The 72,089-nt window shown below is 44.0% G+C and overlaps 1 protein-coding gene and 1 long non-coding RNA gene across 2 annotated transcripts; both read right to left on the minus strand.

Moving 5' to 3' along the window:
* Positions 1 to 15,596: 15,596 nt before the first annotated feature.
* Positions 15,597 to 58,131, minus strand: LOC141991405 (uncharacterized). The gene is made up of 3 exons (XR_012640361.1): positions 58,071 to 58,131; positions 37,228 to 37,277; positions 15,597 to 15,636 (listed from the first exon to the last, which is right to left on the minus strand). It is a non-coding gene; the product is annotated as an uncharacterized LOC141991405 (long non-coding RNA).
* Positions 58,132 to 68,034: 9,903 nt separating this feature from the next.
* On the minus strand, positions 68,035 to 68,727 carry DNAJB8 (DnaJ heat shock protein family (Hsp40) member B8). Its single transcript, XM_074959697.1, has one exon. The coding sequence runs from the start codon at positions 68,725 to 68,727 to the stop codon at positions 68,035 to 68,037; it is 693 nt and encodes a 230-aa protein (XP_074815798.1).
* Between the last annotated feature and the right edge of the window lie 3,362 nt (positions 68,728 to 72,089).

Below are 72,089 nucleotides of genomic sequence, written 5' to 3' on the forward strand. Positions count from 1 at the left end.
AGAGACAGGGCAAATTAAAGACGAAGTGTAAAATGGTATTAATTAAGCTTTGGCTGGTCTGGGGTTTTAGTCACCAGTGTAACTACAGTGGTGCAAAGCCCGACTGCCGATCTAGTGTTCCAGTATAAACTGTGACTCGCATGCTCTGAGGTCAGCAAGTCAGGGTTTACGCTAGTGCACGGCCTCTACACTAGTTGGCATTAGATCAGGGTTGCTACAATGCTGTAACTATACTGGGAGCTTAAACCCAGTATAAGGGGCAAAATCCCATTGACTTCAGAGGAGCGACAATTTCACCCAAGGTCTTAGACTCCCTTCAGTCTGGTTGATACACAAAGTTGTGCTGTTCAACTAAAGGTGGGTTTTTTAAACTGATCTAGCTAAATTGATGCAAGTTTATGTATGAACGTTTTAAAACTGATATATCCATTTATTTTGTAACTGTAAATTTCCAGACTAAACCAATAGTACCGGTTTTAAGCTGATATAAGTGTGTCCATACAGGGGCTTTACATAAATCAGTTTTTAAACCAGTTTAAGTTAACCAGTACAGCTCCTGCTTGTAGAAAAGCCTTTACTCTCAGGTTCCTTTAGATCTGCTTATACACACTCAGTGAAGTATAGGGGAATCGATGGTGTAATTTACACACTCAGGAGTCAGACAAAGATGTAAATTACAACGGAGGGTGGCTTAATTTAATTTATATTTTCTTACAAGCCCTGTCGGCCACTTTTCTGGCGATGCTCCTCTCTTGTGGCCCTTTGGTGTGTGAGTGAGTTATGCCATCTTAAACTCCTTTACACATCAACAGAGCAGGTTTAAGGGAATCAGCAGTTCTAAATTTACACCTCCTTACGCATCACTTCAGATTTTGGGCTAGCAGGTCAAATGTGAAGTGGAAAGGGAGGGGCTAGGTTCCACATTGATACTGTTAGCGGGTATAAGTCTAAGGAGGTAAGTCTAAGCCGGTGTAACATACATGTTGAGAACACTGGACAAAAGTGTAAATAGTGCAGAGTCCCTCTGAATTTGGGCCATAGTCTTGGGGTCACTGCTGCAAACAGCATAGTCCTGGTCTGGTTTGTCTCTTCAATAGCCCATTGCCAAAATTTACTGTCTATAGCATAGGAGATTTTGTTTCCCATTTATAACATTTAATCCTATGTCTTTTCTTTCCTATTCTGACAAAATAGATGAGGGAATACAAACATGTCCATCCATTTAGCTGTTGTCAGAAGTCCCCCCTCACCAGTTGTATCTTGTTTTGCCGGCTGACCGTCTTGCTGCAATATTCCAGGTTGGTTGATTTATGAGGGTTTGAAAATAGTGATTAGTGTCAAATGCTAGCTTCTAATGTTGGGGATTTCCTGCTGGATATCATTATACAGTGTGTGTGGAAACATGATGAACTCCCCAGGATGGAGACTGTGGTTTCACTGGGCAAAAGATCTTACATCACAAACGGAATATCCAACGTGATAAATACAATTATTTTTTTCAATTATTATTTTGGCACAAAGCATGTAAAGAGCACTAAAGTTTGCTGAGCAGCATGTGGGTGTTGCCATTGCACAGGTAAATTCAATGGTATGGTTAAGCAAAGGTAGTAGTTATATAGAAGACAAATACAGTCCTGTAGTATATATTGTGTATATACCCACCAAAATAAGGGCTAGTTTGTGCCTCTACCCAGAACTACCCCTAGAGGAGTGAAGTTTACTTGCTTCATTTGGTTTCCTCCAGATTCTTCAGTGAAGGGGCTCCGATATGCCCTCTCCCTTGCAAAAGAAGCAGCGGATGTTTGTCCCTCACATCCCATGCATCCCTTGGGATCCACATGGACCTTGGGAGTTCTGCTTGGGATCAGAGCCGTAGGTGCACAGACCCTTGGCCTTCACTCTGTCTCTGGGGGTATGTCAGAAACAGAAGCAGAAACCTGCGGCAGTGAGTCTCAGAGCCCAGATCTACGTGACTGGGATCGCAGGCTCATGCTAGGGTGCTAAAAGTAGCTGTGTAGACATTTGGGCGCAGGCAGGAGCTTGGGCTCTGAAGCCCACCCCCATTTCCTAGACTTCACAGCCTTGTCCAGCCCGAGCCCAAATGTCAACACAGCTATTTTTAGTGCCGTAGTGTGAGCCTGAGTCTGCAGACCCAGACTCGCTGCCGTGGGCTGCTGCTTGCCATGTGGCCGTACCCTAAGTGGCGCTGCCATCTCCCTCTGGCTCATGGCTTTGCAGCAGCATTTGGACTCCATTGCCACTGACTCTTCTCTTGGCCACTGGCCACAGTGGTGCGGTTGTACAGCACAAGTGGATCAGGAGGAATGTTAAACCAGCTTTAGGCTTCCCATGGAGGGATTTTAAATGAAGGGGCACAGTCCTGCTCCCCTCTCTCATACAAGCAGGCCATACTAAAGCTATGCACCCACATTAATTTGACTAAAACCAGTGAGTTCACCTGGGGACTCATGACCCTTTCGATTTGCTTCCTGTGATCATTCGTCCCAGTGAGTTTTCATGTGTAAGAATATTGGTGGAAATGAAAGTCTCAAGTGTAGGTCCTTATGCAAATGTCCCACCATATGAAGTTGGAACTGGACGCAGTTTGCTCAAGTCCTTCTCCTGCACTGTGAACAGTTCAATCACCCAGGCAAGGAACAGGAACAACACCATGGGCCTGATATTCAGAGCAACCAACACATCAATTGACTTCTTTGGAAGCTAAGAGTGCTCAGTACCTCTGAAAATCAGGCCAGCCACCTGTGGCTAAAGTAACAATCTCACAGCAAGAGTAACAAGTAGTTGAATGAATCACCTCAGCAAACAATTTGTGAGCCATATAAAAGTCAAAGTTCACATAAAACATTCATTAATTTCGCCCCAATGACTTCACTGCAGTAAAGAATATTGGTGTATCTATGGACTGCAGGATCAAACCCGTGGAAGGCAAGTTTCCACTGGATCAACGAGGGAATTGGTGGAGTTGTGTGAAGAAGCAAGGGAGCTATGGGGGTCATACTTTGTATATGTGAGGGAATGGGCCTTCTGGGTGTGCTGGCATGAGGAGAGGGGGAACTTGGGGAATTACCATAGAGAAGAGAACTGCAATAGTAGGGACTAGAAGCAGAATGGCAGAAGCAACCTCTGAAGCACTCAGTGCCCTGGAACTCTGCAACTTTTTAATTGAGTTGAAGAAAAAGGCCGGCTGAGCTCCCACCATGGAGGTTAAAGTTTGTTTTAGCCGCCTTATCTAATCTCTCTCCTAACTTTTGCTGGGGGAAAGCGTTTATTGCTCGTATCATGTTACTTCATGAGCACTTGTTGGCTGTGGTTGTTTGCGTGTGTATGTAGATGTGAAGTTAGATAACTACAGGCCTTGCATTTTTATGGATCATTCAATCCAAACTTCTCCCACTGGCAGATGTGGTGATGTGCTGTGTTCGTTACCTGTGGGCCTTCTGTTATCAGGGTATAAATCAGCAGAGCAGGACTCTGTTTATATACATAAATTGCCCCAATCTGACAGCTTAATACCCTCTTGACTTTTTACCCTCTGCGGGGGAGAGCCTGAAATGTCTTACAGTGCTAGTCACCCAAGCAATGACTGCGATGCTGGGTGACTATAAAAGGACCAAGCATTCTTTTGTCCTGTACTTATGAAGCGATCTGACTCTTCTTCAGGGTTGGCCGCCTACCCACTTGCACCCTGGAGGAGAAAGACCGTTGAAATATACCAGTCAAACAGGAAATTATCTGCTCTCCCCTTGCTAAATTACTACCTGGAGAGTCAGTGACTAGGCTCCAAACAAGAGAATTCCATCTGTTCCCCTACAGACATGATTCCTAAGCACGCAAGACACTGCACTGATGATTTGGTCAAGACAAGGGCAAATCCACCAGCTGCTTCTCCACTGCAGGGAATTGTGCAATTTTGTATTTCATCATTTTCAGGGAGTGTCTAAACTTTGCCTGGCTGAAGGCAAAGGCTGGTGACTTTTCCTGAACAGCCACAGTGTAAAATTCTCCAGGCCTCCCTTTGGCCTCCTTTGAGGTATTTCGCCACTAGTGCTTCTGCAGGAAATATGAGAAAAATGAACACTCTAAGCGGATAAACCCAACAGACTAGAGGTGTTTCCCCATGAGATGGGCATGGGGTCACCAAGAAGGGTCACTGCTGGCAGCAGGGAATGATCATAGGGCCTGTGACCTTCACAGAGATGGGGATGGGACGCCCTTGTGGAGCCTGAGTTTTTGTGAACCTCACAAACTACGATGTGTGTTATGCACACACTTGGGTTTTTGTGGGAGATGGGGGAGGTGAGAGAGAGAGAGATTCCTGGGTTTATGGGAGACTCGTTTGAAAATGTCCTAAACCCTTCCTAGCCTTCCCCCTCTATTGCTGGCCCCGTCATCAACCTCAGCCTTGACCAATCCACACAAGCGGTCCATTTCCTGGACACTACTGTGCTAATAAGAGATGGTCACATAAACACCACCCTATACCGGAAACACCATATGATCCTTAGTCTACAGCCAAGCTCTAAGATACAACCGCATTTGCTCCAATCCCTCAGACAGAGACAAACACCTACAAGATCTCTATCAAGCATTCTTAAAACTACAATACCCACCTGCTGAAGTGAAAAAACAGATTGACAGAGCCAGAAGAGTCCCCAGAAGTCACCTACCACAGGACAGGCCCAACAAAGAAAATAACAGAACACCACTAGCCGTCACCTTCAGCCCCCAACTAAATAAAACCTCTCCAGCGCATCATCAAAGATCTACAACCTATCCTGAAAAATGATTCCTCACTCTCACAGATCTTGGGAGACAGACCAGTCCTCACTTACAGACAGCCCCCCAACCTGAAGCAAATACTCTCCATCAACCACACAACAAAAACACTAACTCAGGAACCTACCCTTGCACAAAGCCCGATGCCAACTCTGTCCACATATGTATTCAAGTGACACCATCATAGGACCTAATCACATTAGCCACGCCATCAGGGGCTCATTCACCTGCACATATAGCAATGTGATATATGCCATCATGTGCCGGCAATGCCCCTCTGCCATGTACATTGGCCAAACCGGACAGTCTCTACGCAAAAGAATAAATGGACGCAAATCTGACATCAGGAATCATAGCATTCAAAAACGAGTAGGAGAACACTTCAACCTCTCTGGCCACTCAGTAAAAGACTTAAGGGTGGCGATTTTGCAACAGAAAAGCTTCAAAAACAGATTCCAACGAGAAACTGCTGAGCTTGAATTAATATGCAAACTAGATACCATTAACTTGGGTTTGAATAGAGACTGGGAGTGGCTGGGTCATTACACATATTGAATCTATTTCCCCATGTTAAGTATCCTCACACCTTCTTGTCAACTGTCTAAATGGGCCATCTCGATTATCACTACAAAAGATTTTTTCTCCTGCTGATAATAGCTCATCTTAATTAATTAGCCTCTTACAGTTTGAATGGCAACTTCCACCTTCTCTGTATGTGTATATATCTATATATATATATAGACATCTTCTTACTATATGGTCCATTCTATGCATCCGATGAAGATGGCTGTAGCCCATGAAAGCTTATGCTCTAATAAATTTGTTCGTCTCTAAGGTGCCACAAGTACTCCTGTTCTTTTTGCGGATACAGACTAACATGGCTGCTACTCTGAAATCTCGCCAATGGCGAGAGAACTCGTCGCTTTTTCATTCCCAAGCCCCTTTTCTTTTTTTATTTATACTAGAGGAATCACATACCTCCTCACACATCCCTCTATAGTTTGTCAGAAAGAGAGATTCAGCTGAAGACAGAGCTCTACCAGGAAGTTCTCCTCACACTGGGTACGCTCATGAGGTGACAACTTACCCACCACCACCGAACCACTGCCCTCTTAGCCCTGAGTGTGTGCTCTTCAACTGAGGCTTGTGGTAATGTGGGGAAAGCTAGCCTTGGGGCTTTGATCTCTGATAGGAGCCAGCTTCTCTACCTTCTTGCTCTGAAGGTAGCTTTAACCTGGGAGTGTCTGCGTTGCCACCATCCCCAGTTGCAGAGCACGCAATTTTTACTACAACATGCCTTTCAGGTTTGTTTTTAAAGTGCAATTCTAGGCTGAAAATTGACTCTGTAAGAAATTGACCTTGTGGAATACTTCTGTCTCGCTGATCCCAGGTCAAATGTTCTCAGTTTACACGTCAAAAGATGCTGGTGCCACAGACTTCCCCTGCAGCTGGGTTCTTTCTGTCTCTGATATCATCACCCTCTTGGTAATAAAGATTCTGCAGTTGGAACTTTGCTGTGGATTCTGTTGATGCCCAAGAGAGCAGAATCTAGCTCACCCTCCTGCTGTTGTCTGCTCCTCTAGGGTCAATATTTGCAAGGCAGCAGAGTTTAGTGGGGAGTAGGGCACCACATTGGGAAGCAGGAGGCTAGTTACAGAGAAAGTGATTAAGCTGCATAAAGGTGCCATGAAAGTGCTAGAAAACCTTCCACCTGCTATGGTTAGACACACACAAGGTTAACGAGCCCCATTTTAGGGTTCACAAACTAGCACAGAGGAGCTCTCCACAAAAATATTGCTGCAGTGTTTTTCAGTAATGGTCCAAAGCATTCGAGCTTCCACTCATAACCGAGCAGCAATGATGGCCAATACTGTAGAATTATAGGGTATATTTTATAAGGTGATGGAGTGGGGCCCAATTTAGGCCTGTTGCTGTGTTCTTTTTCTCTGCTCCTAAGAGATGATCATGCTTGGTTTTTTAGAATGAATTTCACCCAACCCTTGCTTTGTGTGAAGAACTAGGCTGGAGAGTTGGGTGGAGGGAGAAGTGGAATTCACACTACTTCTTCCCAATAAAACCATATGTAGACAGGCTGCAGGGTTTTGACACAGCCTGTCCATGTCTGCTTTTCCAATCAAGGGCTAGAATAACAGCCACTGCCTCTGTGCGAGGGTGTTTAAGACACTCATTCCATATAAGAGTGGATCCTATGCTGTCTTCTCTGGCCAGCTCCCAACAGCCCCTTCTGTGCCACTGTTGAGCATAGAGATGCAGAAGACCCCCTTGTGGCTACCCTGCCTCTCTCCTCCACACTCCTGCAGAGACCTACCATGGGATATAAGTGGTGCAGGGGTCACTGCATAGACCCCTCCCTCACTGTGGGTTGAATTTCACCTGGAACCTTGAAACATTTGCTTTTTAAACTCTCAAGGGAGACAGGCTCCTTAGCCCCTTTTGTTTTGGTTACATTTTAATCTTATTAATGTTGATATTAAAACCAAAGCCCACATAACACCATGCAGGCCACAGGAGCAGATTCCCCCATATAATAGTACAGGAGTAGCCTGATGAGAAAACGGCCCGGGCTGCCCTCCTGCTGTAGCAACAGGGCCAAAGCTGATCCATTGTGGGGTTTCTGTAAATTGCCAGAATCTTCAAGTAACTGGAAATTTATCTTCATCTAGATGACCTACTGCAACACACAGCTGAGGGGATACCGTTGTGGGCTGTCACAAAGTTTGGGCATCTCCTCCTAGGAGCAAAGGAAACACAACCACCCGCTGACTTTGATGGGACTGGTGGGTGCCCACCACCCCTCAGAATTGGGGCCTTTAAAAATATTTCTCTGGTTTAGATCAGAGGTGCCTCATGCACAGACAGAAGCCTGGGGACCAAATTCAGCCCATGGTATAAATGGGCAGAGCCCCTACTGAAGGCACCTGCTTACATCAAGGCTGAATTTGGCCCCTCATTTCTACTTGTTTGTACTGATTTCACATACGAGTACACAATGGATGCATTGGTGGCTGGGAGTGGAGGCCTTTTTATTTGGAATAATAGAAATCTAAACTTACTTGGCCCATTTTCCACTGTTGTGTGTCTGTGTGGCACATGTGTGTGGTGTGTACATGTGTGTGTCTCCATTTCACATATTCCTCACTCCAGGAAATCAGGCCAGTTTAAATAAAACCCACATCAGAACACAAAGTGGGTAGATGGAAAATGTGTTTCTTAAAAAATATTAAAGATCATTCTAATTAGAATTGAAAAATCTGCAGCAGGGTTGACAGGGCTGCTGACAGGGCTCCCTTTCCTGAAATGCTCTGCCTGGGCTTTTTCGTCTTGTGAGCAGAATATTTTGACGTTTGTGCTTGCTTGGCTCTGTTTTTGGAGCCCAGTGGAACTTGCAGCCTAATTAAATGTAACAATTCCTGAAAATGAGGGTTATTTTTTTTCCTAAGGACAATAATAGAGTTTAAAAAAGCAAAAGACAGAATTAATCTATTTACTCCAGGCTGCCTGCTTCCTGACCTGGCCTCAGCACCTGAGGGGACAGGAGCAGAACAAATTAGACTGAGATTTAGTCACTGGAAAACATGAGGGGGTCGGAGTGGGGGCGCGCACACACCCGCGCTCTCCACTTGAAGAACCTAATGATGCAAGGTTAGGTGGCCATAATTTTCCCTTGCAATTGACTTTTTTGTAGCTCAGAGTTGGGTTTTAAGCTGGTGTCACACACAGCTGGTTTTAAAGAGGCCTGAAAGCAATGCTGCAGGGCTACATGGTCCATTCTCTGGCTTTCCCACCTCAATTCACCAGCCCTGCTGTTAGAGCATGGCTTTGTGAATCCCGGGGCTTGCAAGCTGGTCAGTAATTATAAGACCATTGTAACAGGAGTTATATCAAACAAGGAAGCAGAGGAGAAATAAAATGCAGGTCAGAATTACTGAGTATTAGATAAGCCCAACTGTTCATTAATAATCCTGAACACTTACTGCATAGAATTCTTTTCCTTCCAGAGCTTTTACTAGGAGTATTTTATTTTCACACTGATGCAGTACATGGTCCCCAAGATGAGCTCCTTCCTTCCCGTAACATGTGAAGAAACACAGCTAAAATTTACTGGAGAATATACTCACCTGTATGTGTAACACCGACAGACCCCTGTCATTCGGATCAACCCAGGGACCTCTGGAGCTTAGTGCCCAAGTCTTTACTGCATGAGCTAAAAGCCAACTGGCTGTTAGCTAAGGCTGTAGAGCAGACTTTTTCTTTCCCCCACTCCACTAGATGGGACAGAACACCACACCCAGAAAGTGTGTGGGTTACATATGGAGTCTGTATTTCCTGCACCTGCCTTTCACAGCCAGGTCACTGATTCCAGTGCCGCTCAGGTCAGAGGGCTAGATAACCAAGGAGACTTGGGATAGACTAGAGACCTTTCACATCGAGTTCACCAGCTCCAATCTGGCATGGATCAACACCAGTGACTGGAAATTGTGTCTGTTGGATAGCCCATTTGAGATTGATGGCCAGAATCTACTTTGGGTAGGTGTATACATTAAAAAACCCACCATCCATCACAACTGGCAGCAGAGAAGCCAGCTATTGCTTGGAACACGGAGACTGAGCTCCTCTCTCACCCTTCCAGGAACGTTGTCTCCTTGGGTCTGGGCTGATGCATGTTGCCTCTCTCTCTCTCTCTCTGTGTGTGAGAGAGAGAGACTTGCACAGCTGCTGCCTGTGATATATCCAGTCCATGGGCAGAAGATGATGTCCCTGGGGCTATCAGCTCTGGTATGACTGATCAAAATCCTCTCAAAACCTCCAGCCAGCTGGTATTGCCCATTACTCAACTGAAGTAACTGTGGGACTGATCTGAAGAAGGCCTTCTGGGTGTGCAAAACTTCTGCTGACTTCAATTTGGTCACAGACTCTCTCTCCCTGCCTTATTTCTCCTGTCAGTTTCCCATTTTTGTGGCCCCATTCTCCACATGACTTCAGTGGGCGTTATGCGTATCCTGCAGTGGGAGAATTGGGCTTTACATGCCCGGACCCCCTGCAAGTAACATAACTCCTCATGAGAGCCCAAAAGTTTAGGTCCCCTTTTGGCATGCTGGTCTTGTTTGCCCTCATCCGGCCATGACTGTGCCTGCAAATGGGTGCCTGATGTCTTTTCAAAACGGCAGCCTGATGGCAGCAATGAACCAGCAGCCAGTGGACTTGTCAAAGGCATTCCTTCACTTTAATCCTATTGACAGGGGCTGCTGCCTGGAACAGGAACTGCGGGGTGAGCCATGTCAACAGCAGATTCTTATTACAGATAATATTGATGGGGCCTTTACTTGAATAATGAAGGGAAGAGCCCTCTGCTTTGACGTTTGTCTCCAAAACCTAGAATTACTAAGAGTTTAAACATCGGAGGGGAGCTTAAGATAGTTACATCTTAAAGGATCTGCTTTCTTGTCGCCTTCAAGGCTAGGGAAAGGAGTTTAGCCCATATGCCGGGAGCTCCGCACTGACCTTTTCACTCCTCTTAATAAATGTTACAGTTAAATAAAGTCGGATGGATTTTTCTATCTACTGTAATATGTTATCCAAAAAAAAGGGGGAAAAAAGCTCAAATCCCTGTTTAATATCAGTGTTACTCATTATCTTTGCTAGCTGCAGGGCGAAAGGCAAGCAAGAAGGGCAGGGACAGGACAATTCAGTCTGTATTATCAGGGTAATTCCTATCACGGCACATGATTATGTGTGTGTCTCTGTATATACTAGCAAAGGGAGAACCAGGTCTGCATGAATTAAGTCCAATTCATTGTGAACTTCTGGCTAAAACACAGATCAGGACCCAAACCTTTGAAAATGTTTGGTTGCTTTTCCACCCATTCTTTTTCATTTTTCTATGTGTCTGTATTGCCTGGTTCTGGCTGGGAACAGAGATGCCAAAATTCCAGGGGAGAGGCTGTTCTGTTTGCTGTTTGGGATCCAGATGAAGGCAGTAAGTGTCAGAACTGTCACTAAAGAGCCTGCCCTTGCAAGGTTTGCAAGCCCATTGTGTTTGGGCTTAGATATCACAGTTACAGGTAACACACTCAAAATATCGTTGAAACAGAGCTGGCTACTACGGGGGGGGGGGGTGTCTAAATGCAATTGGGAGTTCAAAAATATCACGAAGGGCTGTTCTCTCTGATAGTTCTGGAGCAATATGTAAAAAGGTTTGGATTTTCTTGCTCATGCCCAGTGCAGCTGAGAAGGGCAGGAGGCAAAATTAGTCCTAAGCTGTCTTTCTGCATTCCTGGTCTTGAGGCTGGCTATGGCCCAAACTAGCACCCAGGGTATGTTACAACAGCCAGAGGGCTGCTCTGACTTAAGCCAGCTAGGGACTGTTCTGACAATCAAGGATTGCTGGAGTATAGCATGACCCCATAGTGCCTCCAGCCCATGCTAGAAGAACCCAAAGACAGACGGCAAAGGAACAGATGACATAAAGTGTTGGGGGAGTTCCTAGTTGTCCCTTTAGGGCAGCTTTAAATCTCCTTTACTGTGCTGGAGTGAATTTGACCAGAACTTAGGATCTGGCCCAAGAAGTCTGTGATGTCTTGCAAGGGAATCTGTTCTCATGAAGTTCCCAGTCAGATTTTGCAGTATCAAGAGTTTTAGATTGTTCCCAAGCATCTGAGTTTTGGGCTATTTTTCTGCGCTGAACTGTTAGATATTTTCCATACACAAAGAGCAGCCAGAGACTGCTAGTATGAATTACTTCTGTTCTAGATGAAGGTAAATGACAAAACAAGACAGAACAAAAGTAAAATCTCCAAATGTGCTCTTGCATTCTGTTTGTATCTTCCCTCTGCAACAGGCTACTGCCACATGGAGAACAAAATGGCTGCTTTCTCTATAAACAGGCAGAGTTCTTAACGTAAAGGTGTGATACACAGAAAACAAAGGGCCCAATCCAGTACCCATTGCAGTTAATGGAAAAACTCCCATTGACTTCAGTTGGTATTGGATCAGGCCCAAAGGGCATCAGAGTTTTGTTAGCGGAGTACCCCCTGTGAACCTCTGAATCTTTTGGACTTGGTTCAATGTCAGCATCTGCCTACTGGGGTTTAGTCCCCACAAATCCCTGTCCATTGAATACATCAAACTATGTGGCTCAACTGGGCACCAATTTTTATGTGCTAAATAAGTGAAAGCTCTTCAGGGCTGTCTCCTATAGCAGTTTTACAAACCTATTGAACTACAAACTGCTTTCCCTTCCAGTGGAGATTTATGCAGTCTAACTTCCTGTAAGCTGAGGTGTGGCATATAAACTCAGCCCTTCTCATAATAACTGGGGACAATTGAACTGGGCCTCCTCTGACGTCACCAAGTCTAGCTACACGAGGAGACTTTCCCAGGAGGAACAGACATGTGGAGCACGCAGCTAAGGAGTGTTCTTGAAAACACCAGACTGCTCTGTGCCAGCCAGTGCCAGGCAGGAAGCAAACCAGACGTCTCTCTGCTGCTATGGCTCTTTTTTGAGGGGGAAAGTAGTTGGCATCCAAAGAGCAGCATGGTAGGGAGGGGATGCTGGCCACAAAAAAAGCCAGCTGATGAATACACAAGGAGCCAAAAATGAAGGCAAAAATATCACTGTATATGTGACACACTTGAGTCTGCAGTGTGGGGGGTCCTGTGTTAATACAGTGACAATACAGGCCCTGTGCTGAAAACGGCAGGTATAGGATTGGAGCAGGAAAGGGCCAAAGTGGAATGAATCCCAAAAGGTGGATCTGGGTTCCCCACCCCCCAGCATTGCATTGTATAGGCACTAGTATAGCGAGGCTTGAAATTTAGCTGTTTAAGATAGTTCCAGTCTTTGGTGGGCTCTTCTCTCTGTAGGTTTGTTCCAAACTATTACAACCTTTGAGGAGGTGGGATTTCACCCAGGAATTGCTCCATTGCACAGATCTATCCCAGTACTTTTACGAGAATGTAAATGCCATTGAAAAGAACAGTCAGTCAAAAGAAATACGACATAAAATCCCACATGCCTAAAATGAATTCTGCCTCCCTCAGTCTTGACTGCACTCCAGCCTCAGTTCTGGATTAAGACACCTTCCCTTTGGGCAGTTCTTCCATGCGCTGCAGGCTCTAACTTAGGCAGCTCTGTGGGCCTGTACCCCAGCCTTGTGCTCAGGTTCCATTTGGGCCTGTTGTGTCCCTTCAGTCTGCCCAGTTCCTTCTCCAACAGGAGCCCTATCCCCCAGAGGAGAGCTAGCAGTAGAGGCAGGATCTCATGATAGCTCTCTAGCCAGCCAGGGCTTGGGGAAGGCGGTGAAAAGTAGGGCTGGCCTGGCTGGGAACTAAAAGCGGAATTTCCAGCCCATGGGAAATTCCAAAGTTTCTAAATTTGTTTTTGTCTTAAACTGGGAGGGGAAAAAAAGTCAAAATCTCAAATTTTTTCACGGAACTGAAAGATTTGAACATTTTTTATTTGGAAATGTTGAACCAAAATGTTTTCATTTAGATCAACCTGGCTTAAAAAGAAATATTCCATTTAGATTTTTCCAATGGGGAAAAAAATCAGCAAAATTCAAATTTTCCCATAGAAAATTCAGATTTTGTGACGAGTGCATTTTCCATTTGAAAAAAACATTTTGATGGAAAATTTATGACTAGTGCTACTTTTTAGAGTTATACAAGTGCGGAGGCAAAACCCACTCTTCCCATATGTATTCTGTAAAACATTTGTTTTTACAAGCTCCAAGTACAGCTAAGACTAGACTCTTCATTGCTGAGGACAGAAAAACAATTCAGTTTTAAAGGAAATTGCTTTGGCAGTTTTAAAGCTGTGCAAGTTTAAAATGGGTATCTTTGCACACGTTATGTTACGTTCTCAACTTTTCTTTTTCCCCCGCTTATTTCTAAGGATGCCATATTTAAGGGCGTATTTGTTATGCATAGTTCAGTTGAAGCCAAATGGCTAAGGATGTCTCTGGTAAGGAGGTAATTGTTGCAAATAGCTAAGTCAAGGATGGCTGGAATAAGGAGGAATCTGTTTAGGACTGATGAGGTAAAAGGTACCTGATGGAATTTAGAGTAGCAGCCCTGTTAGTCTGAATCCACAAAAAGAAAAGGAGGACTTGTGGCACCTTTGTTAGTCTCTAAGGTGCCACAAGTCCTCCTTTTCTTTTTTTAATGGAATTTAGGGTTCCTCAATTAAAGATGCCTCAATTAAAGTGATTTCAGTTTAGAATGTATCATTTGCATTGGTATACTGTGGTTTAATGACATTTTCCCCTTTTGTTTTTAAACTTTATTTTTTTATTTACTTACATCTCATTTTTTATTAAGAAAACTAAGGAAATTAAATGCAAAATCTAGTGTTGGTGCAATATCAAGGCTAAATAATCAAGTGTTGAAAAGTGAAGAAATTCCAGAAGCTAAGATTCCTACCACAACGTCATTGCACACATGTAGTATTTTCTCCTTTTGTTTTCTTTGCTAAGTCCCCAATTCTGCAAATAACTCTTATGGACAAATCATTGTTTTAATAAGATGTTTGCAAATATTTTAAGTGACGCTGTCCCCCAACTGTAAGCATTGTAAACTCCAATTCAGTCCTTCCCACGCGCGCGCGCTCTCTTTCTCTCTCTCTTTCTCACACACACACACACACACACACACACACACACACACACACACAAATAATGCCGTAGTCCATGTGCCAAACATGTACCGAATAAAGTTCATTGAAAGTACAGTGTATTCAGAATTTCTCATTTGCATAATGCCCAGAATGCAATGCAGCAGAGGACTTGATTTGAAACATTAAAATAGATAAGAAAGTCATGCTATAGAATCATTTTATATATATTTCAAACAACCATCACTTTTTTTAAAAAAAGCTTTAATTAGCACAACAGATAAGAGCAACCATGACACTCTCCATAAATGAGATGTTTGATTTTGAAGTATGGTGTAAGAGTGTGTGGATGTGTTCAAAGGAGCATGTGGTAAGTGTTTAAAATGGGGAAATACTATAGATCATCTTTAATAAAAAAAAAAAAAGTCAAAACCCCCACAGAACTACCCCACTCCTAATTGACTTTCAAAATAGAATCTTGTAGCAAATGGGACATATAATAATTAAAAGAATGCTGACAAAAGGGAATCCTGATAGGAAAGTTTTATCTAGAACATGTTAACTGTATGTGTGTGATTCCATACTAATAATAATACAGGGGGGATGTGTCCTAAGACAAAGTAACTACAAAAACTCGCTGAAGTAATGTTGTCTCCTTACAATTTTAGAAATAGGGTGTGAGGATATAGAAGACACTGGAATTAAATGTAATGAATGCAAACATTATTTAGACTGTTGGACAAAAAAAGAGACCCAGTGACCTGTCCAATTCTAAGACTTAGTTTCCTGGTTTATGATGTGTAATTCCAGGTCCTCGTTTAGACTAAGCTGTCATGGAGTGGGAAATGCTACAAATCTTGACCAGTGACGTAGAGTTTTAATGAATGAAAAATTAGGACCAAATAATAAAACTTGGCCAACTCCTGAGGTGCTTTGTTATGTCCTCGTTGTTTTTCAGGCAAAACTCTCATTAATTCAGTAGGTGTTTGCCTAAGTAAGGACTGCTAGATTTTTGGCCTCTTATATTTCTGATTTCTTTCTTCCCAGAAGATTCCAAAGTATTTCACAGAGAGCAAATATAAAAATGACTCACCTACCGCTGAAGAGCATCAGCCTCTGGAGTGGAATGTAGCCGCTGTTTAACAATGCACAGGAACACACCACAACAAGTTTGGACAGGAGGTGAAGAATCCCATATCCAGCTGAAACTGCAAGAGAAATATATGTTGGCAGAATGTAATAAACCAGGGTATGATTTGGATAGGACACTCTTAGGCATTGGTACAGAACTAACTCAGAGCACCGCCTATTGAAATATGGCACCACTTCCTACAGCACATTGGGATTTTCCTTGGAGTTCTCCCATCTGACCCAGTTCTGCTCGTGAGGTCTGACAAGATAAAAGCCTGAAGTAGCTGGATAATCACTATAAAATGTTTCATATAAACGAATGGAAAAAGTCTTCTTTGTAAATGCCTAAGACGCTCAACGAGTCATTTCTTGGTAACCAAAGAGTATAAACGTGACACTGTCTTAGAATATTATTGACCATATTCATTCCCTCATGCATATAGGGTGAACATAAACAAATTCAAGCAACTATCACTTATTTCCTCCCTAGCCTCTGGGTGATCCCCCTCCTCTGATTGCAGTTGGGTAAAAAATTCTATCATGGTGCAAATATCTATAATGTGTCTTTTGTGTGAGTGTATATATATGTATTTTCAAGCCTCAAACTTTCCAGGAAGATAAAAGGCAGGTGGAAGTTTTTCTTTATAAAGTTTTGCAAAATAATAAGAGTAATAATATTCAAGGACAACACGGTAAAAACGTGCCTGTCCATGCCACAACCTCCACCACTGCTACCACCTGTGGAGCAGCCCCAGAGTTGGATTTTGGCTACAGAGTTGGCTAGTGTAGAAAAAGCTCCTCTGGCTGTCAGTCTCCCGCCCCTTCTGCTAGATGCTTCCTTTTGCACTTATTCTCCCTTGGCCCTGCTGCCTTCTCATGTTGACTTTGCTCACCTGATCTGCAGCAAAGAATGGAGATGGGTTCGTCGGGTCATTTTTTTGCTGGAAGGTTTTTTTGTCTCATTTATTCACTAAAGCTCAGCTCAGATCTAATATCTCATTTCCTTTTTCTTTATTACATTTTCAGGGTGGTGTTGGGGATTGGCATGCTCTGTCCTGAGTCAGCACTGAAGCAATCCATTGGCTTGTGCCAAGAAAGGCACTGTGATTCAGGTGATACTCTCTTCAGGGCCTGACCGCTTGTAGACATTGAAGACCTCATGGCATTAATTTTTTTGCATCGTTAGAGCAGTTAATCCCAGCATTCTGTTAAGATACAGTGAGGGTGTTTGCATTCTGTTGTCCTATGTGCAGTTTCAATGCAGCATCCTTGTTCACTTTTTGTTCTAAATTGTTGCTCTGCGTTGTTAAACATGCTGCTACCTACTACCCCAGCAACATTGCATTTCAGTGGTGGGTGAAGTGATTCCTGGACATAGTTGACAGTGCATTGGGATCCTTGGGGATGAAAGGAGCTGCAGAAATATAATATCAAGATGGTGAAAAGTGCTGGCCGAACAGAGCTAGACTAAAATTTTCTATTTATCTCCAGGACAGTTACCCTATATTCCCCTGCATGCCACTCCCCAAAATCTCTGCTAATGCTTGAGTTTTTAGTGGTGTTTCTGCTTTCGATCCAATTTTCCAGATGGGCTGAATGGCAAACTGTGAGGAGCAGGTTACATTCCATTGACTCAGCTGGGATGAAGGACCCAAGAAGCTGTTGGCTCCTGGCCCTTTTGTTCCAACTTCTCCATCCTGTCCCCCACCCCTGTGTGCCCTCTCTACTCCTGGTCAGATCTGGTGGCTTGTTCCTCATTCCCAGGCCTGATAAGTGGGTTCCAGTTGTAAAGTGCTCTGTCTGCAATTTTTCCTGTGGTAAATCAGAGCCCCTTGGGATCTGTTATTGTGCTTTCTTTTTTTCCAGGTATTTTTGTCTGTGAACCACAGAAAACTGAATAGCAGGAAATGAAGTGCAGATTGAGAGCATGGTTCAGTGCACTTGCTAAAATAAAACATGGGGGAAAGGGATTCTTTTATAAATAGAAAATGAAGAGTGTTTATTTTTTTATTGATGAAGTATTTAATTGCACTGAGAACTTGAGAGATGTTGGTAGAGGCAATTCAGGCGGTGCAATCACTAGAAATGCCAATAGGTCTCTTATGCAAATGTCTTGCTAGCTCTAAATCAACAGACTCAGCAGCTGTCTGTCTGTTGTATGACTGAGGAGTGTGACAGGATTTTTATGGTGGTCCATGACATTCCAGGCCCTCACCAACTAGGGGAAGAGAAATCTACTGGCATCATTTAAAACTGGATGAGAAAAAGTTGATGAAGAACACACTGCTGGGAATAAGCCTTGTCCTGGCTCAGGGAGGAATGGATTCGATGAGACCTCAGATGTGTCTTCCAGCTCTAAAGATGTGTCTACATTGCTCCTGGGAGGTGTGATTTCCAGTGCCGGGAGACAGACTCACACTGGCTCAGCATGAGCGAGCGCACTAAAGATAGTGCTGGCTGTTGCTCAGGCTAGTTGCCTAAAGGCCACGCCTGCCTGATACTCTGGGTCTGAGCTCGGGAGGCTAGCCTGAGCCACCCCCGTCCACACGGCTATATTTAGTGTGCTAGCTCGAGCAAGTCTGTCTACCTGGGCTGGGAATCACATCTCCCAGCTTCCATGTTAATTTCCTTGTGCGTATGCGTAAGAATTCAATGCTGGTGAGAGGTGCAAGACTGACAGCCCTGGAGACCGCAGTTCTGTTGATCCACTTGCATTTGGCTATAGAGGTGCATACCTCCGTATGTTGCCCCTGGCCAATGTGCTTGAGCCTGGCCGGGATTGATCACTGTTGGGATGTTAAGAGATGACTTTGGTCTCAATGGCCCATTCAGTTTTTGGCATCTCTGCTGAGACTGCCACCAGAGCAAGCCAAGGATTGCAGACTCTTTGGGTATGTCTACGCTGCGATAAATAACTTGTGGCACACAGTCTCAGAGCCTGGGTCAGCTGACTTGGGCTCATGGGGCTCTGCTTCAGGGCTATAAATAGTAGTGTAGAGGCTTGGGCTCAGACTGGAGCCCCCTCATGGGGTTTCAGAACCCTGGGTCTGAGACCCACCCTCCTCATGGAGTCAGAGTCCAGGCTCCAGACCCAGCATGAACATCTACACTGCAATTTTACAGCTTCACAGCCTGAGCTCGGGTCAGCTGACCTGGGCCCACTGCAGCTGAGCCCCGGTTCTTTTATTGCAGCGTATACGTAGCCTTTGGGTAGGCAGCCTCCTCGCCCTGGTAGACGGAGTAGTGCTAGCTCAGCTCTAGCTAGCCTGCTAAAAATAAGTGTGGATGTTACGGCTCAGGCAGCAACTTGGGTTCTCAGGCCCACCTGGGCCTGAGCTTGGGTGGCTAGCCCGAGTCTTTGGCACAGCCACAATGCCCACCTGGCTATTTTTAGTGTGTTAGCTCAAGCCAAGCAGGTGTCCATCTGTGTTCACAGGCTGGCTCGGATGCTTGCTTACAGCCGCAGTGTAGACGTCCCCTTTGAGCGCAGTTCTGCTCTGTTACACCTACGTAACTCTATTAAAGTTGAGTTTGTATGGAGACGCCTTTTAGGTCGTCCAGCCCATCTCCATACAAAGGCAGGATTGTTCCAGTTGGGGTGGTGGTTTTTAGGAAGTAGACACGTGTCCGCTGGGGACTGGAGCGACTCATATCACACAGCCATTGAATGGGGGTAGCTCCCAGTCACTGCCATCCTGGGCTGCCTGGTGACCTACAAGTGAGTGTCTACTCCCCATGTTCAGACTCCTGAGCCATTCTTTCCCCATCCCCACCACCTCCACCCATGCTTTGGGTAGGCATAGAATTTGCCCCACCACATGTAGCCCCTTTGGCCCGACTAGAGCTCTCCCTCCCCTCCCCCCGCCCAAATATAGAAATCAAACTATGCCTATGCTCCCACCCCACACATGCACACACATTGCTGTCTGTCTTGGAGAGTCCTCTCATCTCTCCCAAACTGGAAGACAGCTTTACTTAATCCAATGACTGTGAGGCTGCCCTGTACACAGGGCAGGGAGACCCAGGCTGTGTTAGAGACCCTGTGGCTCTGGCCAATTGTCCCCTGCAGGAAACAGTGCGTGGAACAGAGATGTATATAGTAAATAATCATATTTACTTCTTTCATTATATAAAATGTCCCTGATTCAGGAAAGCACTTAAGCATGTGGTCAGTTAAAAGCACATGCTTAAGTCCTATTGAAGTCAATGGTAATTAACCACATGCTTAAGTTATTTCCTGAATTTGATCCTAAATGCACATACAGTAATACAGCACATGAATTACATCACAAAAGGACAAATCCTGATCAACCCAGACAGTGTCAATCAAAGGTCCCAAGCAAAATGATAATTAAGGAACTTTGTACAAATCTCCCCTTCTCAAAAGGACTCCCCCTTTCCACTCGCTCTCTAGGTAAAATATTAGTCCCTCCGTTCATGTAGGAATCCCTAGACCCTGGCTGCAGGGCCATGCTTTTCAGCTGCTGCCATTTTATGTCTTCCCGGAGCGCTGCTGCAGACTATGGTTGTAAAAGCTACAGAGAACGACTTCCCAGTCAGATGGAAGCTACAGAGAAAATGTTCAGGGAGACCTTTGTCGAAAAGGTAAAGACTGAATTTGGGGCAAAGGTGCAGGTTGGTCTTTATTTGATCTGAACTAGTCCTGTCCCAATCCCTTACTCCTGGTCCTGAAGACTGGTGGTTGAGTGATACAGTATGTCTGTGAGTCTGGACCTGTCTGTATCATCTATCTCATCTAAACTATTATTTCTAGTGTGTGTGTCACCGTACTGTTTAGATGGGGTATTATCTATAACTGTTAGTGTCTGAATTTTCGGCTAATATAGTAAGCAGGCCGCCACACAGACAATCTTAATACCCCACCTATTAACCATTCCTCCCATTCTTGGGGGCTGTGGGGGTGGGTATAGAACCCTGGAGTAGAACTGCATTTTGTGCTGAGCTCCCAAGTGAGATGCTGAATGCTGTACAATGGGAGAGGTGGCTGGCACATCTGCATGTACCCCAGCAGCCGGTAACAAGTTTAAGCGGGGAGCTCGGACAGAGGAGAAACAGAAGAAAAAATGGTTGATGCAAGAAATTCCCTGGAATGTTTCAGAAATCAAACTCTCCCCTCTTCTCCTCCCCAGCCAACCAACCTAAACAATGCCCTTTGTGGGCTATTTTGGAAAGGAGTCCATGCCTGGGGAATTTTTGGCTGATGCTTATGACTTCTGGAGGTTTCTGGGAGATCAGACAAATGGAAACAGGAACCAGATGGGAGTCCTAGTGGCTGGAAAGTAAGAAAGAAAGAAAGAAAGAAAGAAAATCCATCCCTTGTTGAAAATATGAAGGACACTTGTTCACTGGGGGGATTTTTCCCCTTTGGTTTGTCACTTTTAAGCCTTTTGCCCCCCTTTGAAAGAAAAAAACTTTCCTGGCAAAGCCGCACATGAACAAGAAATGCCTATGCAGTTCCACCAAAGTCAGAGACTGGGTTTATTTTAGATTTTTGTTTTTTATTGTTTGCATTACAACCCCCCTCACCCCCAAAAAACCCAACCCCTGATGACAGTGATTGGCTCTGTTGTTCTGCAGCAGCCTCTGCCTATGCTGGCTGCTCAGACACTGTGTTTATCTGACCACCTGCCCTCTGGAGATACAATGGGGGAAAGAACATGGGGATGGGTGAGTGTAGGGAAAAATCAGGGATGGTTTTGCAAAACCAAGAGTGGTTTGAGTCTGGATCCCATTTTATCCAAACTCCCAAAATCTGGGAGTGGGGGAGAGCTATGGATAATTGGTTTCAGTATTGGCCCATCTCTTTTTTAAGCATGCACTGATGGAACTGGGCACAGAGTTGGATTTGTGACATCTTGCTAGTCGAGTTTTTGCTTTGTAGATCCCCAAAATGGGTGGTTTAAATCCAAGTGCCATTTTATCTGACTCCTGCCCCCCCCCCAAAAGTTTTGGGGAGGGGATGCAGATAAATACTTTTGGATCTGGCCCATCTCTGGGAAAGATCTCATGGAAGGAGTCTCATTCCTCTCCTGCAAGTAAGAAGGCAGAGCAGACACCACCAGAGAGGTGAAGGTAACTGAGTATTAACATATATCCACGTTGTGGCATCACTTTCCCCCTATGGAGTTCCACCATTGCACCTTTATGTTGGCAAGCTGTGACTGTGATTCCCCTTACGCATGTTTGCATTTCTCTCTTCCTAGATATAAGCCAAACCCTCTGATCTTCTAATAATTTTCACTGCTTCTCTCTGAACCCCCCTTCAATCTTTCTGGTAACATGATGCTCAGATCTGAATGCAGTAGTATGATTGCCCTAGAGCAGTGGCTCTCAACCTTTCCAGACTACTGTACACATTTCAGGAGTCTGATTTGTCTTGCGTGCCCCCAAGTTACATCTCACTTAAAACCTGTTTGCTTACAAAACCCCTGGAAGACCTCTGCATAGCTCAGAGGTATGGGTACCCCTGGTTGAGAACCACTACCCTAGAGGTATACAGAGAAGGATTATTCCCCTCCCTGCCTCCTGACATGATGCCTTAATGCATGCAAAATTTTGCTGGCATTTTTTCCCAGCCATATCCTACTGCAAACTCATACCCTGTCTAGTACACTATTTGCTGTCCCTCTTAGCTCCCTTCAGCCATGACTACTTCCAGATTGCTCCTTCTCACTGGGTTTTTTTTTTCTGGATTATTTTTTCTCCAGAAACATTAGCTGTACTTTTTCCACGTCAAACCTCATTTTGTTGTTTTATGCCATGCCCCGTGTTTCTTACATGATGAGGTTGCTTTGTATTATTTCGCTCTGGTATTTACAACTCTTCCCAATTTAGTATCATCTGGGCCAACTAGTGATCCTTGACTAACTTCATGCCCAGTTTCAGTATAGTCACTACAGTGGAGATCTATTGGTGAGATCCATTAGGCTGTGAAACAGTCTATGAAGTATAGGTGTAGCTGTGTAGCAGGATATTAGAGAGACAAGGTGGGTGAGGTCAGAGTCATCCCTTTGGGGAGCCCCGTGCTTCGATAAAATTGGGACTGTCCCAATATTTAGCCCTTTGTCCCGCGTCCTGACTAATGTATGATTGGGACGCCATTTGTCCAGATATTCAGGTGAGGAGGTGAGCAGGGAGGTGAGGTGGGAGGGCAAGCATGGTGAGGAGGAGAACAGGGAGGCAAGCGGCAGGCAGGAGGGGGATGAGGAGGGAGGCGAGCGGGCGACCGGCCAGCGAAGAGGAGAGCGGCGGACGGGAGGGCACACTGGACGGACGGAAAGGAGACTACCAGGGAGGCGGGTGAGGAGGCAAGCGGCAGGCCAGGAAGGGGGTGAGGAGGCAGGCGAGAGGGCAGACGGCAAGGAGGAGAGCAGCGGACGGGGGTAGGAGGGCCACCGAACGGACAGCGAAGAGACGAGTGGGGAGGCGAGTGGCAGGCAGGCAGATGGGCGGTGAGGAGGAGAGTGGCGGGCGGGCGGGCATGCCTGGCGGAAGGCGAGGAGACTAGTGGGGAGGCTGATTTTTCCCGGGCCCCACACACCACTAGGGATGGCCCTGGGTGAGGTAATATCTTTTATTGGACCAAGCTTAAATTCATTACTCTGCGAGACACTAAAAATCATGGACTGACCAGAGACACTGGATTTCTGGCTTTTTGTCCTAGGCCTGCAGAGACATTAACGGGCCACTCTACCTTGAATGGTCCCTTACAATGTGTGCTAACTACTTATGCTAAACAATCTGTTGCACCTTGCATTTTGTTGGGAGGCTGGGAGCTCCTTTCTCAGACCTGAAGAAGAGCTCTATGTGGCTGGAAAGCTTGTCTCTCCCACCAATCGAAGTTGGTCCAATAAAAGATATATCCTCACCCACATTGTCTCTGTGAAACAGTTTGTCAAATGAAGTGATTGGATTTGGAAGCATCATTTTGAGGTAATGTAAGACTGGAGAAAGCACTGTGGAATATATAGGCTTCAATACTGTATTGGGCTGTGGGTGGGGGGGAGGGAGAGAAATTGATGAACAACATTATTTAATTAGAGATGTTTTTGAGATGCAATATTTGGATCAGGATCTGAATTTCAAACCCTCCAAGTTCCTGATTGTTTGGACCAGGGTACTGGCTACAGCACATGGCCATTGGCTACAACACGTGGCCTTATGCCAGCTCCTGGAAACCTGAATTATATTGACTAGCTGATTAGATTAGGTGCAGATTTTGAATTCCCTAAAATGCAGGTTTATTTGAAACCAGGATTTTGGTTTGAACTCCTAATTCCCACTCTGATTTTTATGGTTTTGTGCTCCAGTACAATGTACTATAGTAGACTGGGTGCTAATAAATATTTTTTGATCTGTACCCGGAGCACAGTATGGGTGACAATAGGTGTATTTTAGAACTATGAAGAAAGAAAAAAGCAATTCAGTGGGTTTGGCTCACAGTGTTTGCACAAGTGTTTTTAGTTTTGTTTTTGTTTGTTTTTGGGTTTGCTGCTTTTTTTTTTTTTTTTTTTTTAACTGTAATGTGGGTCTGATACACACAATTCTGGCAAGAGTAACAAACTTTATTTCCTGGCCGCAGTAACATGACCTGGCTAAGGCTCCAAAGCCAAGTACCCTGTCATGTGACCCCATTGGGTACTGTAATGATGAGGTTTGTGTCATCCTTAGAGTTTCACTCGAATTAGGTTCAGACAAAAGTTAGACAAACAAGGCAAGTTTCATCTGATTTTGCTTTGGCTTCCCACGTCACTTTGAATCAACCCAAGTTTGCTCCAAAAAGCTCCAGTTCTCCAGAAATTTGGTTCCCAGTTTGCTGAAAAATTCCCTAGCCCTATTTACAGATGCTGGATTTTTTTATTACAGATTTTTTAAACAGCTCTAGTACAGACTGAAGCAGAGGCACTGACTTTGAGTCCCAGAGGTGCTTGACCCCCGCTCCACCCCGGGCCCTGTCTCCACTCCACCCCTTCCCCCAAAGCCCTATACCTGCCCTGCCTCTTCCCAACCCCACCCCGCCTCTTCCCATCCCATTTCGCCCCTTCCCCCGCCTCTTCCTGCTCCCACTTCTCCGTCTCCCCCTCAGCATCTCCTACATGCTGCTGAATAGCTGATCGGGGGATGGGAAGAAGCTGATTGGTGGGGCCTGTCAGTGGGCGGGAGGTGCTGATTGGGGGGGGCCGTCAGTTGGTGGGAGGCGCTGGGAGGGAGGGGTAGGTGCTGATAAGTGGGGCCTGTCGGTGGGCAGGAGGTGCTGGAGGGGACGGGTAGGTGCTGATTGGCAGGGGCCGTCAGTTGGTGGGAGGTGCTGGGAGGGAGGGGGAGAAGCTGATAGGTGGGGCCCATCGGTGGGCGGAAGGCGCTCAGGGGAGGGGGAGAAGCTGATCAACGGGGCTGCTGGTGAGTGCTCAGCACCCACTATTTTTTCCTGTTGGTGCTCCAGCCCTGGAGCATTCATAGAGTTGGCGCCTATGGACTGAAGGGCCCGTTTATGTGGGAGAAGCAAATGCATTAGTTGCTGCCCTTGCGTTACAGGTTATAAGTTATTGCATCTGCAGTGAGTTACACCTAGCAAGGGACATTAAAGGCAATAAGAAGAGGTTCTATAACTGTGTTAGGAGAAAGAGAAAGACAAAGGAATGTGTAGGTCCAGGACTTAGTGGGGAAGGAGAGCTAAAAACAGATGACATCAAGAAAGCTGAGGGGTTCAATGCCTGTTTTGCTTCAGTCTTCATTAAACAGGTTAATTGTGACCAGATACTTAACACAATTAATATTAACAACAAGGAGAAGGAACAGAAGCCAGAACAGAGAAACAACAGATTAAAGAATATTTAGATAAATTAGATGTATTCTAATTGTCAGTGACTGATTAAATTCATTCAAGGGTACCGAAGGAACTAGCTGAAGCAATCTCAGAACTGTTAGCTACACTACTACTTTTAGCATGCTAACTTGAGCAGAGCTAGCACAGGTACACCTATGAAAGTTGGGAAACTCCCCTCCAGCTCCAAGTGTAGATGTACCCAAGCGTGATTGTAAATGGTTTGTGATCCCACTGGGAGGACGTATGTAATGAGATTCCACAGGAGTCTGTCCTGGGGCAGTACTATTCAATATTTTCAATAATGACTTGAATAATGCAGTGGAGAGTATGCTTATAAAATTTACAGATGACACCAAGATGGAAGGGGTTGCTAGAACTTTGGAGGACAGGATTAGAATTCAAAATAACCTTAACAAATTGGAGAATCGGTTTGAAATCAACATGATTTCAAATTAAATAAAATAAATTAAATAAAAACAAGTGCAGAGTACTTCACTTAGAAAGGAAGAATCAAGTGCACCACTATAAAATGGGCAATAATTGCCTAGGCAGTCGTACTTCTGAAAAGGATCAGGAGTTATAGTGGATCACAAACTGAATATGAGCCAACAATATGATTCAGTTGCGAAAAAGGCTAATATGTTGAGGTGTATTAAAAAGAGCGTCATACATAAAACGTGAGATAATTATCCCACTCTAGTCAGCACGAGTGAGGCCACACCTGGAGTACTGTGTCCAGTTCTGGGTGTCACATTTTGGGAAGGATATGGACAAATTGGGGACAGTCCAGAAGAGAGTTACAAAAATGATAAAAGCTTTAGAAAGCTGACCTATGAGGAAAGGTTAAGAAAACTGGGCATGTTTAGTCTTGAGAAAAGAAGACTGAGTGGGCACCTGATAACAGTCTCCAAATATGTTAAGGGCTGTTATAAAGAGGACTGTGATCAATTTTTCTCCGTATCCACGAAAGGCAGGACAAGAAATAATCAGATTAATCTGCAGCAAGGGAGATTTAGGTGAGGTATTAGGGAACGTTTTCTAACTGTAAGCATAGCTAAGCATTGGAATAGGCTTCCAACGGAAGTTGTGGAATCCCCATATTGGAAGTTTTTAAGGACAGGTTAGACAACCACTTGTTGGATAGTCTAGTCATACTTGATTCTGCTCAGCAGAGGAGGCTGGAGGAGATGACCTGTGGAGGTCCCTTCCAGTCTTATATTTCTATGATTTTATGCTCAGATGTGTGATGTGCAAATCTATTAGTTAATATCTGTGTTTGTTTATAATGAGAATCTTCAAACAGTGCTCTATATTAGGCTAATTTTTGTTTACTTAATTCTGTTCCCAAAAAATACAATGATGAGTGCCATATCTAGACAGATAGACTTATTATTCTATACTTGACCATGCACTAGTACTTGTTCTTTAGGGAATAATTCTACATTGGTAAGGATAAATCTGATGACCTACAGACGAGATAAACAAAAGATCTTTTCCACGTCTACCTTCAAGGATGGGAGCTAATTTTCAGAAATGGTGGGCAGCCACAACTCCAGCTGAATTTAATGGAGCTTCAGGTTCTCAGCATGTCTGACAACCAGGCTCTAGATTTAAAGAGGGAAGTTTGAGTTGTGCATTCTCTCAGCCTTTAGGGCATGTCTACACTTACCGTGAATTGACGCTGCTGCGATTGATCCACGGGGGGGGGGGGGGGGGAGGAGGGGAGGCAATTTAGCAGGTATAGTGAAGACCCGCTAAATAGATTGCCAATTGCTCTCCCGTTGACCCCGGTACTCCACCAGAACGAGAAGCATAAGGTAAGGAGCCAGTGCTGTGTAGATACTACAGTAAGTTGACCTAAGCTACGTCGACTCCACCTGCGTTATTCACGTAGCTGGAGTTGCGTAATTTAGGTCGACTTGACCCTGTAGAGTAGATCTGCCCTTAGACACACAAATGCTCCTTCCCTGGAGGTCATTAACATATGTAAGAATTTTTGTATACAGTTATAGTTTCTTCACTGTAATATGGGGCTTTATAAGGTAAATAACCCCAGTCATAATTTTTTAAAACTTACAGGTCTGCCTTACACATCTTAAAGAATCGGAAAAGGGAACATGCCCAATTAAAAACAAAAAGTTCTTTGAAGGTCACCTTTAATAGCGCCACTATATTGCATGTCACATAAATATTTACAATAATTCATTTTTTTTGTGGATGATGGACAGGGGGCTTAATGCTCATACACCCAAAGCCGCATATCCAAAAGCGCATCATCTTGTTGTCCTGAAAGGGACATGGTTGGCTTAAAAATGAGACATTTTTAAAAAGTCTTTATTACTGTTATTCCCTTAGATTAATAAAACAGAGAGAATGTTTCAGTCTGGTTCACTTTTGACTCATTATGCTGTTTGTTTACTTTTTGGTATTTTACTCTGCCTTGATAGTGGAACCAGACAGGTCAGTTTCACTTCCCATTTAGTTTTCTAGTTCTAGTGTTCTGACACTTCCATAGTATATGAACATGAGTTCACATAATGGTAGGAGAAAGTTTAAATTTAGGGGTGAAAAAAGTCACTACTTTTTTAAAATAAAGCATGAAAACCATTTTAACCTTGTAAGACCTTTCTCTTTAAAATACATAAATAAAATCTACAGTTGAGGCCTAAATTACTGGCAGTGTCCCTCTATTCAAGCCTGACATCATTGTGAGGCTGAGCTTGTTGGTTCAATTCAATGATATTTCATTGGTATGACAAGTGTTGTCAAAGTTTGAGAGGCAGTACCCTCTGGGTATGTGTCAGAGATAGGTACATTCTGCCTAGAATCAGGCTTCCCACTATGTTAGCGATTTTATCTATTGTGCCATATTGTCATTGTTGTCCATTTCTTATTCGGGGCAAGCTATACATGGTGTGGTAACTGCTGTATCTTTTCCTTCCTCTAAGTGTCTGTCTGTCCTTTGCATGAGTTTGCTCTATGGTTTATAGAACTGATAGAATATTATTCAGTTGTCTGAAATGTATGCAGGGCTTTCTGTTATAGCTGTCTGTTGAATGGACAGCAAAACCCGTGACAGAATCTCCCTGAAATAGTGTTCAAATTTACGCTGCATTCAATATACAGCTTGCCTCAAAGGTTCCCCGGAGCCGGAAATGAGGACATTCTGGTGGGTGGGTCTAGGTGATCTCTAAAAATCAGGGTCAGGAGCACTTGAGTGAGGGTGTCATAATTCCCAAGGAAACAGAGAGGGGATAGATTCTAGGCCTACTGTACACGTACAGGGAGGTTGGGGGCAGGGGAGGGAAGGAGAGAGAGATAGAGGAATAATGCTATGAAAAGGCCAAGTTTCAGCTCTGCTCTGGCAAGTTCACAAGGGCCCTGATTCAGCAAAACACGTAGGCACATGCTTCGCTCTAAGCAGAAGAGTTGTCCTGCTGACTTCACTGGAACTATGCTGAAAGCGGTGTCTGTGCTTATGTTTGGCTGAATTAGGGCTGAGGCCCTGAGCCCCGCTACACGGACATGCCCCCTTTGACTAGCTCTTTCTAGCACCGCACTGTACAATTGGCCCTCCTCTCCACACCGGAGGACGTTACGAAATCCTGACCCTGACAGAGTGCAGATGCATTATTGGGATGCCCTCAGGTCAGGGGAGGGCTAATAGTCACATTCCTGGCTGCGATGGCGAAAGATTTACGCTGGGTGCTCGCTCGCCTCGCCCTGCACCAGGCTGGCTCCCTGTCTCACTGGCCCCCTCGGCTTTAATTGTTGTGTTAATGGCCCTTTTATTTGAAGCAGATCCCCTGGCTTACAGAGGAGAATGTCATTATGTCGTATTTTAGATGTATTTACATTCTCCTTGCCACAGGGATAACATTCTAATTATTTTCTATAGCTGACAGCACTAGCGTCTGCTGGTATTATAGACCCCCTTAGACCTGATTACATGGTCTGTTTTTCTTCAAATCACCCACAAATGACACTGTGGAGCAGGTTTATTATCAATTGGCGTACCTTTGCTTAGCGCAACCCGCTCCTGAAACAAATGTACTGAAAAGATAATACATGTTTAGAGCTTGCGTCTTTGCCTGCATGAAGGCAGATGGGCTTAGAAAGGTTAAGCCAACAGTTAACCTCCTCTGACTCTTAAACCTTCACCACACACCCCTACAGCGGCAGGCGCACATAGGCAGTAGAGTGCCATTCTGCCTAACGTTTCTCATGCAAACAGTATCCCAGTTGATGGAGCTGCTGTAAATCAGATGGGTACAGAGTTAAAGAATAAATAACAGTGGAGGGATGAAACAAGTTAAGATGTTTAAGGGAAGGGGGAAAGAGGATGATTTCAGTCCTGTTTTGCAGTGAGATGGAGGGATGTATGGAGCATGTCCTAGATAGCAGGAGCTTCAAGGTGGGAAGGATCTTCCATCTAATGGGCAGGCCATGTGGAAGGGCAGAAGGAAGTGGGAATGGAGTACTGAGAAGAGATAGAATAAGTCCCTGGACAGTTAGAAGTGTAATTTTGTATCAAATTCTGTAATGAATGGGGAGCTAGTGTAGTTATTTGAGGGCAAACATGAGAGTTTCACTTCTGTGTCCATGGGAGAAGGTGAATAGTGGCATTGTGCATCGTTGGTGGCTGTAAAGCAGGGACTCCACAGAGAAAAGAGTTACAACTATTGAAGTGATGGGAGAGGGGGGGCCTGGCTACGGAGATCAACAGAGGGGGTGGTGCTGAGACTGTGGAAGGGTGTGGGAGTAGGTAGATTTCTGAACATCAGGGGAGAATATGGGTTCAGAGTCAAGGACAATGCCAAAGTTATGGTCAGGGGGGACAAATGGACAATCTGGCTGAGGAGGGTAATAGAAAAGAATGATTTATTCAGCAAATTTCACCTTTTGCTGTTTATGGAATGTTCCTGGCCAGATTGACGCAGGCTCAGAATTGGTCACCAAAATGTTTGTTGCTGCTGCTGCTGCTTTCGTTTTCACTCTGTGACCTGGTTTACCAAATTGGAGTTTGGTTGCTGAGTTGTGATGGGTCAAGTAAGTCAGTGCTTCTGTTCTGTGACTGGATTATCATCATTCTTAGGCTACGTACACATAACAGTTTACATTGGCAGAATTTATGTCGCTCGGGGGGGGAGGGGGGAAGTGTGAATAAGCCACCCCCGTAAGTGACATAAGTTATACCGACCTAAGCACCAGTGTGGACAGTGCTATGTTGGCAGGAGAGCTGCTTCTGCCACTCGTGGGGGCTGGAGTAGTTAAAACGTCAGGAGAGTTCTCTCCCATCAGCTTAGTGTGGCTACATTCGAGAGCTTATAGCAGCACAGCTGCACCGCTGTGAACTCTCTACTGTAGCCGTGTCCTTACAAACAGGTTTCTGATGTGAATGCTTCCCCATGGTCAGGGTTAAATTTGTTTTCCATGTGTATTCAAAGTGCAAATGGGAAATGCACATTCCATAAGCATTCATGCTAGTGAAACCCAATCACGTAAATTCTTGTGCACGCTGAACACTTGGGGCCCAAACATTGCTGAGGCAAATTCATTCAAGAATTCAGCTATATATTCATGAGAATTTTTTCTCACAGCTCTTAGAGATTATGAATATTCTATATTTATGGCATAATAGGCATGCATGGTATTTTACAGTCAATTAAAAAGGCAAGGTCAGTGGCCCAAGGAAAATCTAAATTAGACCAAAGCATAATGAAAGTGATGGCAGACCAATGGGCGTGAGGAGAGAAGAAATAATCTTAAACAACAGGAGGGTTGCTACACTCTTTGAGAAGCCTGGTTTCCTAGGGGGTTGGATCAGATAAATTACTTTTTCACATGTTTTTTGTGTCAATTGTTCATGTATAATTTAACTGTATGTCTTTGGGAGCCTTGGGTTTGGGGGTGCTGCTCTTGCCCCAAAGAGCCATGGGTAGGTACACAGACACATAGCATCTCCCAGCTTGTGCAGGTAATGGGCTTTTTTGTGGGGAGGCAGGCATCAGACCGCTCAGGCTGTTGATGTGATGAACAGAGGAGCAAGGCAATATTTCAGTGGGAGAGGAAGAGAAAGGGTGTAGAATCACCTTAATAGCAACTCTTTGTATTTAGACTGGGTAGAAGCTCAGGGTAGGAATGTCTGCTACCCAAACTAGCCTTTATTAAGTCAGACATGCTGGGTGAGGTAATATCTTTTATTGGACTAAGCTTTCAAGCGACACAGGGGCGCACACCCATGGTCTCTCGAGGCTGAAGGATGCCTACTACTAGTACTACTTTCAAGCTACACCGGGCCTGACGAAAAGCTCTGCGTACCTTGAAAACTTTTTCTCTTTCACCCACAGCTGGCCCAGTGAAAGATATTACCTCACCCACTTGCCTCTCTAATATCCTGGGACCGATGTTGCAAACAACAATTGATTCAATCAGTCAGTCCCAATGTTGCAAACGGTGCTGAGTTGAGTGAAAACAATTTTCCACCAATTTTCATTTGCATCTGAAAATGTCATTCCATTTTACCACACGCATGACCTTTCCCCATTCACTGTCTGTGAATGCTTGAGCCCTCGAGTTTTATTAGGGTGTACTCTAGGGAAAAGCGAATATTTGACTCCAGCACTTGAATGTTGGCCTAAAGTGAATTTCAAATTGTATATTCAGTGGGAAATTGAAAATTCATTCTACCGTTGCTAGTTACAGAAGTCATGTGATTTTGTTTCTGTTCCCTTACAGTGACTTACAGTGTCTAACCAACAGAGAACATATTGCAAATAATTGCAAGGCACTGTTCACAAACCCTCTGCAAAGTTCAAGTTATTCAGAGAAGAAATTTGTGAATAGTTTTGAATAATGAATAAACTCCAGGATGTTGTGATCTGTTCGTGGACAATCAGCAAACAGATGATTTAAAAAAGAAAAATCCATTCACTTGTTTGCTAAAAATTATTTGATCACCTCTAATTGCAAATTGTGTTTGACAGACAGCGTTACTGCCAGTGATAAGAGAATCTCAAAAAATTTCTAGGGTTGGTTCATTTTAAAAACCCAGACATTTAAATGCCGATCAGATCAGCAGATAGATTGATAATAAGAATAACTATACATTTCTGTTGTGCTTTTCATTGAGGAGTGACTCTCAAGCAATGAATACACAGCACCATTAAGGTGCAGCCAGCTCTGGAATGGCCAATGTAACAGTGTGGGGAAGGAAATTTTTGCCAAAGAGAATGGCAGCAAATAGCTCCATGGGATCCTTAACGTGTGCACAGAGCAGTCAGTCTCATCTGAAAGACGCCCCATCCAATAAGGTTTTGTCTACTCTAGGAAAATTAGGATCCACAAATCACCACCAGTGCAGCTCCACTAGTAACATAGCAGAAAGTGTAGTGTAGACAGAGCTCAAGGGGACTTTACCAGCATGTCACCTAGCTGAATTCAGTCTCTACTATAGTGTCCACCATTGCTACATCCAAGGGGTGAAGGGGTGCACTGTTGGAGAACTACATGTCCCTGTTTTCCTAATGTAGCTGCAGCTTAAATTGCATTGAGCTCACTTTATCTATGTTGAAAGGCTGAGTCAACCCTGCTGGGATTTGAACCTGTGGTTCCAGGGAGTCTGGGTATTTCAAACCTAAGGCTGAGTCCACTAATCATCCCCTTATCTAAACTACCTAACAGCTGAGTCTGCCAAAGTGGGCTGGAAAACTCACACAAACATGCTTCCCCCACCCCGGCATTTGTACTCCTGGTGCCAAGAGAGCCCAGAAGTGCAGAGGGGCTCAAAGAGGAAACAATCATAGTTTTAAAAAGTTGTTATAATGGTTTGGAACCAATTCGAATTTTGGTTGAAAGTTCAGTCATTTCTTTTTTGATCCAAACTGGTTCACCCAGTCCTAATTGACATCTTTTAGAAGTGTGCGTGGTGGCGCTGTGATACTGAGCTATCACACTAAGATGCAAACATTATTATCTTGTGTCACTGGCCTAGAAAAGCCCAGTCCCCAAAAGTCCATTGCTGGACCACTTGGGGCAGGAAGGGGCTGCTTGGATCCCTGCAACTTATCAAAAAATTCTTTCTCATTCCAAAAGCCCATCTCCTGAGTATAGGCAGAAGAACTTCAGGTTCAAGGCTGCCAAACACTATGATCAATCACAGAAGACAAAGACAAACCACTCCAGATTCCCCCTCCCATACGGTCATTGAAAGCCTCTTATGAAAGTCTCAAATGCACCCAGAATGTGTACAGACAATTCTGAGTTTTTTTATCACGTTTCATTGGCTTCGCTTATCTGTATGAAAGTTGCTGTTTCAAAGTCGAAAACAACCAACCAACAAACCCCGCCACAACTTTGGGATATTCCCTGGCTTAGTGCCGCAGTCAGATATTGTGGTACAACACGGAGGATGCAGTTTCAAATTCTCCATCCTTGTATGGAAAGTAGATTGGCATACATAATTCATAAGAAATAATATAACCTCTCTGATTTCTTTTAGAATATCCATGAGCAGATGCATTATAAATTCCTTACTTGAAATAATTCAGCAAATCCCTGTCGGAACCCCTTTGATCATCCAAGGCAAACTCTTCAATGATTCCTTCCCATAGTGCTCCCCCAGCTTTACTGGCAGATAGGAGCCCCAGGAGATCCTTGTCACCGGGACCATCTTCTTTGAGTCTAAAGACATCAGATTAAGCGTGACCTCAGAAAAATAAGTTGGCATCAGGCGCCTCGAAGACAAGAATGTGGCATTCCTACACAGAAGGTTGTTCCAATACTGGCAGAAGAGTGCATCCTGTCCTTCAGCTGTCTGCTCCCCAGTACTGGCTCAGACTGATAGATCTGAGTCATTAACTCCAGCACCCTCCCAGGAGCCACTGAAACTGGTTACTTCAGCAACTGTGACTGATCAGACATCTCTGATCACAGCAGGGCAACCAACAATATATCAGTGCCCAGAGGCCTACGCAGAAGCGCAAGACTTCTTATGCCTGTCAATACCACCACTGCCATTAATTCAGGGCAAAGACCCTCATGCAGCACCAGGGTCCAAGAACTTCAGCTCTGGCACCACTCTGTGGTGGACTCATTGACTATTACTTCAACCTTGTCCAGTCTGGTACCAGCTCCTCCCTGCCACAGGGCACCAGCAGCTAGGAAGCCTTCTATGCTTCTTCTGGTGCCACATTCCCAGCATAGATCTCAGTTACAGTCACCAAGGACCCTTCTTGGTACTTGTACCTCCTTGGCTTTCCAAATACTCCAATTCTTCATCAGACTCCAAGGTGGGCTCTCAAGTCTCACAATACCAGGAGTCAAAGTCTCATTCACACATTTATGGATGTAAATCTGACAGAAGTAGAGTCAGGGTTTGGGAATCTTGGGTCAGATACAAATAGGACCAAGTATCATACGAATCTCCTCAATGGTAGTATTGGATATCCTGGGGAATGCTCCCAGCATCCAGACCAACATTGCCTCTACCTCATAGGAGCAGATCCCCTAGGAGACAGCCTTCTCCAGTCAATACCAAGAGGTTTGTCACAGTTGGTACCAAGCAACCTATGGACTTACAATTACAGAACTTACCTCAACCTGCTTGGGAGCTGCAGCCTACGCTGACACCGCAGGACCATCCCTGGGAGCGTTCTCTCTTGCCTTCCCTTCATGGATCTTCCTCATCGCATGATGAGGCCCTGGGCCAGAGGCATCCTCCTGAGTTCCAGATGATTTTTAGAACTCCTACCAACTACCAAGAGTTCCTCGGGAGAATGGATGCTTCTCTTGGTATACAGGTGGAGCTAGAGGAGAAGAATACCCACAAACTGATGGTTGTATGCAGTGTTGTTGCAGCTATGTTGGTCCCAACATATTAGAGAGACAAAGTGTGTGAGGTAATCTCTCTTACTGGACCAACTTCTGTTGGTGAGAGAGACAAGCTTTCAAGCTGCTCAGAGCTGAAGAAGAGCTTGTCTCTCTCACAAACAGAAGTTGGTCCAGTAAAAGATATTATCTCACCCACCTTGTTTCACAAACTGATTGACATTTTACATCTTGCAACGGCAGGCAAGGTAGCCCTGCCTATAAATGATGCCATTGTGCAACCTATTAAAACAGTGAGTGTAAGCCTCTTTCTCAATTCCACCAGTGGCCAAATGAATGGAACACAAATGCCAGGCTCTATCCCAGGGATGTGAGCAGTTTTATTTACATCCTATGTGAGGCTCGCTAGTAGTGGCCATGGTGACAAAATGAGTTGTCAGGGCTGGGCTAAAGTTACCCTCAAACAAAAAGATGCCAAGAAGCTTGATCTCTCTAGGAGAAATATTTCAGTCTATGGCACGTTTACAGCTCCTCCTTGCTAATCGCCAGGCCCTATTGTCCTGTTACAATTATTCAAACTGGGAGGCAATTTCGCAGTTTGCAAATAAACTCTAGAGAAAAGTTTCAGTCCCTTGTTGCAGAAGGTCGCCTGGTCTCTCAATCTGCAGGGTTCCTTGGAAACTGTGGATTCTGCTGCCAGGGCCATGGCTACAGCAGCGACTATGCGCAGTCCCTCCTGGGTGCCCTCCTCAGGGATTCTTGCTGCGGTGTAACATGTAATTGGAGACTTTCACTTTGAAGGCTGTGCTTCATTCTCATACAAAATGGATGTGGTATTACACACACTAAAGGTATGTCTACCCGGCAGCTGGAGTCAGTCTCCCAGGCTAGGTGGGCAGACTAGCACTAGCTTGCTTCAAGCTAACATACTAAAAATAACAGTCCGGATGTTGTGGCTCTGGTGGAGACTCGGGCTAGCCATGCAAGCTCAGACCTGGGTCACGTGGGTCTGAGTGTGGGTGGCTACCCCAAGCATCTGCTGGTGTTGCAACATTCCCATAGCTATTTTTAGCATATTAGCTCAAGTCCCTCTAGCGCAAGTCTGTCTATCCCATCTGGAAGGCTTGTTCCTGGCTGCAGTGTAGACATACCCTAAAAGACTCTACAGCAGTTCAAAGTTCTCAGGCCTCTACACACCAGCTACCAAGAGGACTAGCCTAGGCAGCAATATTTCCCCTTCTGTCAAGCTGACCAATCCAGGAGAAAGCATAGGTCTGAGAGAAGCAGGCCTCTTTCTACTTTCTCAGTCTCCTCCTATAGACATCCTCAGGCCTTGAAGCCATCAGTCTTGAGTCTCATGTTAAGGACAGCATAGTATGCAGCCTTCAACATACTGGCCCTTCTCCTCCTTTCCAAAACAGGTTACCACATTTCCTACATGCGTGGCAGTCCACCTCCTCCAACAACTGGGTGCTAAGAGCACGGTGGAATTTGGGGTATGCCCTGCATTTTCTTTCTATCCCCCTGCACTGCCACCTTCCCTATGCCACTTCAGCAACCCCTTTCACAAGCCTGTACTAGGACAAGAAGTGCAAACTTCTACATTCTTTGGGAGCTAGAAAAGAAGTTTTACCTCTTTGAGAGAGCAGGGGGTTTTATTCCTGATACTTCCTAATACCCAAAGCTAGAGGAGACCTCAGACCCATGCCAGACCTTCAGAACCTGAAAAAGAAGATAAAGTCCTGTAGGGTGTCCCTGGCTATGATTATCCTTTTCCTAGTTCTGGTATGCTGCCCTCAACTTCCAGGATGCCTACTTTCATGTGGCAATTCACCATAGCCACAGGATGTTCCTGAAGTTTATCATAGAAGATTATCATTACCAAGTCACCTTTCTGCCCTTTGGCCTTTCATTGGCACCAAGGGCTTTTATCAAATATGTGGAGGTATCAGCGGCCTACTTCTGCCAGAGAGAAGTCCACATCTATCCTTACCTGGATGACTGGCTGGTTCAGGGTCTTTCCAAACCCCAGGCATCCTGGGCCTGAAAATAAACAAAGAAAAGTCTATGTTATCACCTGCACAAAGAATAGAGTTCATTGGAGTCATCCTATACTCAACTGCTGCCAGGATTGTTTTGCCTCTTTCCAGATTTCAGACAATACGGAATCTCTGTGTGTCCCTTGAGGACCAACCATGCAGTTCCAGTGAGAAATTGCCTCAGGCTCCTCGGTCACATGACTGGATGTACATAAGTGACGCGTCATGCCAGGCTTCACCTCAGAGCGTTCCAGGCATGGCTCAAGTCAGTCTATCACCCACCCATTCACCACTTGGACAAACGAGTATATCTGGGATGTTGTCCTCTCTGGGCTGGTGGGTGAGCCAAAACAACATGTGTGGGAGAATCCCCTTCTCTTCACCTCTAACCTCTATGACTTTGGTAAGGAACACTTTAGCCAGGGTTAGGGACTGTATCTGGGCAAGATTCAGGTTGAGGGTTTGTGGACTGCTCCTGAGGCCAAGTTACACATAAACATTTTCAAGTTGTGTGCAATGTTCCAACTGTGTCAGCAGTTTCTGCCTCATATTCAGGGCAAGTCTGTCCAAGTTCTCACTGACACCAGTGGTGTTTTATGTGAACAAACTCAGGGTGCAAGTCAGTCAACCTCTGGAATTTCTGCATTTGGAATTCAGCCACCCTCAGGGTATTTCACTTTCCGGGTATTCAAAATGGCCTAGTGGATCACTTTAGCAGATCCTTCAACTTAGGCCACAAATGGTTTCTCAACACACCAGTTCTAGCTAGGTGTTTTGCACAAACATTTTTCCAACAATGGATTTGTTTGGTTGTTACTTGCCAGAACAGGAAGTGTCCCTGGTTCTGTTCCAGGGAGGGTCACAGCCCTGAGTCAATCTCAGACTCTTTCCTGTTTCCATCGGACAAGGATCTGCTATATGCATGTCCACCTCTACCCCTGATTCCCAAGGTCACTCTGAAACCGAAACAAAACTGAGGCAGAATATTTATAGTGCCATTGTGGCCGAGGCATCTGTGGTATTTTGCAATATGCAGGTTATTCACTCAAGAACCCCTGCTCTTGCTGCTAAACAGAGATCTCATTATTCATAACCAGGGGTGGGAGCTGCATCAGAACCCTTGAGTGCTGTACCTCACAGCATGGTTCATCAGTAGCTAATTGCAGAAGAGGTGCACTGTTCACTGGTAGTCCAGAAAGTCTTTCTTAATAGCGGAAAATCTACAAGAGCTGCTCACATGAGTAAGAGGAGGCATTTCTCCATCTGAGCAACCTCCTGTAATGTGTCCCTGACTCTAAGATCCAAACAATTATGGACTATTTCTTACATCTTAAAGAATCGGATGCAGCCTTCATCTCCATTAGGGTGCATCTGGCTGCTATTTCAGTGTTTCGTCCTCAAATTGATGTTAGAACTGTATTTACAAACCTTATCGTGACCACGTTCCTGAAAGGGCTGGATAGATTGTTCTCACCTATCCAAGATCCAGCACGAATTTGGGATTTGAATTTAGTGGTTGTCTGGTTGTCTGCTGTTAGAGACCCTCAGGCTTCTTGCTTCGTTCTACACCTTTTGGGAAAGATAGCCGGCTTAGGGCATGGCTACACTGGAAACTTCAAAGCGCTGTCACGGGAGTGCTCCCACAGCAGCGCTTTGAAGTGCGAATGTGGTCGCGCACGAGCGCTGGGAGAGAGCCCTCCAAGCGCTCCTGGTAATCCACCTCCATGAGGGGATTAGCTCCGAGCGCTGGAAGCGCGACTCCCAGCGCTCGGAGCCTGTTTACACTAGCGCTTTAAAGCGCTCTGACTTGCTGCGCTCAGGGGGGTGGTTTTTCACACCCCTGAGCCAGCAAGTTAGAGCGTCATAAAATGTAAATGTAACCAAGCCCTTAAGTGCCTATCACTTTCACTAGGAGAGCTAAATGCACTTGTCACTGATCATCCATACACCATCTTCCACGAAGACAAGGTCCAGCTTAGGCTGCACTCTGAGTTTTTCTCAAAGGTGGCATCTGATTTCTACCTGAATCAGCCCATACACTTACCAGTTTTCTTTCCAAAGCCCCGTGCTCACAAAGATGAACAAAATCCGCATACTTTGGATGTGAGTCATTGAGCTTTGGCTTACCTAGATAGGACAAAGCCCTTTCAGGTTTCTTCCCAGCTCTTTATTTCATATGCAGAGTTTATGAGAGGTTAATCGAGTACAGCACAGCGACTCTCAAAATGGATCACCCGCTGCATCACTATGTTGTATGCTGCCAAGGGTGTAACAGCACCGTCTGAGAAGCTGACAGCACACTCAACCAGAGCACATTCAGCCTCTGAAGCATTTGTGGACATCTGCCGGGCAGCAATGTGATCTGTACACACGTGCACCAGACATTATGTACTGGCTGCTGCATCAAGGGAAGATGCAAATGTAGGAAGAGCAGTCCCTCTTCCCATGAGATGCCAAGCCCCATCGCTTTGGATAACAACTGGCGAGCCACCTACAGTGTAATGGACATACGCAAGCACTGACAAAGAAAAAATGGTTACTTGCTGTCTCCTGCCTGTTGTTGTTCAAGATATGTTGCATATGTCCATTAACCAGTCTACCCTCCTTCCTAAACACATTGGAATCTACTGGCTTTCCAGCGTGAGGGGCAGGGCAGCTATACCCTTTAAGCCCTCCACTCAGAGCACGAGGGGCTGGGGTGTGGGTGGGGTGGGGTGGGGTGGGGTCACCCCTTCAGATACCCCTAGAGAAAACTCTGTAGCACTGGTGCACAGGACATGCATGCATCTACATTGTAATGGACATATGCAACAGTTACGAGAAGGTGAGTAAATGTGTTTTTGGTCAGATAGGCTGCATAGCCCATATCAGGATGACGCTTGCAAATGTAAACTTCGGTTTCAACAAATTCTTGGGCATGCAGCTCTGAAATTCACTTTCCATAAACTTTAATCCTTGGAAAGGCCCAGCCACTGGGATGCTTGTGAAAGATAAATATGCAAAGGACACAAACTAGGCAAAACTGAATCCATGTGAAAAAGTGGAGTGAATATTTGGGGACATTTTTTCCCCACCATTCTCCCAGCTCTTCTGGAAACTCCAGAAGCATCTTGCATTGCAAATGACCATCCTCTCTTCTAACTGCCCTCTCTCCTCAGTACTTTTCCTTCTGAAGAAGGTGTGTTGCCCTGGGCATGTTGTCTTCCAATCAGACACAAACGACTGGTTTTACAGCATCTGCCTGCATTATATGAACTTCTGCACCATAGTTATTGGCCTGCTGTAAAACACTTTTCCTTTCCTTGATAAATTAAATTCTAAAATGACATTGTCTGTTTCATCATCCCTTCTTTAGGCATACTACTTCTGTGAGGCCTTCCAACAAAAGTTCCAGTGCAGAAGTTAAAATCATAAATATAATTAATTAATTTCAAACATTAATTAAAAGTCTGAGCAACCAGCAAGAAACATGTGAATCTAATCAACTCAAAGATCTTCTCTCTGTGGGGAATAAATCCCCTTCCCCAAGAGCAGTTCTTTCTTCCTTTTGTTTATTGATGTGTTTCCTCCCACCCTTCCCTACCCCTATCCACCATGGTCTGTTGTAGTTTTTGTGTTGTGTTCTTGATCTAATTTAGATTGTAAGCTCCAAGGGGCAGGGATCTTGTCTTCACATTTGCCTGTGAAATGCAACGCACACCTATTGTGCTATAGAAATCGTAATCATTTATAGAGGTGATTGCATGGCATGCTCTAGATGTGGACTTCCCCAGAGTTTTAGGGGTAGTGGGTGGTTGGGTCTGAAGTTTAGGTTTGTTTCCATTTTTAGTTATTTATATAATGCCTATTGCTAACCTCATCTACCTGCAAAATTCAGAGTGCTCGCAACTCCTATTAACTTCCGTGGGAGACAAGACACTCAGCACCTTGCAGAATCGACTCTCTCAGAATGTGGAAATGTGCCAGTGTCCTCCAGCAATGGAGCTTTCCAGCTGAAAATGGGTAACACTGCAAATGTAGGATCCAGATTATGCATTTAATAGAATTTTAACAAGTCAATTATCAATTTCAAATAAATACCAAATAACGTTTTAGAAATACATTTATGGTGCAGGGGGGGCGCTAGCTCTATAGGATAGTTTACTACATGGTATATAGATCATATATATTAAATATATATTTTAAATATATAGCTGCTGATTAACACCCAATAACTCTCTGACGTGGAAAGGGAGAACGGAAGCCCTGGGCTGATTTCTTGATCCACTGCGCCCTTAGGAATAAGTACATTTTACCACTGCTCTTGGCCAGATGTGGCACTATTCGCAAATGGTCTGCTCTTGGGGCTGCTGCCGTGATCCACACGCCGCGGTCGTTTAGGCAGCAAAGGCAGTGGGGTGATTTACCCAGTGGTGGCGTCTGTCGCCATACTCTGCTCTCAGGCCTCTCCCGTCCTTTGAAGATTCCCCGTTGTTTGGGCTATTAACATACTTTCTGGGTGGATGTTTATCTTCTTTGAAACTTTTACAGCAGGCACACTGTGAAAGAAAACCCTGAGAAGCTCTTTCTAACCAAGCAGCGGCAGAATCCTTCAGTGAGCGTAATGCAACCCAGCCAGTGCTCTCTCCTTTATTTCATCAGCCTCTAATACCTAACAGTTCTGTAAGTAAACATTTATAGATCAAATCAAAAGCCTGCAAAAGGAAGCACTCTGGATAGATTAGAAGCTAAACTGATCTAAATTAGAAGAGATGCAGAGATAACCTTGCCAGTCTAAAAAGCATATACTATCGGTTGCACGCAGATAATTAAATGAATGAGCCCTTTTCTATTGAACAACTGATGTGCGATTGATAAACTTAATTAATAATTAACTTTTTAATTAAATATCAATTTAAAACTAGTGTGGTAATATGCCACTTGCATTTAATGTTGCTGCTTTTTCTTTGTTAAAGGGCCATCATTAGGGTTACAGGTATCTGTTTAAGATGCTGCTGTGTGCCACAGAGGGAATAAATGTGTCCGCTAGGTGCTTGCCAGTGACGACAGGGCGATAAACAAGAGCAACCAAAGACAAAGCCAGCATCCAACTTCAGAGATGCAATGGAAGCTGCGATTAAAGAGAATGTTCCAGGCCACTACCTTTTCTCCCGGTGAAGGTCTCAACGCACATGTGTGTGACTTCATTTGGTATTAAAGGGGGGTTGCAATGCACACAGAAGGGCTGACACCCTGAAGCTTTCACTCTTGGTAGACATTCTAATCACAGCTTCATGAATGAAGAATGAGTCAGCCTGACTCTGTTCAGATTCTAGCTGCAGAGCTTGGCCTAGGTGAGGAGTGAAAGAGCTGGGAGTTATTGTCTTGTTTGAGCATAAGATTTACTAAGAAAATAAGGGAAAGTGTCTTTATATTTGAGGTTGTCTTTTCCCCACAATGCATCAGTGTTACTCCTGTTAATGCTAATAGTAGTAGTTGACCTCCCTCAATTGGAGCTCCCATTAATAGGGGCTCCTCTCAATGCATCCATAACTTGCTTTGTGAATGTAAATTGCATTAGTCTTAACAGGGATCTTTTCTGCCCTCCATTTACATATACAAGTCCTATGAACAGAAATGGTGGCTCTCATCTCCTTTTCAAAATCACAGATAGAGTCAACTGACTTCTTTAAAATGGTGTTTGCAGACATTAATTCATGTTGCACTGCCATTCTATTGACCATGTTCGTGTCCTCTAGCTAGACAGGATCTTCACAAAAACAGTGTACTTCTTATTCACTATTTTCCTGTTTAAAAAGTTACTTGGGGAGCTGTACCATGTGACTTAAGAGACCAGTCATACACCACAAGTAATGAAAAATGACTAGAAAAAGTCTGACGTGAACAGCTCATGAACAACCCACAAGTTGAAAGTTGTTTCTTCAAATAGTCCAGCCAGCATTTACAAAAAATAAATATGGCTGAAGAAATCAGGGGAAATGTGTGAATGACTTGCAAACAAGGAAAAGAGAAAAGTTGCAACAAATAATTCAACCAGCTCTACATATAATGTCTGTTAAACTTCCCCACCCTGATGCTCCACTGTAAGTCTTTTTAGCACTAGTGGGGAATTTGAGTGAAGATTCAGGGTAGTATATTTTTGTCCCCACTCACATCCACCTGGAGTAAGTAGTGCGTATAGTTTGTGGTATACTCTCCAATCTCCTTCTGCCACATGGCATTTACTGTCAGATGGAAAATATGGCTCCTGAGATGGCGCCATCTTGGACTGAGCACCAGACTCAACTATCCGGTGGGAATTACTCTACTGGTGAGCGGATTATTTCTTTTCCCGATATGTCTCATTAGAGAACATTCTCACATCTCTGCATGTGAAGGGAAGATGAGTTCCTCCCATAGGGAATGTTAGCCCTGGCCATGGCTTCCTTTCTGAAAACCTCATTTGAAAAAGAGGAAATTGTTGGTGGAGGAAGTTCCTGAAAAGGAATCTTTTCAGATCCTTATTTTCGTCGGTTTTTTGGGGACACCCAAAGGATGGAAATAAGTGGCATGGCTGCCTTGAGTTATGGAAAAATTACAGTAAACTGTAAAGGGTGTGATAGCAAGAAAACCAGCTTATTCTCCATTTATTGTACAATATTTATCATCAACCCATTTTGTATATTTTGCTTTCTTTTGTGTAATCTTATCACTGGGGCTAAAAACGATGTGATTTTTTGCTCCTTTGAGTAGCTGCCAAAAAAGCACTTACGTCGGAGTTATGTGTATCATTTGGCTAGCACATCACATAATGGTTTTTTTACAGCGAGTATTTAACCATGTTTTCATCCTGTGGGAAAGAGTGATGAGTCTGTTTTGTAAAAATAAGACCTTGTGGCAATGTGGACATGCAAGAGATAGAAACATAATGCAACAAATTGGTTTCAACACAGAAATGAAGTAGTCCAGAGCACATACATGCTGCAATATTGGGTTTTGGTGCATGCTCTCTCTCTCTTTCTCCCTCCTGTCTTTCTCTTATTTTGAATTGTTCTAATTTATGGGCAAAAGTATGCAGGAACAATTAATCTGGGGCACAAATGATTTAATTTAGCCAGCTACCTACCTAATTTTTGGGTGCAAAAATTGTATGTATATGTTAATGTGTTTGTGTGAAGGTATAGTACCAGGTATATGGGATCAAATTCATCCATGATATAACACTGCAAGCCCATGCAACAATGCAACAATGCAACATGCAACAATGCAAGCCCATGGAGTTACATCAAGAACGAAGCTAACGCTACAGTGGGTAGGTCTGGAAAATTTACATTGGACTCTAGTCACGGAAATGATAAGATATAGAAGAATAAATCTGATCATTCCAATTTCATCATGGAAAATGGAGCCATTGTAAAATCTGGTTTTATTTCCAGGTACCCACAAATACTCTAGCAATTAAGTGATTACAATTTGAAGTGGTCTTAAGCCCCTTTTCTCATCAAACCTGTTCCAAATGGTAGCTAGTAGGTGCTCTATTTTACTCCCATGCCAAGCACCATTAACTTGAAATACATTAATACTCTAATCCCCACCCCCTCTAACCTGCTCATTTTATAATTTACAAACTATAATTGGCAGTCTCTCCTTCCTCCCTCAGGGAGATGTAATAGGAGATGCTATAGTGAGGTCTTTTGTTACTAAAACTGCAGTATTTTGACCTCTGCCTTCTGTTTATTTTTATCTCAAACTTTATAGTACTGTATGCTAGCCTTCGCTGAGTAACCAAATAATCTTGTTGCTGTCCCTCACCCTTCTTTCCACACACCCTTGCCCTGCTGCTCTGTTAAGCACACATTCCTGTTGCACCATGTCTGAATTTAGGTCCTGATCTGAAACTGCTTAAGTATGTGCTTAACTTTATTCACAGGAGCTATGAGTAGTCCACAGAGGTGAGTAAAGTTAGGCACATGCCCAAGTGTTAGTTTGTAAGCTCACTGGGGCAAAGATCAAGTCACCTTAACTTTATTGTAAGGCACTTAGTATGCTCCTGAGCACTATAAAATAAAATTAAACCCCCACAATCAGGAACTTATAAATGTGCACTGTACACCTTGTGATGCATTATCCTTGCTCTTTTGTGTGTGCTGCTTCACCATATTTAGTAATGCTAGCTCTCCCGGGGCTTTGATCTTGAGAGGTGTTGGGCGTCCGTACCACCCACTGACTTTAAAGGTAGACTAAGGTGCTCAAACCTGTTGGTCTCCAATCCCTAAATCATTAGTGTGAATTAGCAAGGTTTTATTGTACTACAGCAGAGTTAGACAGGGTTGTCTTATACTGTGTGAGCTCCTTGGGGCAGGGATTGTCACTTCTTGAAAGTCTGGAAAGCACCCACCACATAATGGGTATTGCCATAAACAAAGAATAATAATAATAATAATTAGGTGATGGGAAAAACTCCTAAATTCTGTCTACCACTTTCTCCATTGCTACCACAGGTAGAGCTGCACTAGTGATGGTTTATGGCTTTAAAGTTGCTAATATAGACAAAGCTTGTTGGAAATCAAACTTTTCCCCACCAACTTGCTTAACTGGTTGGGTGAGCAGAGATCATCCACTTCCAAGCATGAATAGAGCTTCACCCACATATGTATCGCAAGAAGAGATTAAAGGAGCAAGCAATGTGAGAGAAGGCCAGTCAGAGTTGGAAGACCAGTCGCTAGAGAGAGAGACCGACTTCATTTTGGCTGACAAATGCTGTTTCTTCCAAAAGACACCATCTCCATGTTACATCATTTAATCTTTCTATCATACAGCAGGAGAGAAGAGGAAAGAGACCACACATAATGGGATCATAATGGGATAGGGTCCAGGAATTTGGTAGGTCTTCTTCATGTCTGCCCCTTGAGCATTGACAGTCATGATAATAACAAGCCATGTTAGAGAAAAGACTCTCTGCTTTCAGCAGAGATACATATTTGATGGGGAAGCTGATATACTGTAGTAGCAATGCCAAGAATTGGGCAATGCAAGTGATACCCATGAAAAAGTTATAACGGGAAAAAGTGCTAGAGACAGGACCCTGCCTTCAGGATGTAACCAGGCAATGAGAGCTGGCAATGCCTCTGGCTTTTTTAAAAACGGATTATGTCACGCTTGATGGATATCCTGTTGGAAATTTGGACGTGGTGGCTCTGTGGGATGGTACAAAGGTTTTTCTCTACCATGTGCACACATCTAGTTCAAGTTAGCTTTTGCTAAACTCTTTCATTATTTTTGTATCAAGCTTCCAAACTGTTAGTTGTTATTGCTCGAAACACAACACTTTCTGAGACTTTTTTTTTCCTAAGCAAAATTTACTCCACCTACATCAAGCCTGGTCATTCATGGTCTATATAAATGAAGTGCAGGGAGATTGGATAGGTGAAACTCATCCCTTCCAACCAGGGCTGAAAGTAACTTAAAGGACTTACCAGTACGCCGGAGTCCTGAGCAGGGGGCGTGGCCTCAACCCGAAGCGGCGGGGCTTTTAAATACCTGAGCCCTTTAAATCAAGATTTAAAGGCCCCAGGGCTCCGGCTGCAGTAGTGGTGGCTGGGAGCCCCGGGTCCTTTAAATCACCGCTGGAGCTACCAGCTGCAGAGGTGGCTGGGAGCCCTGGGGGTCAGGCGCGATTTAAAGGGCCTGGGGCTCCGGCCGCCGCTACTGCAGCGGAGCCCCAGAACCTTTAAATCACCAATGGAGCCGTGCCACCGCTACCCCAGGGCTCCAGCAGCAGGGCTTGGGCAGAGATTTAAAGGGCCCGTGGCTCCCTGCAGTGGCCAGAGCCCCGGGCCCTTTAAATCACCACCGGAGCCTTGCCGCCACTACCCCAGGGACCGGACCGGCTTACTTCACCTCTGCCTCCAACCCAAAGCCAGGGCATGGGACTGCCACACAGACTCTGTGGCTGCTACTCTAGCCTAGAGGCAGAAATATCAACCCCAGTCCTCTTGCACAGAGGTGATTCTCAAAACATGTGGATCCGTGGTTAATCTTCTGGCCTGATCCCAACCAGAATGGGTGTGGGGAGGAGAAGGAAGTACGCAGGCACCTCTGCACGTGCATTCAATTGTCTGACCCCCTACATGAGGCTTAAGTGGTGTGGAGGGCTTTACACTGATCCTCTGCACTAGAGGTGAAATTTACCCTTTGATTGTGTACATACTTCTAACACTACATACAGTAATCATTTAAATAGGTGTCCGTGCATGGAGAAATTTACGCTTTAAAAATCAGGTATTTTTCAATCATCTCACTTTTTTTTTTTAAGTCAAGAAAAATGCCCAGTAAATTAAAACTAATTTTCAAGAAATATTTTTTTTTCAGGAATTTCAAGATAACTAGACTATTGGGGATATGTAATGCCCCATCACAAATTCAGAACGCCCATAGGTGGATTAATAAACCCTCAGAGGTGGCTGAGTTTTCTTGTTTAATTTGATTATTTAAACAGCTAACCCATTTCTCTCATAGACATTTTTCTAGATATTATATTTTGTCTCCCTATGCTGGAACTATTTTTCTAACTCGGCTTTTTTACTTCATAATGTTTTGGATAAATTGTTATTTCTGATTTTCATCTATAATTCCATCAGTGGAAAGAAAATATGTAATTTTTAATAAAATAATCTTAAATGCAATTATGTTAAAAACAAAAAAGTTTGCTTTGCCTGAACTTACACTCCTTTTGTGTTGACTTTTCATAAATATTCCACTGGAATACCAGGTTACTGTTAGAGAATACAAATGAGTCAATTTTGAACTCTTGTAAATCTGAGTATTTGCCAAGGAAATCTTGTCCTAAAAGTTTTAGTCATCCAGGAAGGAGACAGAAAAGGTGTCCAATCAAAGTTAGCCAAAACAATTAAAATTTTGATTTTCACATATCAGATATTCCAATGAACAATGTACATATGAAGAATTAGCTGAAGAAATAACAAATTCAAGAGAATTTCAGACTGCACCCTGAAAATTGCAGCTAGATAAAGGCAAAATTAATTGACTAACTTATTTGTTACAAATGTTTTGAACAGTAGTAAATGAAGTCAATAGAGCCTGAGGGTGTGTGCAGCTCAGGGAAATTTATACATGTGCAAATGTCCCTAAACCAGATAAGCCTTCAATGGAATTAGATCAGCAATGAATTTGGCCCACGGTCTGATAACCACTAGGGCCTCATTTGTTCAGTTGGAGATATGGTTGCAAGGAGCACAATGTAGCAAGATTTTCTACAAGGCTGATTTTTGCTCAGCTGAAATCAGGAAGTACTAGAAATCTCATTTGACATCATTCTGTTCTCTTGAGATTTCCAATCCAATGCTGCAGAAACTTTTAGGGGATATCTTCAAGTTGGCAGAGTTAACTTGGGTGATGGGCACCTAGGTCAGACCACCTGGGTTAGCTCAAGTTTGAGCAGCCACGCTGTAAAGCCATTCCTGAGTTACTGTGTGCTCACTGGTACTGTGCTCCCCCACGTGTGTCTCTAGCCCTTGTGGGGGCCTATCCCCTGGTTCTTTGTGCTGCAGTAAGCTGAGACACTCTATTATTCTTTCCCAGTGAATTCTGGGACAACCTGCCTGATCTTCTGGCACTGTGGGAAGGCATTGGAGAACTATCCGCACTTGAGTGATTTAGCCTGCATCATCACTGCAAAGTGGGTGGGCTATCAGCCCAAGTTGAAGCAAAGCCCAAGCTCTAGATTCTGCTCCAGCCAGGCCAGTTAGCCTAGACTGACAGCATCACTAAACTGTAGTGAGAGGGGTTTGTGTATGGTTGGGAGAGGTATTAGCAGCAATACATGAGTAAGAGCCAAAGATAACTGTGCAGCGAAGACACACCCTTAGATTCTTATCTGAATCTGAACCTCTTCTGAACATTTTTTGGTGAAACCATCATTGTCCTTGTGTCCATGGTAATCAGTGTATTCTAGATTTAACCTCCAGCAATAGCAACAAATAGCTCTTGAACCATTAAAATATGCAGCTGTTGTTTGGAGTCTGCTTATAGCAGCATATGGGATGTGTGATTTGACATTGATCTAAAGGGCACCAGTAACTTCTGCTATAGTGAATGCTGTCTTGTTCTGCAGTTCTATATTAAGCTCACCCTCCTCTCAGATGGGTGAACCAATCTGGTTTGTAAGGTTAGGGACAGGCCCACCCCTGACCTTGCTCAGGTACATTATAGGCATTTGACACTGTGAATTAACCAGAGACAAATAACTCCCAGCCCATTATGCTCTTTTAACTGCTCTGCCACTGTTCTGTATCAAGCTACTTAAACCCATTTGTTTGGCAACAAGCGAAACTTGACACCGATGGAGATGAGCAAAGTGAGGGGAGGGACCTGTAATTTCCAAGGAGGAATCTTAATTGGAAGGATTAATGCTCACCATTGAACCCTTTGGGAAAACTTTGCTGGATGTCTTGGGACGTTACAGTTGGGAATGGGCCCAAGCTTCAAAATTCATATCTGGATCAGAATTTTCCCTGGTTGTTGAAGATATTCAGATCTGGGTGTTTGGTTTGGCCCTTTATAGATTTGAGGGCCAGTTTCAAAAGCTAGTGCTCCCATCTCCCCCCACATGCATGATCATGACAAAGCAGAGTCTTCTCTTACCTCTCCCTTGATGTGGTCACTGAGAACTAGCAGAATAGACTTCTTGATAGAGAGTATATTCCTTCATCTTCACCCTGATAGCTCTGTCTGGGGCTAGACAGATGGGTCAAGGACATCATGTTTTGGTTTTGATCTGTGCTCCAGTTCAACCAAAGCAATGGTGCACAAGTCAGAATAGAATCCAGCTCAGGTCATGCATGGGTGGGGGGTTAAAGGGCAATTCAGAGACATTACTCCTATTTTATCCCATTTCTATAATAGGTAAACGAGGGTGGTTTTGGTTTTGCAAGTTGAAAACCAGGTGAAGTTTGGGTTCTGGTTCTATTTCATGCAAATCACTAAAGTTTGGAAAGATTCAAATAAAAGGTTTTGGTTTGTGCGGAGCAGGAAGAGTCCCAATCAATGCAGTCAAGCACAGCAAACTTCAGTGTCCCACATGAAATCTCACAAACTAAGGGACCCCTTTGGCAATGAGGTTGGTGTGTCAGAAGCTGGTTCTGGTGGTCACCTTTAGAGTCACCATCTGTCAGCATTTCCTTCGGAGATCACCATATTCAATAGCTTGTATCCAGGCCATGCAGAAATCCCACCGGACTGAAACTTGGCCCTGTGCTAGGTTGGCCTGGATGCAATTAACAAACAAAAAAAAGTATACAATTTAGTTTGGCCAAAAATATAACATTCTTTCGTTTGCAGATGCACAAGTTCAGTTGCCTTTCCAGACTTATCAGGGATGAGTTAACTAGTTTGGGGAAAACAACAACTGACCTCAATCTGAGCCCAAAATTCAAATTGAACTAGAAATCCAAACACCAAATATAGCCTGAGGTTCAAAAAAGTAGAGTCAACTGTTTTTCCTATTTTTATTTTTAACTGCTAGCTCAGAACTTCATTGTTCCAGCTGGGACCCAGAGACAGAAGTACTGAAATATCACAAAGGAAAGGCTGGTTTCTGCAGTAGTTCTGGAACCAACAAGAAGCAGGAAGTACCAGAAAGCTCTCCGAGGAATGTGCACACTTAAGAGATTTGGAGAAGTATCTGAACGAAAGTTCTGGAGTTTTGAGGTTCTGACTGTTAGAAAACATCCAAATCACTTTGGTCTGGAGATCTGGCTGGAAATCTTGTAAGATGAAGGTCTATATATCCATCTTGAATGTTCACACAGGCCCTTGATTTTTACTCTTATCTGCCAGACCCAAACGTGGTAAATCTCCTGGTGGCCAGTTTATTGACTTCAGAAGGATGAAGGACTGAGTCAGTCCTAACAGCATCCACATCTTTGCTTCCTGATTCCAAACCTCTCATTAAACTGCTAAGCCATTCAATTCACTTCCATCATTCACATGGGCACTCTCTGACTATAAAACAAAACGCACATCTGAGGAAAGTGCCTTATTCAAACACTTTTTACCCCCATGACTATTTCTGTTTTTAATTACTTAGATGGGGCCCAACACTGTAAAGTCTGAGTGCCTCTATACAGAATATGTAACAAAGCCACAGTCCCCAGTATAGCAGAGGAGTATCACTATGCTGCAAGTTGTAGTCATTTGATACTTCACAGCAACAGCAGGAATAGCATGTAGATCTTCATACTCTAAAAACACAGGCCTTCTACGACTCGAGTTAAAGGAGATCCTCTGTTAGCTGTGAACAGTATTGGGCCTATGACACACAGATGATTCCAGCCAAGAGGAGGCAGTAGGGCATACAGACATTAGTTAGTATGTTATGATATATACAGAACTTACCCATTTTGCATTATTCTCTGAAAAAGCAATAACACTGGAATATTTTTAATTAATTTAGGGAACTAGCAAGTCACATTTTCCTGACAGGTATCAACTCAGCAAACACCCAGCTGAATTGGGGAAATTTGGTCCGTCTGCCCCTCACTTCCTAAATCTCACTTCAGTTATTGGGGTAGAGGGCAGATTTGAATGTGATAAATCCAAACTATGCCCTAAGAAGAAACAGGGCCCCTCGCCATCAGATTAGTTAGTATGCGGCAGCCGCAGTTCCTCTGCCATCTTCATTCACCTTACAAATGTGGAGTTTGAATGGTTTATCTCTATTAATCACCAGCTCAAACAGCTTTGTGCACCACGGGCCGCAGATAATTAACTTCACTATACTGCTTGTCTTATCAGTATCAACCTCTTGTCCTCCTGTGAAATAGTTAAAACCATCAGCCCCTTTTTACTTTTCCATTTAACTCTAATGCTTTAACACTGATGTTCTAAATGGCCCTGCGATTCATACTTATTAGACAAACCTTTCTTTCTGCATCTCTTATATTTTTGATAATTGGTCATGTACGTTTCTAAGGGGCTCAACAGCTTTTCATGCCACTATACTAATAATTAAAGGTTTTCCGCAGCCTTTCAGATTTCTCTTTACCTTCTTTTCTTTGATAAGTATAATTTGCTGTTTAATTTGAAAAAAAGAAAAAGAAGAAGAAGAAGAAGTGAGAAGCTGGCTGAATAGGAGACAGTTCTGTTTAAAAAAATCTTTCATTATTTTAACTCATATTCATTGCCTCCACGTTTTTGCCCCTCCCTCACCTCAAGCTTCCCTCCCTCCTGCGTTGCAGTACGCAGCAACCAGAGAAAAGAAGAAGGAGAAAAAGGAAATTGTGCTCTGTGGGTGAGTGATATCTAGTGGTTAAAGCATGGGAGGCTGGAGATCTCGGTTCTATTCCCAGCTCTGTCACTGACTTACCACTTGACTTCTCTTTTGTTCCAGTTTCCCAATCTGTAAAAGAAGGCCCATGTTGGAAGCAGGAGGGGAGACGCTGATAGGAAAGCCAGATCTCCATTCTTCCTGCCTGAGCTAGTCCTCATAACTCCCATCAGTACTTTGCTGTGCAGATAGCAGAGTTGAGTTTAGTCATCAGCTGCAGCCCAACTTGGTCAGCCAACCATTCCAGCAGCAGGTCCTCTCTGCCCACGAGCATCTCAGTCTCTCCTGCGCCTGTCCTGCCCCCATTCCCCATGAGGGGCTTAAGGCCCTGATCCTTCCTGTCCATCAACAATGCTAAACTCAAGGCTCTCAGGGGAGTACCAACACTACAGTACCATTGTGACAGGCTCTTACATGGAGGTGTGGGGGTGGAAGCGCTCTCTGCACTTGTGTCTGCGTCCTCTCTCCCATGCAGGAGTGAATCAGAATCTAGATTGCAGTATTTTGAATGCCCTCTAGTGGTAGTCCTAATTACAGTACTACTTAGAATAGGAAATGCCTCTTGGTCTACACTACCCACAATCCCTAACAGAGAATTGGGTGAACATGTGTTTCAAGAATAAAAAGTAAAGCCTCGTGGATTCTGCAAGATCCCTTTTGTTTCTTACAAACAAAATCCTATATGTGTACACCTGGCATCATTCTTCATGCCACAGGCCAATAAACCAGATAACACACACTGTGAGCTTCCAGCTGGTGCAGCTCCTTCTGGGATTTTTTTCTTGGAGGATTGTGCTGGGCTAGAATGGAAGGAGGCTGTTTTTGAGAATCTTACCCCAGCATCCAGCTTTGCACACATAATTAACTGCTAGCACAGATGATAGCACTCAGGCCTACCTCTAACTTACCTGATTTGCGGCCACTATCAGTCACTATAATTTGCAAGAGGTCTAGCTGGAAACTTTGGTCAGTACAATAGAGCTAAAATTAGCCCTATTTCAAGTCAATCAGAGTAACATCAAAACCCCCGCAATATTTGAGTTCCCACAGACCTAGAATGCTGGATGGCTGGTCTGTGCTTCCTGCTACTGTTGTCATGCAGTAAACATGGAAAGGCTAGATCTCATGTTGTCTTCTTGATCCCAGGAACTGGACTAGGAGAATAACCAAGTGGTTATTTCCTCCTTGAGACAACACAAGCTGGCCAGATCTCAAAGGACTGAAACCAACCCCTCTGCAGGGAGTCACTGTGAGTGTTGTGGACTGCCAGTCCCTTTTAGATATATTTGGTAGTGTTCTCCTTGTACTATGAGTTCAGTCCAATCATCAGCGGTCTTGTTGGAGACTGCTCTGCTTTGTCCTCCTGTTGTCCACCAGAGCAGTTGTTTCTGCCATTTGCCAGCCACAGCCTGCTTCCCCACTCAGGTTCCCAGCTTTTTCAGGCCCCGGTCTCTGGCTTTCTACCTGGCCTTCCCTCTGTGTCCAGTAGGGTAACCAGATGTCCCGATTTTAAAGGGACAGTCCCGGTATTCAGGGCTTTTTCTTATATAGAGACCTATTACCCTCCACCCCGTCCCGATTTTTCACACTTGCTATCTGGTCACCCTAGTGTCCAGACTGCTGCTGCCAGCCAGCTGCTTACTTTCACACTCAGCGTTCTCAACTGGTCTCCCTGTGCCTGACCTCCTCTGCCATTTGTCACAGGCTACTTGTTAAGATTGTAGGTCCAGAAATCTGAAGAATTTATGCAAATGATGTAATTTCCCCCAATTTGCACATTTTATCATTAAGCATTGCCTCATTTGTAGAACATTTTCCACTTTGTGTCTCTCTCCCAAAGACTCTCCCCACACACTGTTCTATCTGGTTCTTCCTCTTAAGTTGTCCTTCAGATCCTTCTCTCTCGCTGGCTGGCTGGCTTTCCCTTTTCTGCTTAAGTTTTCCCATTTCTCTCTCTGTCTGCCTCCGCACTTCCCACCTCAAATTTCCGCACTTACCCCCTTCTTTTGGTCCACCCCTTCTCTGCCTACCCTCTCCCTCATATTTTCCCCTGTCCCTACACAATCAGCTCCCTGACCATAGAGACCCCTCCTAGTGCATGGTCCCCAACCTGCTGTTGGTTACAGAGATGCAGCTCGTGACCCCTTACATAGTGCCACTCTATCACCTTGCCCAATCCTCTAGCCCTATCTCTATGGCTGTGAGCGTGTTGAGGACTATCTGGTTAGAGTCCTAGAGGACATGTAAGGATCTCTATGGTTTACAATCCTAGAGCAGTTCTCCAGGACCCTAACCATAGAGACCTTGCATGGAGCATGTACCACCTCATTGATCTGGGAGACTTAAAAGCTCTGATATCGCTTCCTTTTCCTGTTCACTGGACATCATGGAGTCCTTCTACTGGCCAGGTGTTGAACAGGGGCCTTACCTCCCCCAGACAGACCTGTGGTCCAGTCCTCCCTTCCAGCTCACCCTGGTGTATTTCTGGCCTATGGGAGTACCTTGGATCAGTGGTCATTTGCAGGGTCAGCTGTATGGGAAGGAGTGCTGGGAGGGGAGCGGGGATGACTATAATTCCAGACTTTTGGGGGGGAAATCTCAGCATTTCACTGAGAGAATCCCTGTCTGGAAAAAACTACCTTCACTGTGAATCCAGTGGTCCTCTTAAAGGCCAAGATGGGTTTTAGCCAAACTTGTTATCAGTTCCAGTTGTCTGAAGCTGAGGATGAGTGGCATACAGGGATGTCTGTATGGCATACAAGCTGAATCCAGCCCCAAACAAATGGTTGCTGTGATCCAGAGAAGTCCTACTACTGCCACTGACTGCTCGGGCTTCTTAGTCTTTGTGTAATTTGTCTTTGGGGTGGGGTTGTGGAATGCACCTCTTGGCCTGGTTGGTGTACGTGTCTGGGATAGAGCATGCTGAATATCCCTTTAGCCTAGCTGGAGGGTAGAAATTCTTTTTTGGCCCCTCCCCTTTTCTGAGGGGATTGGCCAATCTAGTTCTCATGGATTGGCCCTTTCAGGGACCCTTCCTCCCAAGAGAGTTCCAATAAACCACTGCCTTTTCCCAGCACTAAAACCACACTGAAAAAAGTTATGCATTAACTTCCCTGTGAATTTTTAAATTGTCACTCCAATTGTGTCTGTGTCCTTCTGGGTTTCATTTCCACAAATGTTCTAATGCATGAATTAACAGCTAGGAATGTTTGTTGAAAAAACAATTCATCCAGAAATAATGGAGAATATTCCCAGGAAGAGAGTTTCGAATTCATAATCTAGAGCATTCCCTCTGATTCTAGCCAGCGTTGCCATCTCTTGCAAGTCTCACAATATTTCGTATTTATTTTTGTACTCCTAGCTCCTGGAGTCATGTGATTAGGAGAGAATTTTAGCTTTTGTTTACTTATTTATTTTTTAAACTAAGTTTCTAGCCCTGATGGTTGTGGAGAAAAGTGTGAAAATGTGACTCAAGTGCACCCTAAAGGCACCAAAATCAGAAGGCCAAGAAAAAGAACCCTATCTATACATTTAAAGTCTCATGATATTTTGGTGGCTGATTTGTGATTTTTGAATGTTTAGGGTTGGCATATTGTATTACACTCATCCAGTCAGGGAATGGGAACAGCACCATGTGACTTAAACCTCCAATCAAAATAGCTGGAGTTTTGAAATGCAAAACAAGCTCACCCAAAGCAGTCTCTGAATAATTCTGAGCAACGCAGTCATGGAACAGCAATCTATTCATGGATCACTCTCAAACAGAAGAAAAGGTCTAAATTCAGCTAATCATGCTTCTCCTGGGAATAATTCATCCAGTTCTATGAGCATGGATACTGAGTGGCCTACTTAGCTGGGTTACTACTCGAGGGGCAGAGGGGAGAGGTCAGAATGACTCCCATACCTTTGTTAGTTATTGGGGTTAAGGGGACATTCCACACACACATGCATGGTCTAAGTAGGCTCAGGGGGCATTCAGCACACCGTGACCTACAGCTGTTACCTCTTTTATCCCTTTCAGGTTTGGGGAGATCCTGCTGCTTTTGGGCAACTGGCTTATCCTCAGCACTGAAGCCCCAGCATATACCAGGCTAGTAAAGCCCTAGCCACTACCAAAATCCATCTGGCGATGAAGCTGTTGCCCTCTAGGAGACGGGTACAGTAACAGCTGTTTTTAAAATTATATTGGGGTGGGGAGGTCCTGGGGTGGTTGTTGTTTAGATTCTATAGCCCAAGTGGTCAACAAATATATTAAAAATAAGAAAGCTGGATAGAAAACAGACAGCATAGTTAGCTAATGATGTGACCCATCCCTTTTGCCATCCTATCCAAGATGTTTTGAAGACATTCATTTCTAGGGAATTTTTATTTTAAAAACCAAACCCTGTGTCAATCTGGACTGAATTTCTACAGCATAGCAAAACACTGCACTTTACCCCAGGAGCTGCTGTGGTATTTGGGACTGTTACTGCAGGATACTGTTGGTACTTTTTGGATTAGACTATCTGTTAAGGGAATAGAAACTCAACCATCCCTGTGCATTGTTGTTAGTCGCAGCAGGGGGCTTTTACATTTTTTGCTTCATAATTTGAATAGCAATACCTTTCTGAACTGAGACCATCATCTTGGGAATTTTCACTGACGCTTCAGTTGTCTCCTAATCACCAGAACCTACTCTTTGAGGGCAATTATCTTATCTCTACTTGTTTTGCTGTTACATCTTATGCAGCAGCTCCAGTCTTTCTCCTGTTCAGTAGCATGTCTGTATGTGTCTCCCCTTTCCTTCTCCTCAGTTGTCTTTCTGTCTTCCTCTATTTCTTCATCATTAGCTGCCTGTCTGCCTATGTCTCTTATTTCTTCCTCCTTTTCAGTATTCTATCCATTTGTCATTTTTCCTTTCCTTCTCTGTCGTCTCTGTCTCCTTCTCTCCCACTTTGTCTTTGGCTCTCATTTCTCCCTTGTTTCTTTCTCGTTTTCCCCCCTAGTGTTGGAACTTCTTTCTTTTATCCACCCCCCGCACCACCCACCTCCCACCCTTTATAGTGCTGTTATCTGTGATTTTGGCAAAGAGCACATTTATTGGGGAGGAATATCCCCATGGCAACGCAGCAGATGGTGACTTTTGATTAGCTTGGCTCCCCCCTCACCCCTCCCCAACTGCCAAATCACAATCCGTCTTTGAAATTAAATCAGGCTGCGATAGCATCAGTTGTTCTGGAGAGGGGACGAGAGAGAAACGAGACTGAAGTATTACAGCAGGAGCCAGGATGTAATGCAAATTTGTGTTTTTTAACCCCAGCAATAAAAATCCCTGTTCGTTCTGGGAGCTGGAGGAACCACAAGAGTGAGAATAATAAAATAAAAAATAAGATTAAAAAAATGTTATCACCACACGCGGGTTCCTCACGTCTACCATGTTCATGTTGGCATATTTGTCTTCAGTAACACTGATGTCATTCATCGCTGACTCACCTGGTGCTGCTGGGCCTAATCCTGCTGCTGTTTAAACACTGCTGGGGATTCTCCTCAGGCAGATATAAACACAGGCCAGAGACACTCCATCGCTGACTGCTTAGAACCTCAGCCTGCTGGCTTGGTGTGTTCAGTGTGCTCTGATCAAAATAGTCTGTGGGCATCATATGTATGGAACATTTCTCCTCAGAGGTCGGGGTGTTGTGTGGAGTTTAGCAGGCAGATGCTGCTTGGAAGACATTCAACAAGGGTCTGGGAAAATGCCCTTTTCTGGACACAGTGGGAGGATACCAGGTTAATAGCTTGGAGTGAGGCAGGTAATTATTTATTCATATGAGAGCAGTGTCCAAAGTAGGAAGAGACAAGTCAGGGCATGCCTGTATGTGAAGCAGAAGGAAAGAGAGGACCCCACCTGTAAGACTTCAGCATAAATTTGAGGTAAGAAGCAGAGTACAGGGTGAAATGGGAAGGCTGGGGAGCTCATTATATTGTAATGCAGATTTGAGCCAGGGACCAAAGTATGGGGAGATGAGGGACACGAGAAAGGAGGGGAGCTCCTGTAATGTTGCATGGCAGGGCTGGGCCATGGCACAGGGGAGATGGAAATGCAGACATTGGAAGAAAAACAATAAAGGATTTTTAAAAAAACTTAGCAAGTGCTGACACTCCACCCCATGAGCTCCAGCGCTCTTAGGGCGATACAAAGGTGAATAATAGGTGAATAAAGATACATGTTAATCCCGGCAAAAGAGAAAAGGAAGGTTTTAGGATGAACTGAGGTGAACAGGGGAAATGACTAATGACCCAACAGCCTCATGGGAAGAGTGTGTTGGAAACTGGTGCAAAAGGGTTTGTCTCAGTCCACCACACGCAAAGCTGCCTCTGATTTTTACTGAACTTCCCCATGTAGGTGCTAGAAAATGGAAGTCAGGTCTTTGACTCCTTTGAGACAGTATTCAGAGTAACAGCCGTGTTAGTCTGTATTTGCAAAAAGAAAAGGAGTACTTGTGGCACCTTAGAGACTAACCAATTTATTTGAGCATAAGCTTTCGTGAGCTACAGCTTATGCTCAAATAAATTGGTTAGTCTCTAAGGTGCCACAAGTACTCCTTTTCTTTGAGACAGTAGTCTCTGCCCCAAACAGTCAGGAGAAATAATGGGTCAAATTCAATCCTAGTGTGACTCCACTGAAGTTGGTGGAGTTACAGCAGAGATGAATCAGGCCCACTATGTCTCTGAGAATCTAGCATCTTTCCTATTCAAGTTATATCCATTATGTTCTGGTTATGAGCGGGACTCAGCTCACACACTGCTGGAGCCACTGGAGTCTGTGTCACTGAGATCCTCTTCAGCCTTTCAAAGGGCACCATAGGATCTTTAACTTTCTCCTGTTCAGAGCTCCTGAACAGAGCACCTGCCCTCCCTCCCTCCATCCCTCCACTCCTCCATAACTGCCTCCTTGCTTCCATCCACCCACCTCCATCGTATGTTCTCTTTCTACAGATTGCACCCTTTTCTCTTTGTTCTTCCCTCTTGTAATGAGATGTCCCACTCATACCTCTCGTAGCCCACAGGAGCAGGGGCTGAGAGCTCCTGTATACTGTCCCAACAGCTCATCGACTGCACAGTACGAGGTACATGTACTGAGCCATCTCAATAGTAATAATGTGGAATATGTGGGATTTCAACCTATGTGTATTCATCCACACATGCAAAAGAAACACATTGTGACACCATGTCACAGTGTTTGCATCATCATGGGTTGACACTACATCATCATTTGTCACTAGACCAAAACAGAATCAGAACTACTTAATTTCCTGCAGATCATAGGATGGGGCCATGAAAACAGAGACTTTCCTCAAGTCTTGGGTTTGGGCAGCAATAATTATTGTGACATCACAATCTCCTCCATGCTGTCAGACTGTGACGCTGCAAACACATAATTATGATTTTGCTGCAGGCCCCATCTGAAAAAAGCAGGCAGAAAGAAGAATTTCTGTTGTTCTATCTTGACACAAAAATCCAACAAACTCTGATGGCAAAGGGATGCTAAGCAATTAAGAGCAGGAGCCATGGAGCTGATTCTGATCTCACTTACAGCAGTGTAACTCCCCGAGCTCAGAGATTTACAGCAGTGTACATGGGATCAGAATAAGGCCTCTTGTTGTTATACTGTCCGTAAACGGCCTAGCACAGAGCTTCCCACACTGTATTTGGGGAACCCTTACTGGACGTCTGTGGACAGTTGCCTGGTCTCGTGGTGTTGGCTCTTCCTCCTTGTTCCCAGCTGCTTCTACAGGCCTTTTCTCTGCAGTGATGAGCCTAGAAACTACAAACACGGCTGCAAATGCAGCCAGCCTAGATGCCTTCTTTTAGGCATTGCCCCTATATAGAGGAGCAGGAGTCACCAGCGGTACCAGAGCTGCTAACCTCGGATCAGGGGAGAGGGAACTAAGTAGTGGGGGAGCAAAACAGATGGGAAAGGGAGATGAAATGAAGAGCTACATCTTGATTAAAACTTTCTAAAAGGGACAAAACATTTATCACTCTACCACCTAAACAATGCCTATGTTTTATTATGTAAATAACGGCTGTAGTTGCCACATGGGATGTTTGTGTGATCACGACTGGGAGGAGAACAGGTCTCTGTGAGTTGGAGAAGAGGTGTCCACAAGATGATCTGGCTGCTAAGATTTGGTTCACGCTATGAGAACCCCGACCTGTTGGCAGTATGCAGATGATAATACTTAAAATGGCCTGGAATGGAAATATAGCTGTGTAGAGGTTCATTAAGTGTCTTCTAGGAAATCTTGCCTTAAATACCCAGCAAAGAATAAAAACGACTGCAACGATCGTCTTAATAACTAAGGCATGCATGATCAGCTAGATCTAGCATCTACCCCTGACATGGGGAACCCCTTAGGGAGCATCCTAGGACCGACCAGTTGCCTTTAATGCACATAAGATCAGAGGTGGGGGGGGGGGGAGTTGAATCTGCAGGGGAAACGCAGGAGTGAAGGGATCCAGCTAATGCACCCGTCTATCAGATTAGGATGTCAGAAAATCAAACTGTTTCCATCACTGTCCAAGGAGAGACTCATACTTGCTGCTTAATATGATCGCAGTCCTGCTGTTGCCAGTCCAGGGAGAGGGGGCCACTGCCACCACCGTGTGCAGCAGGCTGTGAGTTTAAAATCCTATTAGGCAGAGACTAACAGTTGCAAAAAGAAAGCAGGTATCCCCTAGTGGGGATTTAAAGATGTTTAGACATAATTGGATTTTCCAAGCAGATGTCATTATTGTTAAACAGTTGCCCACTTGATATGTTCAAGTTGTTGGCTGTAATTGCTAAAATTAGCAGGTCTGCGTAGAGCAAAGGTCAGTCGGTTAATATTGTGATTTAGTGTTTTATGAAGTAATTCCAAATGCTTTTATGTATGTTTTTGTTTTTGCAGCCTAAGCCCCCATTAAAGTAGTTGTGGGCCTGTTAATAAAATAATGACTCAGCCTCTCTGTTCTGGCTGCTGACGTTACTTGGCTGCGTGTGTAGTCACTGGGTTAGTTTGGTGCTTTTCATGAAGTCTCAGCTCAGTAAGCGCCTCGCATTTTGATTTGATGTTATATATTTATTTTTGAGAAAGGTTGCTTTGTTTAGGTAGGAAGCTGTCTCCTTGGCATGGTATTTGCACCCGGAGAAGCCACTCGTGTCAGGCACAGCATCTGGACACGAGCGGGCAGAGACCTGGGTTGAGTTGGTCACTGCGGCCTATATTTGGATCCTGAGTCTAATGGTTGATGGGACAGTGTGTGCATGTGTCTTCAAGTGTAGACGCTTCTTAAAGAGACGCTGTTATCCCAAAATGTAGCTTCTTTGCAGGATGATAAATCTCATTCACCTAATATCGCTGGGAGAGGAATAGATAAAAAATACAGAAATAGATATAGTGGGATAACTAGATTTATGTACAGCAAAGGGTCCACTGGTTGGTCACATGATGCTGGCTCCTCCTTGTTTACAGCTGCCAAATGGCATTAAAAGAAGCTAGAAGTTAATTAAATACTTTCCTAATAGTGAGTTTCCCATGTAAGCATTTGCGGTAGCTGCCACAGGGATGTGCTGTCATTGTGAATGGGAATGGAAGAGATCTGGACAATTGTGACTGGGAGAAAAAGTGCCTATCTATTTAGCTGTAGGGCACTATATCAAAACGTGGGCATTCCTGATACTATACAAGGTGCATGTAGATATGTGTATTATTTTATTTAAAACCATACAAACGTATAAAAATATTATCTTAGAGCTATAGTGGGCCAGAACCAAAATCCCAGTTCCAACTAAACCCTAACTTTTCTGGGATTTGGGATTCAAACCTAGATCCAATGTTACAGCTTGCTGTTGTCACTAGACTGGGCCAAGCACAACACTCCTGAACTCTCTAGGCTGTTCAAATTCCAGGTCTGAATTTTGCATCTTGAACCATAGTCCATGTTTTATATTGAGGCTCGAACAGCAAAATTCAGAGATGGGTCTGGATTTCTAACACCTCAGAATTCAGGATGTTCTGACCTTGGGTCTTAGTTCAGTCCGTTTTTAAAAATGAGAGGGCCATACGCATGATTTTGTTCCATTTTTGGATTCAATTTGGAGATGTATCTGGAGATTCAAGCAGAAGGAGAGATGTGGTCAGAGGGAAGGAAAGAATGATAACTGTAGCAGCTGTATTTTGTAAGGATCAGAGAGGGAGAGATACTAGAGGGGTGAAGTAGCCTTGCAATGCACTTGGGGTGTCCTGGTATTTGGTGTTCTGATGTCTTCCTAGTAACCACGATAAGAAGGCTTGAATGGTTAATGATATAATAAGAACACTTACTGTGTATCTGTCATCCCATTCACAACTTCCTTGTAGGGTCTGAGGGCTCACAAATTTTAACAGTATTTCTGTTGTAACTAGGTATGATCTAAAAATTCCCTGAGCCACTTTTCTTTTGGCTTTGAGCTCCTCTGAACCTAATTCCAACTCTTTTCTAAAGCCTTGTCTACACTAGGCTATGTCTACACTTACAGCGTGACAGTGGCTCAGGTGCAACTGCATTGGGATGGGAAGGATTCTCCTGTAGCTAGGTCAACAGAAGAATTCTTCCATCGACCAAGCATTATCTACACTGGGGGTTAGGCCAACATAGTTATGTTTCTCAGGGGTGTGCAAAATCCACTCCCCTGAGAGATGTCTTTACGCTGATGTAAGTTTTCAATGTAGACCAGCCCCTAGAAAAGTTTTGCTGGCACAACTACATTGGCAAACCCTCCTAGTGTAGACGCAGCTTCTGCCAACAGAGATTACACCAATTCCCAGTTTGTTTTCTGCTTCTTTGTTTGTTGTGTACTTGCTGCGTGCCTGCTTGACTGAAGTTTATAGTGTGGTCTGTTTGGGGGCCATGTGCTGAACCTAGTGGCCTGCATGGCAAGGCGGAGAGCTTCTTAACAAGGCTTTGATCCTAATCCCTTTAGGATCCATTATCCAGTGGGCAGGGCTACGCAGGGAGAACAGGGGTTTAAAAAGCCAGTTCCTAAGCCACCAGAAGAGCTAGCGAACAAGAGCAGTGAACAGGGGAGTTCTGTGAGGGAGTTGAGAGGAAGCATAACAGTCTGATACCCCCAGTAAACACCACCCCACCTCCCCAAAAAACACCCAACCAAACAAAAGCTGCAGGAGTGAAAATCACGTAGGCAGAAGTCCAGCAGCAGAGTGGGGGCCATGCGGTTTATTGCATTGGGTGCAGCATGTATGATTACCTGCCTTGTGGGCAGGTGGCATATGTGTGCACTTAGTACAAGAAGCTCATGGCCTTCAGAGACCAAGTATGGGCTCTTGAGATGAGTAGCTGAACTGGAGGAACTAAAGGAGATGCAGAGGTACATAGAAGAGATTTTCTGGGACACAGTAGAGTGGTCCTGCCCTCAGTCAGACAGCCTCTATGCTGTTGAGGAGGATGAAAGTCTCCAGGAAGGAGAACATCAAACTGGAGTGGAGGGAAACAATCCCATAGTTGGGACCCTCCTTCCAGATATGTCATGGTATCCTCTTACACTGAAAATACACCTTCTGGGGAGGGAATCCCAATTATTAGGAAAAGATAGATAATAGTAATGGGGGATTCAATCGTTCGAAATATAGATAGCTGGGTTTGTGATGACTTGGGAGAACCGCATGGTAAATTTCCTGCCGGGTGCGAAGGCTGTGGATCTCTCAAGACATCTAGACAGACCTATGTACAGTGTTGGGGAGGACCTGGTGGTCATAGTACATGCAGGTACCAGTGACATTGGGAAATGTAGGAGAGATATTCTGGAGGCCCAATTTAGGCTATTGCGTAACAGATTAAAGTCCAGGACCTCTATGGAAGCATTCTCTGAAATGCTTCCAGTTCCACGTGCAGGGCCAATTAGACAGGCAGAAGTGCAGGGTCTCAGTGCGTGGACGAGATAATGGTGTAGGGAGGAGGGTTTAGATTTATTATGAACGGGAGAACCTTTTGGGAAAGGAGGAGCCTATACAGGAAGTATGGGCTCCACCTAAACCAAAATGGAACCAGATTCCTGGCATGTAAAATTTAAAAGGTTGTAAAGGAGTTTTTAAATTAAGGGCCAGGGAGGGGAAAGCCAACAGCTGCTGAGGAGCACATAATTCAGACAGAGACATCCCTTAGGGAAGGCTCTATTAACAGGGATTCTCCATCTCCTCATAAAGAAAAAAGGATAGAAGTTGATAGAGTACAAGTGGGAACTAAAGAGAAACAGTCAAATAAAAAGAGTACAATTCAATTACATCACGTGAAAGATGACAATTAAATATTGACAAATTTTGTAAGTGCTTGTATACAAGTGTTAGAAATCTATGTACTAAGATGGGTGAACTCGAGTGCCTGGTATTAAATGAGGATATTGATACAATAGGCATCACAGAAACTTGGTGGAATGATGATAATCAATAGGACACTAATACCAGGGTACAAAATATATAGGAATGACAGAGTAGGTCATGGTGGTAGGGGAGTGGCACTATATGTGAAAGAAAGCACAGAATCAAAATCTTAAATAAATCAAACTGTACCATAGAATCTCTGTGGATAGAAATTCCATGCTGGAATAATAAGAATACAGCAGTAGGAATATACTACTGACCATGATGGTGACTGTGAAATGCTCAGGGAGAGTAGAAAGGTTATAAAAATAGACAACTCAATAATAACAGGGGATTGTAACTATACCCATATTGACTGGGTCCATGTTATCTCAGGATGGGATGCAGAGATAAAATTTTTAGACACCATTAATGTCTGCTTCTTAGAGCAGCTAGTCCTGGAACTCACAAGGGGAGAGGCAATTCTCGATTTAGTTCTAAGTGGATCACAGGATCTGGTTCAAGAAGTGAGTATAGCTGAACTGCTTATTAATAATGACCATAATGTAATTAAATTTAACATTCTTGGTGGGAGGGAAAATACCTAAGAAGCCCACCATAGTAGCATTTAACTTCAAAAAGGGGAAATACACAAAAATGAGGAAACTAGTTAAATGGAAATTAAAAGGAACGGTAGCAAGAGTGAAATGTCTGCAAGCTGCATGGAAACTTTTAAAAAAAAACATAATAGAGGCTCAAATTAAATGTATACCCCAAATTAAAAAAAAAAAAAAAGACTAAAAAAATACCACCATGGCTAAACAGCAGAGTAAAAGAGGCAGTTTGAGACAAAAAGGCATCCTTTAAAAATTGGAAGTCAAATCCTACTCAGGAAAATAGAAAGGAGCATAAACTTTGGCAAATCAAGTGTAAGCGTGTAATTACGCAGGTATAAAAAGAATTTTATACCTCCCCCAAACATCCCCAAAACACTAAAGCGATCCTTGCCTAAGACATGGAGATCCCCTCCCCAGTGACTTGTCATCTTCAAACTCTATAGGTTTTTGCAATCATCATGGTTTAGAGGCCTCCACTTCTTTGATCAGTTCAGTAATTCCTCACTGGGCTTTCTCCAGGATATGTTCATTTCTATTCATTGTTGTTGTTTTGTATTGCAGTAACATCCAAAGACCTCGTTCATGTTTCAGATCCCTTCCCACTAGGCTCAGCACAAACACATTTGTCTCTGAAGGTAAAGGACCAAACTCAAATTAGAAGTGAATTCAATGGGTCTGAATTTGGCCCCATATTGTGCAAAACTGGATGCAGGGCTCTAAGTGGTACCTCACCATCATGGCCTTGTACAATGGTATAAATAATTTGTTTAATATACTTCTCCTGATATAGCCTGATAACCTACTGTCCTCCTTTACAGCAACTGAGCGACGTTCTCAAAATTCCCTTCCTTGTTGTTGCTAACATGAATTGCTAACTCCCTTTCATTATGATTAAATTCCATTTCCTTGCCTAGCAAGATCATCTTATGATTTTTAAATCCCAAATGCCTCACTTCCCATATACTCATGTTACATTCCCTCAATCATTTCCTAGTTTGCTCTCCTAATTTAAACATTACTAGAGTTCGGCATGAGGAGGTTGGAACTTCTGAATTCTAATCCTGATGGCCACTAGCTGTGTCATTTTTGGCAAGTCTCATAACCTCTCTGAATCTGTTTCCCCATCTGTAAAATGGGGATAATACTCACCTGCTCACAGGCAGGTTGTAATAATGAATGTTCATAAAGCACATTGAACACATTGCTAAGTATATTAAGTTTGATTAACTGGCCTATTATGTTTTCCTGGTTAGAACTTTTTATCCTTTTAAAGAAAAGGCTACCACAAGCCACCTTCACATCTATTGGTGCTCTGCCCAACAGTAGGGACAGATCACCTATGTATGTGCCAATCGGTCTGCTAAGTTCTTGCAGAACTCCCTTAACAGACTGAGTGTAACGCATCCAGGCCTGATGAGCTGAGTTCCAGTGTTTAGCTTTGTGAACACAATGGTATTTGGCTACCAGTGCCATATCTGTCCCTACATCCATGCATATATTCATCATCCCTCTGCTTAGTTCAACTCCTCAAATATTCCCAATATCCAGCTCTCCCCCTTGCAGTTTTCAGTAGGTCCTATAGTACTCCCTTCTTTTTAATATAGCTGAAAGATAACTTGTTCTTCCTAATGTTTCTCACTACCAAACTGTCCTTCCACAGGTTTGCCTGTTGTAATTCCATGATATGCTGAGGATGGCTTACTAAACCTTGTCTTCTGTTCTCAACCATTTTCATGAAGAGTTTTCTTTTAATGTGGTTTTGTAAAATAGTGTGAATTTAGTGCAAGTGAATACTGCACCCTGAAGGACTGACATTCTCTAGTTATCTACAGGGTAGGTACTGTGGTAGCACAAGTTTCTATTCGGCCTTACCAGCATGCCTTAACCTTAACAAGAACAGTCCATTTCTAGGGGTGAAAGAGGACTGTAGGCTCCGTGCCTTTGCAGTTCTTGGTGGCTATATTAAGAGTATTAATACAGCTATCACTTGTGATGTGGACATCTGTCTACTACAATGGTTCCATCAACACATTTCACATGGGTCACCAAAAAGCTTGCACTGGACTCAACTTGCAACCTAGAAATGAAAGGCTCTCTCACCCATAATCAATCCCCTGGGCCATCCAGTCCCCCTGTACTTAACATACTTAGTCTGTTTGGTAATCCAGGAAGACTTACCCTTGCAGTATTTACTTCTGAAATACTGAGATACATTTATTCTAGGTTTACTAAAATTAGAGCCAGCTTGAATAGCATGGCTCTATACCTTTAGCTGTGAAATAGTTGTTCCAAGTAATGCAGAAATCTGTAACAATTGTAACTCAGTGAAGCTATTTATTCGTACTACTTATATTGGATCCCATTTTACTGATCAAGAGTCCACAAGTGAGATCTTCCAAACAGCTTGCTGGTAACGTTTCTGCACAGGTGTGCGGTGAGCTGCTAACATTTCAGCTGTTCTCTTCCGTTGATTTTTATGGACTTCAGCTGCCCGTCTTCCTCAACTTCAGTTCTTTCTTGTCCATTCTCAATGATTTTCCTGGTAGTGATTCTTCTACCATTGACCACTTCCGTAGAAGTTGAGACTGATCTGAAGTTGTTTGACCCACTCGTGTCTCCTCCAAAGGCCCTGCAGGAGAATGTAGTGTGCTCACCGGGGTTGACTGAATCAAATGACATAAATGATTCCATAAGATCAGGAAATACATCAAAGCCGGCAAAGCTAGCTCCTCTTCCACGAGTTCTGTTTCTGTTTTCACCTACATTTCCATCAAATGGACTGTCCCAGAAATCATGTGCAAAGGGATCCATTCCTGCAAAAAATTCCCTGAAAATCTCTTCTGGGTTACGGAATATGTATTCAGAATCAAATGGGCTGTGGAAGTGGCCTCCAGTTGCACCTCTGCCTCCTCTGTGCAGACTTTCCTTTCCAGATCTATCATAGATGGAACGTTTTTGGGGATCTGATAAAACCTCATATGCCTCAGCTACGGCTTTGAATTTCTTCTCTGCCTCCTCCTTGTTATTAGGATTCTTATCAGGGTGCCATTTTAATGCAAGTTTACGGTAGGACTTTTTAATGTCATCTTGTGAGGCTTTTTGGTGAAGTCCTAAAACTTCGTAATAATTCACCATCCCAAATGAAAGGTGGATGGCTTTTGAAATGCTTTCTTTTCTCTCTGCTCAGTGGCCTGAAGTCTGAGCCGTTCAGGATCCAGGAAATCCTGTTTCCTTTGGGCGCTCCAAATTTGCTCCTTATGACCTGCTGGTTTTGCTCAGTTCATCTTTTGATTTGCTAGCGTTTGGAGCCACAGGGAAAGAAACACATTGTTTAAATTTACTCTTTGATTTTAAGACAGTTGAGTTGTGGGATTGTGACATCAGAGGTAATTCAGCCAATCATTGTACAGCTGATTTTAGTTCTCTTTTTGTTTTTTTTTTTTGTTTGTTTGTTTTTTGCATACTGAAGTGATATTGGTGAAAATCCTATACATATTGTCTGGGGTTTATCTTTTGTTTGCAGTGCTGCTGTAGCCATGTCGCTGCCAGGTTATTCGAGACACATGGTGGGTGAGGTAATATCTTTTATTGGACCACCTTCTGTTTCATCTCACATTTTAAAAAATTATATTTCACATCTATGATGATGTAAGTGTGAAATACAGCTCTCTGATGACAGTAAGGCATTATATATGGCTATGTCTTATTGTACTCTGACTGTGGATTTTGAGGTAGTTATGAAATATGCACTAGAGGCCATGATTCTCCTCTCACACTGGTCATTCCATTGGTGCTAATGGAGTTCAGAGATTGGTGGAACTGGGAGCCAGGACTCTTGAACTATATTTTTGCTACTGACTTGCTGTATCACAAGTCCCATCTTCTCTCTCTGTCTCATTTTCTCTATCTGTATATTTGTAATGTGCTTTGAGATGCTTGGGTGAAAGGTACCACAGAAGTGAACATTGTTATGATAGAAACAAAAATTTTGATGATGTGACTGTGCTCTTAATGTGTATTGGCTTTATGCCCTCTTCTTGGCGCACACAGATGGCGGAAATCCATTATGTACAGGGCAGTAGACCTAAAGGGAAAACTGCAACATCCACTAGAAAGCAGCCCTACAGGGGAAGCTAAGAAGGTTTTAGAGCTAACCAACCCAGACTGGACAGAAGAGGCCTTTTGGCTGCAAGAATTTCCACTTCATTGCCAGCAAGGGTCTGCTTCTCTTATGGGTCAGTGATGGGACAATGCTATGGAGCTACTTGTAATGTAATATCTAAATCCAGCTCTAAAAGTCACCATCAGTCAGTGCAGTGAAATTCTTGAGATTCGTACTCAAGGAAATGAAGGGCAATACTGAAGTCGAAGGAGTATCATGTGCTGTGAATACATCAGACACCTGCCTTCACCACCACCAGTGTGGCCTTATTAATTGGAGGAGGAGGATGCTTTGGGGATTGGTGTTTTGGGGAGTACTGTTTGAACTGAGAAAGTATGTTAAAAAAAATCCATCCCACCATGGCAAGCTAACATTCCTCCCAATGCCTTCTGAATTTGGAGGCCAATTTGTGCCAAGGAATGAGAGAAAGTTTCCAAATAATTATTAATTAATTAATTGGACATCCAGAAGGAATGAAGAGGAGGGAGTGGCTGGCTGTATATACTGGATGTTGGGTTTCAACAATTGGTGGTACCTTCATTCCTTTTCTTTCCAAAAAAGTATGGACTTTTTTGTCTCTTTTCCCTCACTCAGATTTTGAAATCTTCAGCAGGGATGTTGAGTGACTGTTCCATGTATTGACCTCACTCCCTTTCTTCTGCCTGTTTATTAGGGGAGGAAACCAAGTTGAGGGACCACTTAGATTCTTGTGCTTGGGTATAGTATTAGGGTTTCCACTTGGGCTAGGGGCACTGCCTCCTTGCTCAGAAAACATCCCTAAGTCCTAAAAATACCAAAACACTCAGTTGTTGGATTTTAGCCTGGGACCTCCCCTGATCCTGCAAAGGTTTACACATACTCAACTTTAAGCATGTGAATAGTCCAACTAAATTAATGGGACCACTTGTACTTAAAGGTAAGCACTTCTTTGTAGGAATGGGGCCTTGGTGCTGCTGAAAAGTGCCAACCTGACACCCCTGGTGCCTGGAGTCCTCTGTTTATCCCTAAAACAGTTACTGCACAGGTAGATGCAAACCACCTCCATGCTTTCCCACCAGTGTTCCTCAAACCTGACCTTCAGGGAGGAGATAGGTCAGGCTCCATGGCCCTTTCAGTCATTGGCCTCTGAGCTAAAATTGCCATTCAGGGGGTTCGGTTAGTGACTGTTGTGATAGTGGTTTTTGTGATGTAGATGCCTATCTACTAGGAAGTGGACTGAGAACCTACCAAACTCATCTCACACAGGCCGCCAACATCTTTTGCCAACATGGGCTAGATTTGAACATTTTAAAGACCCTTGTGCAAGACTTCACAAGCAATTCCATTCCTGTTTCTAGCATGTCCGTTCTCTGTCAGATGGAGGAGAAAGACTTGATCAGGAGTAATCCCAGTCAGCCTGCTGAGAGGTTCCCTGTGGGTTTTAGCAAGAGCCAGTGCCCAGCAGAAACCAATCCAGATTGTTTGCCGTGAGTGGTATTGTATGGACAGGGAAGGAGGTAATTCTAACTTTTTCAGCTGTGCCATTTGAGAAGCATCTCCTCCCTCAGTGGCCACAATGCTCGCATTTGATGATGAGTGTCCGTAGAGTCTCAGACTCGCTGGCGCACTGGATTATCTGTCTTGGATTTAGTACATTTACCAATCTGAAATGTAGGAAGTGTTTTTCTACTGTCATCTGCAATGGGGGCTGATCACTGCCCGTCCCTCTGCTGCCTGCAGCAGGCGTCTGAGATTAGCAGCAGTTCAACTGAGTGCCACTGCTGTAAACTAAAAGGGTTTGCAAGAGAGACAGAGGAGTGAAAAAGCGATGGTGAAAGAGAAATGAGAGGGAGAAAAACATGCACACATCAAGTAACTAGACCCAAACTAGCCAGGCAGCCCCAAAGAAACCAAGGCTTTGAAATGAGAAATGTTTTTCGTATCTTAAATCTCAAGTACAAACAATAAAAACCAGCCCAGGCTGTGTTCTTTGAAGAGAAGTACGAGTGACCTGAGCAGTGGTTATCAGCAGCGTCATTAAGATAAATGCTTAACATGATTTAAAGCATCCGAAACTGAAGGCAGCACTTTCAGATACTAACAAAACGGCCTGACATTGGGGATGGAAATCAATAGTAATCAGATGTCACTAAAAATACTCAAAAGTGTCCCATGGCTGATGGAGGTGAGATTAGTGTAAATATTTGTATTCTAATCAGTGGCACGGGAGGGCTGTAGGTGGCCTCTCTGTCTATTTAATTAATGGAGTGGCTTTTTAAAAGGATCCTAATCATATGTGATTGTATCTGCTTATCAACATTTTTGCTAATTAGATGATATGGAGGCAGTCGTTCTG

This window comes from Natator depressus, chromosome 7 (assembly GCF_965152275.1).
Source record: "Natator depressus isolate rNatDep1 chromosome 7, rNatDep2.hap1, whole genome shotgun sequence".
NCBI classification, from domain to species: Eukaryota; Metazoa; Chordata; order Testudines; family Cheloniidae; genus Natator; species Natator depressus.

Coding starts and splice junctions, on each gene's coding strand:
- DNAJB8 (XM_074959697.1), bottom strand. CDS start 68,727: ATGGTGAATTATTACGAAGTTTTAGGACTTCACCAAAAAGCCTCACAA.